The following is a 72,089-nucleotide window of genomic DNA, read 5'->3' on the forward strand; positions in this document are numbered from 1 at the left end:
ACATCCGACTCCTAACACACAAAACGAATAGGAAACGGAATGCCAATCGCTGGGCTTACATCCGACTCCTAACACACACAAAAAGGTTAAAAAGAAAAAGGGCGCCCGCAGAGATCAGCTCAATCTCCTGCCTACGCACCTCATCTAGTATGAGGATCAGGGCGACGTAGTTCCCCTTAACAGGGGAGAAACTTTCTCTTAACCAGAGACCGGGGAATAACAAACTAAAAGGGAGTCTGACTCGAGCCTAATAGTTGTCATGTAATCCACAATGGCCATAGGTTGAAGTATCTAAACAAAACCTAACTCGCATAGGAAGCAAGTCAATACGAACAACAAATCAACAGGTATGAAAATCAAACACACAAGCAATCATCACACTCTATATGCAAACAAGCGGCTCATACAAGGTTGGGCTTTAGTCAAGGGGTCATATCAACCTCGACAAACAAGCCAACACTAGAAGGGGTGTCTGAGGCTCTTAACCACTAACATTGACCGTCAGGGTGAGCAGATGAAAGGTAATGAGGATAAGACCTCATAGCTCTTAACCCGGGCCTGGGTGAGCTTCAAATCAATGAAAACCTGGGGATCCAGAATGAGGGACCCTACTCCACTTGACTGACTCTATATACAAAGATCTTGGGTTAGGTTCAAGAGCCTCAGCACGTAGTGCGAGCATAATGAACGACTCAAACGATTAGCAGGGGATTGATTGCTAATCCCTTCTATTTGCCAATTGCCTCTTCACTTAGGAGGACTTAAGTAACCATGCCTCGACAAGGAGGTCTTTAGCATAACAGTAAACAAACACAATCATTGCCTCTTAAGGAGGACTTCAGCCAAATGCCTGCCAAAAGAAACGACAGGGCTTCCAGACTACATGGAGTTAGAATGGTTACCTAGGTGGTATGCCAACCACAAGCAAAGAAAAGCTCAAGCAATGAGCTAAAGCTACTAAAGTACCTGTAAGAAAATCAAACAAGTCAATATTCATATTCAGACAAATCAAACAGACAGTCAACAATGTTACAACCAATAGGTTCACAATGCAAGTCAACAACTCAAGTGAGTTCAACACCAATGAACCTACAACACAACTAAGGTTAGTGTACAAAGTAAATTTGCATCTCAAGTCATGATATTGCATCAACCACTAGAGTTAATAGCTTGAACCTGAAATACAAAGCTCAAAAGATGAGTACAAACCACTAGTCCAAGACTAGGGTCAAAGGCAAAGCAAAGAGTCAAAACAGAAAGTGATATTCACCATGAAGCACATTTAAACAAGTAAGAACATGTCCTAAAAAGGACCAGACTCAAATCCTAAGGCAAATCCATCTAATGATCATGCTAAGGGAAAGGTAATCACAAAGCACACAATTGGACATTAAGAGTAAAAATTCCATATTAAAACAGAAATGAATCAAATAACTATGGAAATTTTTATGTGCACATAACATGTTAAACACCAGCATCATGCAAAAAATTGGAATCAGAAAAGTTCAATTGGCATGTCAATGAATATGAACAACATCATCATCAAAATGTGTGACACACATTGTCACACCATACATCCATGTATCCAAAACAGAGATGGAAAATGCTAAAAATGCCAACCAAAAGCTCACAAATCATGCAACATGTTAGGAATCAGCATATTAAATTTCATGGCAAATGGATCAAGTATGAGCATTTCACAAGAGAATTGGTGCAACATGTCAAATTTGCATATATGTTCAAATAAGCAAACACATTTAAAATTCCAGAAATGATAATATCATGAAATCACAACCACAAAATAATAGACGTTCAACTGATCATGTGAGAAAAAAATTTGGATTTAATTGGATGCATATTCTATTTTTTATGAATTTCTCAATTTGATGAAAATGAAATAAATTAACATGGAAATATGTAGAAAATAATTGTGGAAGTGAAAATGAAATGAAATAGGCACAATGCTAGAACCAGGAGTTGAACTCAGGTTCATTCAGTCAAATGAAGCGCTGGAAAATAATATTCATAAACAGCATTTGCCAAGTTTCTAACCCAAGTAACAAAGGATCAAAGGATAGCGCTGGAAATAATAACAATTGGAAAATGAAGAAATGCATGGCGTGGGATTCGAACACGCACGCCTAAGGTTGAAGGCGCTAGTGAAACACACCGTTTCACTAAATGGCGTGGCAGCCACATGCACAGTCAACACACGCTGGCACGGTCAAAATACTATGGACCCATGGAAGCGCCAAGCAGGTGCAAACGTGGACGATGACTGGACCAAAACCCTAGCCTAATTGCAGAGCCGGCGACGGTGGAGCTCAGCCGTCTTCTCCGACGGTTCAGGCGGAGGAGCAACAATTTTTTTTGCAGAAATTAGCAACAGGCACATGGATCGAAGTATCTCTCAATGGAGAACACGAATCTACCATTATCTAGACCTAATTCATCGCCTATTTTCTAGATCGAAGGAAATAAGTTTCACCACTCAAACTTCAATTAAACATAACTCTCTCATTACTCAACCAAAACAGAATCTAAACACATTAGGATTATCAGCATTGAAAGTTCTACAAGATCATGGCAAAAAAATGCAGAATTATGATGATCGAAATTTCACCAACCTGAACTCGCAGTGACTAAAATCGTGTGCTACAGCTTCCACCAGCTCCAGATCCACTCCTCTATGATTGCTTTGAAGCTTTGGAGAGAAATTGACACTTGAATTGGTCTGGATCTAGCTGAAATTCAAAACTCCATGTTCATGTTCATGTGTTGATGCAACTTGTTTCTTCACCAAAACCTTCAATCCAATACTTGATTTGCACTCAGTGATGTTCCATGAACTCGATTATGCAGTCGAATTGAGGTGTTATGTGAAAGAATTTGAGATTTGAGATGAGAGCAAAAATGGAGGGAAAACCAAAATCTAGATCTAGAATGTGTGAACCTCCAAAATTCTGTTATGATTAAGGCTTTATACCACCTCCTAAAGACTCTGAAAATTTGATTAAGCTTGTATTAATTAAGATTAAGAGAAAATAAGGTGCATGACCAAAATTGGTAAGTATGTGGTGCATGGAGAATTTGTACGTGAACAGTACCATGTGAATGCTCAAAATCACTTAAAATCAACTCATGAACACAATGGCATTGGTATTTTTCATGTATGATGCACCAAATTTGAATTTCCAACTTTCCCTCCAAAATGTTCATGCATGCACATATGATCATGTGATGTAACTTTATGCAATGTAATGATGGATTTGAAAAATATTGGTCATGAGAATCATTTTGCAAAAAGAGTGGCTTAAATTGGAGTTTTAGATCAAAAGTTATGGCTTGTTGAACCTCCATGTACATATTGCAATCATTGGATCATAACTCCTTAACCATTTGTCAGATGCTCATGATCTTAGACTTTTTGGAAATGGAAGAGAAAGATCTTCAACTTTCATGTTGACCAAGATTTCATTTGAAGCTTCTTTGATGTTGGAAAGTCAAGTTGACTGTGGTCCAAAAACTTGCCATTTTTGGAAACTCGAAATTACATGCCACTTTCCATTTTTAGAAACTTTTGATCTGGTTTCAAATTCTTCAAGATAGATGTTTGTAATGACAAATGAACCTCTTCTGAACATCAATGAGGTGTAGAAACTCATTCCCCCACCTCAAAGCCCTCACCTCTTGCACATTTGACTGTATAGGTCCTCAGATGACCTTGACGTGCTCTGATCAGCTTAAACCTCCACCACTTGATAAAATGGCTCAAAAATGAAGCCCTAGCTCATATAATCTCAATAAAAGACTCATGTGATCTCCATATCAATAGAATACCTCTTCTCCTTGAAAAACCCTGGCTGGAAGAATGTCACTGATTAGGGTTGACTAGAGGTCAAAACCCTAATCTAAAGGAACCTGAGCATGAATCATAAGCCCTTGAGGAGGATAAAACCATGATGATGGTGATGTACCCTTGCAATAAACATAATTCCCAAGGCCTTTGAAGGATCAGGAACCCTAACTAAAGCCCATACCCTCAGATGGCTGATCATCAATTCATGGAGACCCTCAGGCTTGAACCACACAACTTCTCCATCTTCTGAGAAAGACTCTGGAACATGACCTTCTTTATTTCCACATGATATGCAATATGAAAATGCCTAATGTCCTAAAATGAGATGCAATATGCTAAGCTAGTCCCAAGAAGAGGAGGGCAAATTTTGAGGTGTTACAACTAACATCAACAAAATCGTCAATGTTAGGGAACAAGGCTAATCCATAAATGAGCAAAACAAAGATAGCTTCAAAAGCGTACACACTACCGTCTTGGGCAAAGGCAGTGGCTTCCTTGATGAGGAAATCAGATAGCAATCTAAACAATCCTCCTTTCTTCACCCAACGAGCCTCAATCTCTGACTTCTTCAAGTGAAGAGCTTCAGCTATAAGGTGAGATTTGGGAATCTCTTCCAATCCACTAAAAGGAACTTTGATAGAAATTGGTATTCCCAAGAGATGGGCATACTCCTCCAACATAGGCACAAGCTGATAATCAGGAAAAGTGAAGCAACGGTAGAGAGGATAATAGAATTGAACCAATACACTCAAGAGTCCTTCAACCACATCAGCAGACAAAATAGATAGAAGCTTCCCATGACGTTGCTTGAAGTCCAAGGGATCTAATACAAAAGATGCTAGCTTCATTAACTCTTTCAAATTTGGACATCTGAAACTGTACTTCTTAGTGTTCCTTCGTCCATAATCCATGGTCTGAAAATATTTTGCAAATAAGACCTCAGTTCCGTGAAATTTTCGTGTGATAAATGTTATGATGCGCATGAATGTATGAACGCAACAATCATAAATAAAGGTCAATGGATTAATCAAGTCATTGTCAAGATCAATAATCCATTTTGGTGGATTTTGGTTTACACCTTATCAACACCCAAGTTCCATTGATATTGACAAAACTTGATTGGATCAACCAAGAATCAAGGGTTTATTGTGAGTCACGAGCATCAAGTCTGGGTAAGAACCATCCCAAAGGAATGAAATAAGGATAAAAACCTGTAGATCATGATCTAAAAAGTTTTGAGAGTCTTAATTCCATCTATCGGATATTACAGGTTAGGATGACTAACTCATCAACCCATAATATTCTCAAGAGAACCTCATCTGAGTGTAGTATCGCGTAATAACTGTTACCAAGTCTACACTTGAACAGTCTCAACACTACCCCCTAAATAGGCTAAGAGGAGTTAAATGTTGTACGGTCCTCAGCTTCTCGGGCCCCAAATTAGAGATAATAATGCCTAACCACAAAAAAACTTGTGTGACATTCATAACTCCAAAAGGGTCTCCACTGAGTAGATGGATCTCAAGCCAACTTGTTAAGGACTACTCCACACAAGTCGAATATGACTATACCATCCTCATATCTTAATTGCACTCAAGTTTGGGTTAGAACTTATCTCACCACTCAGAGATCACCAAGCACAACAAGAAGATTATATCATACAAACAAATATACATACATCAAATACATAGTTATATACACACAAAAGTAGGCTAAACCCACTGGAGACTACTCACCAGCAGAGTCGCCACTTAATTTCTGTAGCGGTAAATTCATGACCATCAAGCTATGGATAAGCTAGACGTCGATAAAACCAGAGTCGCCATCGCGCTTTTATTATTTCCAAGGGAAAAGGGAAAAGTACGAACAAAACCCAAAGATAAGAATTTTTCAAATCAAAACTAATAAAATGCCAGAGATTATAGGTAAGAGGGTTGGTTACACAAAGGGAAGGTGTTAGTACCTAAAGTGTCCTAGGTACTCCTTTGGAGCCCTTTCTTATGTGCATATGTATTTTTTTACAAATGATGTTTGCAATAAATAGAGTGGAGGGATGTAAAAATAATTCATTAATTATATTTTTGTGTTTGACAAGACCTTCAGACTTGTGCCTACGTACCAACATAAAAATGAGGGATCAAAACCTCGTAGTTCGTGGTATCAATTTCAAAGTGACTGCATTGCTTTTAACAAAAATTTAATTTTAACAAAGGCCCAAAGGGTCTAAAATGGTTTGAATGAGTGTTAGTTATTTTTGGCTTTTGAAATTTAAAGTCAAGTATAGTTAAGTTTATTTACAAGTTTGACTAAGAAAATAAGTTTGAAAAGGCAATGACATAAGACCAAAGTTTCTAATTTGCAATATGGTCTAAGTTTGAAAAAAAAAACACAAGCAAAGATGATTTTGAAAGGAGGGAGAGATTTTGAAATTAAATAAATGGGAGGGAGATGAAGAGACTAATCCTAAGCACAAATTTAAAAGTTATAAGGTTGAAAAGATTTGACCAATGGGCTGTAATCAATATACAAGAATGTCATATAGAAACTCAAATTTCCCTTGGACTTAGAATCAAGCAATATCAATACACAAATAGCAAGGTGATGAGAAATGTATCAAATAATGATAAACACATCTAAGCTTAGCAACTCCATGATCTTCTTCTAAATTCCCATGTATCAGATGGCTTCAAAGATGGCATAAGACACAGGTTCAAAATAACAACTTCAATATGATCATGTTACAGATGAACTCAAATGGATCTTCAATATTTGTATCAAATGGAAGTTCACTTCACAAGTACTTGGTTTTCATGAAAGTTGGCAATGGCCAAGTCCTTTACATAGTGAGTGTTGTCTGTATTCTAAGTTTCGTTACGGTTCTCTCCAAAGATCAACATGATGCTCTCTTTACACTGCTGCAGTTCTATGACCCTCCATTGAGGTGTTTCACATTCCCAGATTATATTTTGGTCCCTACTTTGGAGGAGATTTCTAGTTTTCTCAGAGTTCCTATCAAGTCACAGTTGCCATTCTACAGTTCCGAGTTTCTGCCTGATCTCAACATGGTTGCTTTAGCCACATATTTGGGGAAATCAGTCTTGAAGTCTAATATGTGTCAGAAGGGAGGAGTCAGTGGTTTTCATTTGAGTTTCTTACTGGGAGAAGCAAAGAAGAAGCTTGAAGAAGATGACCAGAGGGGTTTCAATGCTGTGTTGGCTCTTTGCGTGTATGGGATTGTCCTGTTCCCTAATGTGGTGAAATTTGTGGACATAGACGCCATACGCCTCTTCGTGTTGGGTAATCCAGTGCCGACCTTGCTAGGAGATTTCTTTCATTCGGTGCACCACAGGAATGAGAATAGAAAGGGAGGATTGGTGAATTGTTGTGCACCCTTGTTTCATAAGTGGTTCAGTTCTCACCTACCCAAGTCAGGAGCGTTCGTTGATGTCAAGGACTCGTTGAGTTGGTCGAAGAGATTGATGGGGTTGAGAGCTGAAGATATTTCTTGGTGGTCTGACCGGAGCTTGCTTCGGGCGGATATTATTCACAGTTATGGGAACTTCCCGAATGTACCATTGGTAGGAAGAAGAGGAGGAATCAACTATAATCTTTCTCTAGCAGTTAGACAGTTTGGATATGCTTTAAGAACTCCGCCGTTGGAAAAGGATGTGGAAGGATCTCTGTTTTTCCATTCCTCAACTGATCTGACTATGTCCCATAAGGTAGCTAAGGCTTGGCTCAAGATGATCAAGAGAGGAAGAACTGCGCTTGGAAAAGGAGATTGCAAGACTTATCCTCAGTATGAAGAGTGGCTTCAAGGAAGAGTTAAAGAGTTTGGTATGCCATTTCCTCCTGAAGAACCTTTGTATCCACCTACTCCTGAGCAGTCAACAATGGTGAGCCGAGAGGAGTATGATAAATTGAAGAATGCCATGGAGGAACTTCAAACTGAAAACTCGGAGTTGAGTGTGAAACTGCAAGACTATATGTACTTGTACCATGAGGCGGAATATCAGAAGAAGGAAGTTGTCACATTGCAAGAGGAAGCAGAGAGGAAATTAGTTGTGGAGTTGGACTTCTTCAGGAAAACAGACGAAGCCTTGGGGCGAAGTAGTTAACAGATGCTCATGGTAAGTTAGCTGGTTGGCAAGAGCAATGGGATACATTTTCAGCTTCTAGGAAGGCAAAAGAGGAGGAGATGGTGGCCGAATTGACGGGTCAGATGGGGAAGTTGAAGATTTTGCTGAAGGGGAAGAACAATGAACTTCTGTGTGCCCGTTCGACCAATGGCTACATCACAGATCAACTCGACAAAGCTCAAGAACAGATTGAAGAACTCAAGGTGCTAGCGAGTTTGAAGAAGTCCAGACTTGAAGAGGTATTCAGAGTAGATGATGGGAATTACTACAGAGAGCATATCAACGAGTTGGATGGAGTTATTCATAAGAGGAATCTGCTTATCCGGCGTTTGACAGAATTTCTAGATCATCCTGACACAGTGGCATTACTGGATGAAGTTAGGAGCAGTCCTTATGGGTTGTGTACAGGAGACTGATTCCTGATTTTTGTTCCTTCCTTCACGTATTGTATTGTAGTGATGATCCACCGGCTTGTTGTGGAGATCCTCTCTTGATGTACTGTCGGCTAAGGCCCTTCTCTTTGAACTTATCTGTATGATGGTTTTATCTCTATTGCATCTTGATCTTCTAAGTTTATCTATGGCTCGATCTTCTCGTGAGACTGGAATCAAGGGGTAGAATACCTTTCGGAATTGATAAACATGTCATTGCATTTGCATACACATTAGCATGTCTTGCATAACATGTATCGCCGCATTGTTCGCAGTTGTTTGGTATTCCACTACTAGGATAGCTGACTCAGGCATTCACCGATATGGTACCCGAAGGAATCAACGAAGAAGATGGGGATAGTGATTGCGACATCGATAACTGGGTGCTTCCGAGGATCCCGGGTGAAGTCCTTCGCCACTAGTCTTCTAAGGAGATTGTCCAAGTCACTTTTCTAGAGGAGTAATTTTCTTTGTTTATTCATGCATATCCAAGTCTTACGTTCCGCCCAGGGCGTAACGACTCATTGCAGGGCTCATCTGTGTGGATACTTGCATTTTTTATCATAAATAAAGGACGTCTTTTTGCATTCAAATGTTTTGTTCCCTGTCTTTCTGTTTTTGCAGTTTTCAAAAATCAATATTTTGGCAGTGTTTTGTTTAGTTTTCATTCCTTGTTCACACTCATAAGCACATACCATCACTCATGCAGATGCACATCACCAGATCCTATTGATAACGATTCTGCTATGGCTCGCTTCGACTTTGAAAATCCAATCTTTCAAGCTGAAGAAGAGGGTGATGAAGACTGTGAACTCCCTGAAGAACTTGCCAGGTTATTAAAACAGGAGGAAAGGGTCATTCAACCGCATCAAGAGTCCGTTGAAGTGATTAATCTCGACACCGATGACGCCAAGAGAGAAATCAAGATAGGGGGCTGCTTTGGAAGATAATATGAAGAAGGGGTTGATTGAATTGCTGCAAGAGTATGTTGACATCTTCGCCTGGTCTTATCAGGACATTCCAGGGCTTGACACAGATATTGTGGTACACCGTTTACCTCTCAAAGAGGATTGTCCTCCGGTCAAGCAGAAGCTCAGAAGAACAAGACTAGAGATGGCTGTCAAGATAAAGAAAGAAGTGCAAAAACAGTTGGACGCAGGGTTTCTAGCAGTTACACATTATCCGCCATAGGTTACAAATATCGTTCCAGTACCTAAGAAGGATGGAAAGGTACGGATGTGTGTTGATTACCGGGATCGAAACAGAGCTAGCCCTAAAGATGATTTCCCATTACCTCACATCGACGTTCTGGTGGATAGCACGGCTCAGTTCTCGGTATTCTCCTTCATGGATGGCTTTTCTGGCTATAATCAAATCAAGATGGCGCCAGAAGACATGGAGAAGACAACTTTCATAACCCCATGGGGCACCTTCTACTACAAGGTGATGCCGTTTGGTCTAAAAAAAATGATGGGGCAACATATCAACGAGCTATGCTACCCTTCGCCTTGCATGGGTACCGTACTTCAGTAGGTACATCGACCGGGGCAACCCCTTACTCCCTTGTGTATGGTATGGAAGCAGTTCTACCGGTTGAAGTGGAGATTCCTTCTCTAAGAGTCCTGTTGGATGTCAAGTTGGACGAAGCTGAATGGATTCGGACAAGGTTCAATGAGTTGAGTCTTATCGAAGAGAAGCGAATGGCAGCCATTTGTCATGGGCAGTTGTATCAGAGGCGGATGAAGAGGGACTTTGATCGGAGAGCGCGTCCTCGGTGTTTCCAAGTTGGAGATTTAGTGTTGAAAAGGATCCTTCCTCCTCAGACAGATCACATGGGCAAGTGGACTCCTAACTATGATGGACCGTATATTGTCACCAAGGTTTTGATGGTGGGGCCTTAATGCTTGCAACAATGGATGGTGAAAACTTCACTTCCCCTGTGAACTCAGACGCAGTTAAAAAATACTTCGCATAAAATAGACCCGCTGGACAGTAAAAAGAATAGTCCAGGCAAAAAATGGGCATCCCGACGAACCAAGAAAATGAAAAGGTTCGGGAAAAAAAATGAAAAGATTGTACACCCGGTAAGTTGAAAACCTGAAAAGGCAACTTAGGCAAAAATGGGTATCCCGGTGGATTGAAAACCCGAAAAGGGCGATCCAGGAAAAAGTTAGGGATTAAACGAATGACTGCGTTCTGAGTAGTTCTGAATCTCATCTCGTGTCAATGACTGGAAACTTTTGAAGGATAGGAAACAGTCCAATCACTCTTTTCAGAAAGCTGATCATCTGGAGGATCTTGAAGACGACCAAGTCATAGCAGAATTGGAACCCAATAGAAATCCATTTCACATTGCCATTAGATTAATTTCTGTTTTCATCTTTTGTGCGATTACCTCTTTCCAAGGATTGCTTCCAGATGTAAATGCCTATTCAGAGGATACTCAATCAATAAAATCATGTTATTTAATACTGTTGGTGTAAGCCCTAGAGGCCAATACTTTTTGGTACTTGTATCGAATTAATAAAAGGCTTTTTCTTTATTATGGTTGATTAATAAAGTCCCTGGAATAGATAGTTCGTTTAATGTATTAAGTGTGACTTAATCATGAGAACACATTAAACATAAGGACACTATTCTTAAAGTATCCGTAGTTGAGCTTTAGTGTGAAGTGGGATAACATTAAAGCATTAAGACTATTATGTTTGTAGACTGATGATCACATCTCATGGATCATGGATAAAGAGTTATCAAGTCTTAAACATAGGTATGAATATTAGGAGTAATATTTATACCGGATTGACCCGCTATGAGAATACTATATAGAAAGTTATGCAAAGTGTCATAAGTTATTCTCATGGTGATAATAGTGTATTCCACTCTTCGACCTGAAACCACTATGGATCCTAGATGTAGAGTCGAGTGCTTTATTGCTGATCCAACGTTGTCCATAATTGGATAACCATAAAGACAGTTGACGGGTACTTCACAAAGCATGTTAAGGGACATGAGTGTCCTAGATGGAATTTTCCCATCCTGCGTAACGGGATAAATGTCTATGGGCCCAATATTGAACTGGACAAGGATGACACGGTCTATACCTTGTGTTCAATATAGACATAAGGGAAAAAGGGTAATTATACACATAAGTATTATCACAGAAGGAATTGTCAGATCACATGACATTTTCTTGTCTTGGGTAGAATTGATGTGTTGCTAGATACCGCTCACTGTTTATTATGTTAAATACATGATTTAACATAATTGCCAACACCGTGAAAACCTACAGGGTCACACACAAAGGACGGATTGATGAGAGATAGAGTAACTAAGGAATACCGTAAGGTACGGTGCCCTTAAGTGATTTATAGAACATCGTAAGGTACGGTGTACTTGAGTAGAATACGAAATATGGTAAGGTACCATGGGCTTAAGTGATTTTGGGCATATTATAAGATATGGGCCAAAATACACTTAAGTGGGCTTTTTAGCTTGAAGCCCACACAAGTGGTTCTATAAATAGAACCCTTGTGCAGAAGCATTAATGGCGGTTGCATTAATTTCGTTTTCTCTTTCTCTCTCTCACTCAAAGCCTTCATTCGTACCAGCTAGCACTGAGATTGAAGGAATTCGTTCGTGTGGACTGAGTAGAGACGTTGTCATCGTTCAACGTTCGTGATCGTTTCGTGGATCTGCATCAAAGGGTTTTGATCGTTACAAGAGATCTGCACCAAAGGTTTCAACGTCACAAGAGGTAAATATTCTATCACTGATCATGACCATTCGTAAGGATCTCTAAAGGAGAAATTTTAATTTCCGCTGTGTTTTGGACCGCAATTCTCCTTCAGTGGTATCAGAGCCACTTACGAAACCATGAATCGGATAGCTGTTTATTTTCTGTATTAATATGATTAAAAGACAGAATGAATCAATTAATTAAACGGGTAATTAAATTTGGCATCATGAGTGTACGAGTTGGATGATTGATGTTGACTATGCTTCAGAATCCGACATTAGTATGGTGAAGCAGCGATACATCGATCGTCCATTGGTTACGCAATTGAGACCGATCAACTTATATATGATATAAGTAATCCTAATGCAAAGTACGGTATATGTGATATATTGTTTCTGTTTCATTCATTCGAACACTAAATGATTGTTTTCCTTTGAGCGATCAATGGTCATTTGCTTCGGAATCCGACATTAGTATGGTGAAGCAATGACATGTTGATCAATCATACTGAATCAACAATCGAGGTGTGTTTGACGGTCTGAAATTGGCGCATTAGGGTTGGTGACGGCGCAAGGGTTGTGCCGTCAGAGAGTTGTGAATTTAGGGCTTTTGGAACACGTCTGTTGACTATTTCAAAAAGTTCTGTTATTTTGGCCGTGACGCTCGTGACAAGCTTGTAACGAGCGTAACATGATGGGCGTGACGATCGTCACGTGCTTTGTGACGGTCGTCACATTCACAAGTCCAGAAAACTAGGCGTTTCTGTTTTTGGCCCTGTGACGGTCGTAACGTGTTTTGTGTGACGGTCGTCACACTCACGTGGCCTGTGACGGTCGTCACATGCCTGTGACGGTCGTCACATGCCTGTGACGGTCGTCACATGCCTGTGACGGTCGTCACATGCCTGTGACGGTCGTCACATGCCTGTGACGGTCGTCACACTCACAGAGTCAAAATTTTGGGGTTTTTATTTTTTGTGCCTACGCAAGAGTTGTGTTGATGCAAAAACAATGTCCATTTCAAATGAATTGTTCATTAAAATTTTGGACAGGGGCGCTGCCCCTCCAACCCCGCAAGATCGGTCAGCGGAACCACCGTCCGCTGATCGGTCAGCGGAACCACCGTCCGCTGACCGGGCAGCGGAAACCCCGGCTAACTCTGCGTAGTGTGATCGGTCGCCGAAATTTAATTTGGTTTTAATTAATTAAAGGAATTAAGATTAATAATAATAATAATAATGTGTTTATTATTATTGCCTTGTTGTGATCAGTTATGGCCTTAGTTATCCTTTATTTTGTTTTGGTTTTTTTTTTAAATACGACTTGCGTGTCGTGCCTCTCCTTTTGATCTCTTAATGTAACTTCTTTTCTCATCTCAAACCCTCGTATGTAAAACGAGTTTCTTCTGTAAAATAATGATATGAAGAAAGAGAAGAATTCAAGATCAAAGGAGGACAACCTTGAAGATCTTGCTTGGAGAACCTTAGAGAAGAATTCAATACTAAAGGAGGACAACCTTGAAGATCTTGCTTGGAGAAGCTTAGATCGTTATTAGGTTAGCTTAGGTTCTCTTATTGGCTTGGGAGAACAATTGCGCTAGGGGTCATAACTGTTTCATTGTGTATGTATGTTGATGCATGTGAATGTATGTTGATGCATGTGAGAGACGATTTATATGATAAACAAGCCGGTGAGATCATAACAATTGCAATTCCCTCAAACTAAAATATTAAGTTTATGCTTTCCAAGTTTTAGCACTCATCAAGACTAGTATCGAATAATGTAGGTTTCGTCAAAGCGAGGTGCATGTTCTATATTGGTAAGGTGCGATGGGATAATTGTAATATCCAACTGCTAAAACAATGGGTCAAACTTAACTAAACAAATTATGATAATATTATATATGTTTGCTTTCCAAGTTTTAGCACTCATCAAGACTAGTATCGGATAATGTAGGTTTCGCCAAAGCGAGGTGCATGTTCTATATTAGTAAGGTGCGATGGGATAATTGTAATATCCAAATGCTAAGACAATGGGTCAAACTTAATTATAATTTTCTTATATATGTTTAGAAGCAAGAGTTGGGAATGATCCATATGATGGATTGGAATAAGGAGTTATTCACCCAACTGAAATTTTCGAGAGTTATATGAGATACAATTGGAAGGAGTTCCTACCTAAATAACCTAGTTCTGTGTAATCCGCCTATGCGGACTTAGAACAAAGTGAAATATGGATCTCGACCCACTAGAAAATCTTCCAACAGGATTTTCCGAATCAAATGATGAGGGTCATTTGTTTTGAGTAAAATAGTGGAGGCATATTTAATTAAAGGCCTAATTAAATATGTCAATGATACTTATATTTTCATTAATCCTTATGTAGATAACCATGACAGCAAACACCTCTAATAACATCTTGCGATCAATCCTTGATAAAGAAAAATTGTCTGGGACAAATTTTCTGGATTGGCACCGAAACCTGAGGATTGTCCTCAAACATGATAAAAAGCTGTATGTCTTGGAGAAACCTGTTCCTGAAGAGGAACCTCCTAGTTCTGCACCTAAGGCAGAAAGAGATGCCTATAAGAAGCGTGTCGATGATGCCAATGAAACAGCTTGTCTCATGCTAGCTACCATGAACTCAGAATTCCAAAAGCAACATGATAACATGTCAGCGTTCGATATGATCGAACACATGAAGATGCTCTATCAAGAGCAAGCAAGGCATGAGAGGTTTGAAGTTTCAAAAGCCCTTTTTCAAGGCAAGTTAGCTGACGGAGCCCCTATAAGTCCCCATGTGCTCAAGATGATTGGGTATGTGGAAAAGCTTGAAAGGTTAGGTTTTCCCCTCGGAAAGGAACTTGCGACTGATTTGATCTTGCAATCGTTGCCAGATAGTTTCAGTCAATTTGTCCTAAATTTCAATATGATTGATGTGGACAAATCTCTTTTGTGAACTGCTCGCCATGTTAAGAACTGCCGAGCAGAATCTGAAGACAAAAGGGAAGTCCATTCTGATGATCGGAAATGGAAAGAGACAGAACAAAAGGCCCACCAGGCAGGGTGATAAAGGGAAGGGCAAGGAAGTTGCCAAACCCAGACCCACTGTTGCTGCTTTGAGGCCTAGTGGAGGCATAACAAAGGCAGGCACCTGCTTCCATTGCGGTAAGACCGGACACTGGAAGAGAAACTGCCCAAAGTACTTGGAAGATGACAAAATCTCCATTCACAGGAAAAGGTGAAAGAGCTAATGATCTTTTGGCCCTCATAAATACTGATATATGTGGACCACTGAACATTCCAGCCAGAGGAGGTTTTTCAGTACTTCATTTATCGATGATTTTAGTAGATACGGTTGTGTGTATTTAATAAAACACAAATCAAAGTCCTTTGAAAAGTTCAAGGAATTCAAGAATGAAGTACACAACCAACTAGGTAAGAATATTAAAACTCTTCGATCAGATCGAGGTGGTGAATATTTAAGCCTAGAGTTTGATGACCATCTGAAAGAGTGTGGGATTCTATCCCAACTTACTCCTCCTGGAACACCCCAATGGAATGGTGTATCTGAGAGAAGAAATCGAACCCTGTTAGACATGGTCCGATCCATGATGAGTCACGCCGATCTTCCAAACTCCTTTTGGGGACATGCACTATTGACAGCAGCTTACACACTTAACCGTGTTCCATCCAAAAGGGTTGAGAAGACACCATATGAGATATGGAGTGGTAAGAAACCACATATGTCTTACATGAAGATTTGGGGTTGCGAGGTTTATGTGAAACGACAAATTTCAACTAAGCTTGAGCCCAAATCTGACAAATGCTTATTTGTGGGGTATCCTAAAGAAACAAAAGGGTATTACTTCTACAATCCTTCTGGGGACAAAATGTTTGTCGCTCTAACTAGAGTTTTCCTAGAAAAGGATTTTAATTCCAAAGGAACCAGTGGGAGGAAAGTAGAGCTTGAAGAAATTCAAGAATCACAAAGCATTGATACACCTATGGAGGAATTAGAGCAGGAAACACAAGTAGTCGTGTAAGAGCAACCTGCTCAAGTAGAACAAGACCAGCATAGGTCAGGCAGGATACGTCACCTACCTGAGATTTATGGATATCTGATCAAGGTGATGTATTACTCATGGATCAAGATGAGCCTGTGACCTACTCATGGAATCTTCGCCTTGATGAAACAGTAAAACTGTATGGATTCATCAAGAACGAAGATGAGCCTTGTGTCTACAAGAAGGTTAGTGGGAGCATGATCGTATTCCTGGTATTATATGTAGATGACTTATTACTCATTGGAATCGATATCCCTACCCTGCAACAAGTAAAGTCTTGGTTGGGGAAATGCTTTTCTATGAAGGACCTGGGTGAAGCAGCCTATCAGAATCTATAGAGATAGATCATGAAATGCTTGGCCTAAGTCAGAGTACATAGACAAAGTGCTGAGACGCTTTAATATGAATGATTCCAATATGGTTATGTGTTTTGCTTAAATGGTGGCACTGTGAGCTTGAAAAGTTCAACGCAAGATGCAGTTGCTGATTCTACAATTGAGGACGAGTATATTGTTGCCTTAAGTGCAACAAAGGAAGCTGTTTGGATCAAAAAGGTTCATTAGTGAACTTGACATAGTTCCTAGCATAGTGGATCCCATTGGTCTCTACTATGATAACAATGGTGCTATCGCACAAGCTAGGGAACCTAGATCTCACCAACGATCCAAACACATACTTAGGCGTTGTGCGAAAATATGTAAAGTACCTACACTTGACAATATAGCTGACCCATTGACAAAGCCTCTTGCGCAGCAGAAGCATGATGGCCATACTAGATCAATGGGCATACGGGGTATGCCTGATTGGCTCTAGTGCTAGTGGGAGATTGTTGGTGTAAGCCCTAGAGGCCAATACTTTTTGGTACTTGTATCGAATTAATAAAAGGCTTTTTCTTTATTATGGTTGATTAATAAAGTCCCTGGAATAGATAGTCCGTTTAATGTATTAAGTGTGACTTAATCATGAGAACACATTAAACATAAGGACACTATTCTTAAAGTATCCGTAGTCGAGCTTTAATGCGGAGTGGGATAACATTAAAGCATTAAGACTATTATGTTTGTAGACTGATGATCACATCTCATGGATCATGGATAAAGAGTTATCAAGTCTTAAACATAGGTATGAATATTAGGAGTAATATTTATACCGGATTGACCCGCTATGAGAATACTATATAGAAAGTTATGCAAAGTGTCATAAGTTATTCTCATGGTGATAATAGTGTATTCCACTCTTCGACCTGAAACCACTATGGATCCTAGATATAGAGTCGAGTGCTTTATTGATGATCCAACATTGTCCGTAACTGGATAACCATAAAGACAGTTGATGGGTACCTCACAAAGCATGCTGAGGGACATGAGTGTCCTAGATGGAATTTGCCCATCCTGCGTAACAGGATAAATGTCAATGGGCCCAATATTAAACTGGACAAGGATGACATGGTCTATACCTTGTGTTCAATATAGACATAAGGGCAAAAGGGTAATTATACACATAAGTATTATCACAGAAGGAATTGTCAGATCACATGACATTTTCGTGTCTTGGGTAGCAGTGATGTGTTGCTAGATACCGCTCACTGTTTATTATGTTAAATACATGATTTAACATAATTGCCAACGCCGCGAAAACCTATAGGGTCACACACAAAGGACGGATTGATGAGAGATAGAGTAACTAAGGAATACCGTAAGGTACGGTGCCCTTAAGTGATTTATAGAACATCGTAAGGTACGGTGTACTTGAGTAGAATACGAAATATGGTAAGGTACCATGGGCTTAAGTGATTTTGGGCATATTATAAGATATGGGCCAAAATACACTTAAGTGGGCTTTTTAGCTTGAAGCCCACACAAGTGGTTCTATAAATAGAACCCTTGTGCAGAAGCATTAATGGCGGTTGCATTAATTTCGTTTTCTCTTTCTCTCTCTCTCTCACTCAAAGCCTTCATTCGTACCAGCTAGCACTGAGATTGAAGGAATCCGTTCGTGTGGACTGAGTAGAGACGTTGTCATCGTTCAACGTTCGTGATCGTTTCGTGGATCTGCATCAAAGGGTTTTGATCGTTACAAGAGATCTGCACCAAAGGTTTCAACCGTCACAAGAGGTAAATATTCTATCACTGATCATGACCATTCGTAAGGATCTCTAAAGGAGAAATTTTAATTTCCGCTGCGTTTTGGACCGCAATTCTCCTTCAAATACATCTCTGTGTTCATTTTCGTTTTACTGTTTTGTGTGCAAAAAAACGTTCGAATTTTTGATAAACATTGCATCATGAAACATAAGAGCTTTACAGGTACATGCTTAATAAACATTTAAAATTGCTGTAAATTTTAAGTGCTTTGGATCGTCTATTCAGAACAGGTACACTCGGGGCATTTCCTTAAGGTTCCCAGCCGATGATCGCGAATGTTTTCCCCCAACAGTCGAAGTTGGTATCTTATCCCTGCAGAGCTGATCAAAGCATTGGATTCTTCGATCCCCGGCAGGCTCTCACTGCTATACCTCCCCCAAGCGTTTGTTTCAGAATATACACTCCCTAGTAGAGTTGACAGTGCCAGACTATATATCCTCAGCGGAGTTGACAGTGTCAGACTGTATCTTCCCAGCAGAAGCGGCTGCTCCTCAGATCCATGGTCTCTTTCCTTGAAGCATAATCTCGGTAATGTATTGGTGTTTGCTTCCCCTGCTGAGTCGTCTCTCTCGCAGATTATGATTGCCAGAACCACTATCGATTTCCCCAACAGCAGGTTTTCAGTGTCGTTCTCTCCCCAGTCAGAGTCTCGGTATTTCGTCATTGCTAGAACACCGTGTGGCGGGTCATTTCCCCACATAGTTCTTTGCGCTGTGCATCTCCAACAGCCTTGTCAGGGTCCAGAAGATGGTGATCATTTCCCCAGCAGATTCCCTTGCCTCGGCTTGGCATTCTACCCAACATTTCGCATCCCTGCATGTAGAATCATATTGCATTGCATCCTCCCAAATCGCGTAGCATTTCCATTTTCATGGAGCATTACGCCATTGAAAAATTCAAACATACGCATGTAAGCATAAAACATTCTCGGTATCCCAAGTGAAAAGCCAGAAGTTGTTTCCAGTACTCAAACTGAAGATTGTTCATGACTTACCTTTATTATTTTTCCCTATTTCTGCCAATGCTGACAAGCATGAAGTTTCTGGTATTCAGACCGAAGTGGCGTTCAGGCCAGTTTTCCGATGTTCAAATCGAAGAAGTTTCCGACGTTCAGGTCGATGCAACTTGTGGCATTCAGGCCAATTTTCCGATATTCAGATCGAAGTGGCATTCAAGCCAATTTTCCGACAACCAGGTCGATGGCATTCAGGCTAAGTTTTCGGTATTCAGATCGAAGTGGCATTCAGGCCAGTTTCCGGTATTCAGACCGAAGTGGCGTTCAGGCCAGTTTTCCGATGTTCAGATCGAAGAAGTTTCCGACGTTCAGGTCGATGAAACTTGTGGCATTCAGGACAGGTTTCCAGTATTCAGACCGAAGTGGCATTCATGCCAGTCTCTCGGTGTCAAGACCGATGTATGATAATCTAATATCTTCCTATATTCAGATCGAAGTGACATTCAGGCCAATTTTCCGATGTTCAGATCGAAGAAGTTTTCGACGTTCAGGTCGATGCAAGTTGTGGCATTCAGGCCAATTTTCCGATATTCAGATCGAAGTGGCATTCATGCCAGTTTTCCGATGTTCAGATCGAAGAAGTTTCCGACATTCAGGTCGATGCAACTTGTGGCATTCAGGCCAACCTCTCGGTGTTCATACTGATATTAATAATCTCATATCTTCCGATGTTCAGATCGAAGTCATTTCCAGTATTCAGACTGATGAGCGGCATTCAGGCCATGGTTATTTCTGTGTTACCATTTATTTTAGTATCCAAGTTAACATTCTTTTTCGGTATTCAGACTGACTCTCACCGTACCATACGGATTCTTCTTTCAAGACCACCTCTTTGCCGATTCTGACAAGCATTGTTACTCCACTTCACTTCGGTGCAAATTTTCAGGTTTATTGTATTCAATCACTTGATACCTCAAAAGTGCGAAAGCCGGTGCTATCTTCTTTTCGGGTCTCTAGTTGATTGAATAGGGGCAGCTGTAATACCCCAAAATTTGCCCTCCTCATTCATGCATTCATTTTTAGGTCATTTAGCATTTCATATTACATTTCATCATGTCAATCAGGATCAAGTCCAAGAAGCTTGAATATCACCCTAAAGCACTAACCTTGAAGGAGCAAAAAGCAGAGTCTGAGCTGTCATGCTCGCTAGGCGAGTAGAATGGTTCCTTAGCGAAAGGAACTGTCATGCTCGCTAGGCGAGCAGATCCTTCGCTAGGCGAAGCGCACGCGTTTTCAGAATATAACAGAAAGTCATGGGCTTGAGTTGCCCTCATTTAAGCCCACAAAGCTGCGAAAATTAGGCTATAAATACTAGAGTTTCAGTAAAACAAAAACCCCAGACAGACAAGACAGAGGGAAAGAAAAAGAAGCAGGGACAGAGAGTGAGAGCTAATCCAGAGCAGCCGCCGGACACTGAAAGGAACTCATCTGCAAAGAACCAATCCCCTCTCACATAAACCCTAAAGATCGTTTTGCAAACCCAGGGGTGCAATTGAATTTCATTCGATCTCTCCAATCAGGTTTGCCCTTATCCCCATTACTCTATGCTTTCAATTTAATTCTCTGAATGTGTGAGGTATCATTAGGTTTTGCCCACGGGTTTAGATATGCATGAATATATAAAACAATACCTTGAATGTTTAATCCTGTCGTTTTCTGAGATGGATACCACAGGGTTTGGGGTTACCGAGATCGGTCTGTTATCAATGAAGAATCCAGAACCCGCAGGCATTCGCTAGCACCTTTGCTAGGCGAGCCTGCAGCGAAGCTTCGCTAAGCCTTTGCTAAGCGATGCAGTAGCGATCGCGACAGTAGCTGCCTTTTGCCTTAATCTGTTTTGTGTTTGTCATGGTATTGTTTTCCCCTGATTCCATCCTGTTACTCTAACCCGTTTGTTGAGTTTTTGCTAGGCTTCGTAGTCTCCCGTTGGCATGTCAATTAAGGTAGCAATGTTCCTTCGTCAAGGACTTCCTTTTTGCATGAGCATTCCCAAACCCAAACAACTCATTGATTTTTCTTCTCCTAAACACGTTAACTCCTTCTACTACAGGCGAGTAAGTCTCCAAAGGTCGAGCATCCGGTAGATTGCGTAGTAACGTCGTTCACCCTTAACCCGTAGTTAGCCGAACTACGGCTTGCTCTAATTCTCATTCCAGATGAGATACGTAGGCATAAGACGCGATGTCTTAGCGAGCACACTCCTCTTTAACCCCTAGGTAGCCGAGCTACGAAGACTCTGATTCTCATGTTCAGATGAGATACGTATGCAGTGGATGCGACATCCGTGCAAGTCATTTTCTTTTGACCCCCCTTTTAGTAAATAGTACATTAGATAAACCTACACCCTTTAGACAAGAACAACAAAAGTGGATCCCGTAGAGTACTACGGATGCGTAGGGGTGCTCATACCTTCCCTTCGCATAATCGGCTCCCGAACCCAAGATTTGGTTGCGAGACCTTGTCTTTTCCTTTCCTCTTTTCAGGTTTACTTCGAGCGTTTCCTTCCCCTCCTTTGGGTTAAATAACACACGGTGGCGACTCTTCTGTCATCTCTTTTCTCGCCGGTTATTTTTTTCGAATTCCTTTTTTCAGGCTGCGACAAAGTCGAATATTGTTAAGTTTATTTACAAGTTTGATTTAAGAAAATGAGTTTGAAAATGCAATGGCATAAGGCCAAAGTTTCTATCTTTTTGTAAAAGTGGTCACAGTTTAGAACAAAAGTAGTTCACACACAGAATTTTTGAAAAATGGAGGGAGAGATTTTGAAATTAAAGAAGTTGGGAGAAGATGAAGACCCTAAAAGACCAAACAAGCAAACAAAGCATACATAAAATAAAATAATATCACACAATATGGTCCAAATGGACAAAGTGAAAATTACATTAACATAAGCAATTAGAATGATATGTACAATGGAAAAATGATATAAAGTGCTAAATGTAAATTGCATTAAAGTAAAAGCTTGAAAGTAAAAGTTAATGGTTACTAAGTTAGTAGTTAGTTTTGTTTTGCTTTTGATTTAAAGACATTCTTTGGAGAACACTCAACCCACTTGCCACAAGCATGGATCCTTGAACCAAAACATCTTCCAAAGGAAGGAAAGAAGGCCAAGTTTCCACACAATACCATGGGAGAGGGGAGACTTACAATCTCACTAACTAGAATGTTTATGCCTTTTATGTCACAAATTTAGCGCTATGTTAAGCAATCGTAATTGGACTTATATAGAAGTTACAACTATTTGAGGTCAGGCAATAGACTTTAGGTGTTAATGCATGTTGGAGACATAGTATTATGAACTATGCTCATTAAAAATACCACACACAAAAAATATGCAAAAGGTGTGGCCTAATCTCATCCATACTCATGTTAATCTTTCAATCAACTAGCATTAGGACTTTGAGATGTCATTGGCCAATTGGAAATGAATGAATGAAGAAGGGGAATTAGATGAAGAGGGAAAGGGATGAATGAGATCACAAATTGGTCAAAGGAGGACTTTTACCAAATTAATATTATTCATCCATTTTTGGAGATGGAATGTGCATTCCATCAATCCCCTAAATCCAATAATATTAACTTGACAAAGTCAAATCAACCTTGACCAAGGCCCAACAATAAATAAGAAACCCAATTAAGTCAATGCAAATGGTCAACACAATTAAAATGGCATTTATTCAATTAAAAATAATAAAATAATGCATTAAATTCAAATAATTTTTGTCCAAATCCTAAAATCTCATCAAAACACCAAATAAATGGCCATCAGATGTATCATAGGTCAAACAAGGTCAAAGGACCTTGGAGAAAAAAATTCATAATTTTTGGACACTTAAAAATATTTTTAAACAATTAATAACAAATGCAAAATCAATTAATTCATGAAAAATATTAATAATGATCCAAAAATAATTTTAATTCAGAATATGAAAGAGAAAAATATTTGAAATTTTTTGATTAAAGTCCCATATTTTTTGGATCAATATTAAATTTATTATGAATTACTGAAGAAAATGGAATTAAAATGAAATTCAGAAAATCCAAAAATACGTGGACCATCAGATCTCCCTCATTAATTGAGGTGGTAGATCTGATGATCCAAAACACACGTTCCACCAATGCCCTAGTCAAGCGCGCTGTAACATGAGTATTCACAAGGCATGTTTAAGATTAAAACGTGAGAATTAGATCCCATGGTCCAAATGCAAGCCACATCATCGCCAGAGCCAGAGCTCCGGTCATCTTCACCGGTGAGCTCCACCGGACTGGTCAAGATACACCATCACTAAAATTCAAAATAGGCATATGATTTTAAAGAGAAAACACCACTGAGCACGAATATGACCTCCAATTCCTCCAATTCCAAATATATCAAGAGATATGTGGAATTGAAAAATGAGGTTCATGATCTGAGTTGCTTCGATTTGGCCTCAAAGCAACTCAATCTTCTTGCCTACATTGGTAGGACTTCAAAAAACTCAAGAATCAATGGAATTGAGCAACAATTTAAGAGAATCGAAGAGTTTAAAATTTCTGCAAATTACCTTCAATGAAGGTCTGAGCTTGCTAGATCTTGATCTGAATTGTGCTTGGCTTCACTTCAATTGCTTGCAGGAGAGGAATGGAAAGGTTTAGAAGCAATGGACTCCTGGAGAATTGAATTCCAAAACAGTGGAGATTCAAGCTCAAATTCAAATGAATTTATCAGGTTTATCCTCTTAGAGTGAAGGGTTTTCAATGGGGATTCAAAGCTGGCGCAACGTGTGTCTTAATTCTGAGCATAAGGGCCTCAATTTATAGGGAAATCAAATGATATTTGCACACTCTTTCCACTTTCCAAATTTGGTAAAATGATGATGCCATGTGTAGCACCTCAAATTTGCACCTCCCATTTTGTATATACATTTTCATTTTAGGCCATTAGCATTGCATTGTCCACTGCATAGCATTGCATTGTCCATTGCCTAGTGCAAGTCATCAGTCAGGACTGGTAAGGAGATCCAGTTGTGCAAGCAAGCAAGTGCATTTTCTATGGAAGCAAAGCCCTAGGGTTGGTTCATTGAGTTCATGTGACCTAGGGATCATTTTGAAGTGGTTTGGCCAAGGGTTGGATGTTCAAAGCTCATCAGTCAAGATGCAATTCATTGGGAAGATTGAGCCTACTGCTTCTAATGGACATCGCTTCATCCTGGTCGCGATTGATTACTTCACCAAGTGGGTAGAAGCAGCTTCCTATGCTAATGTTACCAAATAAGTGGTTGCCCGGTTTATCAACAAGGAAATCATCTGTCGTTATGGAGTTCCTGAGAGAATCATCACTGACAATGGTTCGAATCTCAACAACAAGATGATGAAAGAGCTTTGTAAAGATTTTAAAATTGAACATCACAATTCTTCTCCTTACAGACCGAAGATGAATGGTGTTGTAGAGGCGGCAAACAAGAATATTAAGAAGATTGTGCAGAAGATGGTCGTGACATACAAGGATTGGCATGAGATGCTGCCTTTCGCTTTGCATGGGTATCGTACCTCAGTACGTACGTCGACCGGGGCAACTCCGTACTCCCTTGTGTATGGTATGGAAGCAGTCCTACCTGTTGAAGTGGAGATTCCTTCTCTGAGAGTCTTGCTAGATGTCAAGCTGGACGAAGCCGAGTGGATTCGAACAAGGTTTAATGAGTTGAGCCTTATCGAGGAGAGACGGCTAGCAGCTGTGTGCCATGGGCAGTTGTATCAGAGAAGGATGAAGAGAGCCTTTGATCAGAAAGTGCGTCCTCGAAGCTATCAAACTGGTGATCTAGTTTTAAAGAGGATCCTTCCTCCCGGTACAGATAACAGGGGCAAGTGGACTCCTAATTACGAAGGTCCATACGTTGTTAAGAAGGTCTTCTCCGGTGGAGCCTTGATGCTTACAACTATGGATGGTGAAGATTTTCCGTCCCCTGTTAACTCAGATGTAGTCAAAAAATATTTCGCATAAATTGACCCGCTGGACAAAAAGAATAAAAGAGTCCAGGCAAAAAAGGGCATCCCGGCGAATCAAAAAACAGAAAGAAAAGGTTCGGGCAAAAATTAGGGATAAAATGGAAAGAATTGGTACACCCGGTAAGTCGAAAACCCGCAAGGGCTGCTTAGGCAAAAATGGGTATCCTGGTGGATTGAAAACCCGAAAGGGCGATCCAGGCAAAAGAGGGATTAAAGCGAAGACTACAGTCTGAGTTATCTGTACTTCATCGCGCTTTGTCGTCTGCCATCTCCAAAGATGTGATCGGTCCAGTCATTCTTCTCAGAAAGTAAGGAAGTTGGGAGGAAAACTGATGATCTGTTAGTTATAACAGAATTGGGAAATAGTGGATGCCGTGTTCACATTGCCATTAAGATAGATTTTTCCCTTTGTGTGCAATTACCTCTTTTTAGGAATTGCTTCCCAATGTATTCGCCTTTTCAGGCCCATTTTCAATCAATAAAAGTCGTTATTCAAATAAATAGCTCTCTTGTTTTTATTTTTACTGTTTTGTTTGCAAAAACGTCCGAATTTTTGATAAACATTGCATATAAAAACATGAAGGCTAGACGATAATGTGCTGAAAGATAAAACATTTGAAAATCATTTTGAATGTTGAGGACACTTGAGCGTATCTTGTCCATGCACACCCCTGGGGCATGTTTGTCGTGTTGTTTTGCAGGTTGTCATCTGTGAGGGCGATTCCCCAGCAGTTTTTTCCCCAGTTGAGTTCCCAGTTGAGTTTGAAGATGGGTCATCCCCACTGAGTTGGAAGGAAGTTGTATCCCCAGCGGAGGTATCAGTGGAGTTTATTCCCCAGCAGTCTAGTTTGAAGTATTGCTATCCCCAGCGTGGTCGTGAGCGCTTACCCCAGCAGGGTTGTGGATGTCTATCTCCAGCGCGGTCTGGTCTGTTACTTTCCCCACCAGAGTTATGCTTATCCTCAGCAGAGTGGCGGAAACCTGTCCCCGTCAGGGTTGTGAAGTTTTTCCCTAGCAGATCTCCCGAGCAGAGGGTTTGTGTTGTTGGTTTTCCCCAGCAGGTTCCCCGAGTGGATCAGGTCCGATGAAAATTATCTCCAGCAGAGTTTATCCTACCGGTGGTTGGCAACTCTCCCCAGTGAAGTCACCTTGTTTATTCCCCAGCGGAGTCGTATTGCTTATTCCCCAGCGGAGTCGTATTGATTGTTTCCCCAAGCGGAGTCCCCGAGTGGATTGGGATCCGTTCCCCAACAACAGTTTTATTTCTCCAGCATGAGTGAGAAGTCGGTGCTCTCCCCGCAGAGTATTCCTCAAGCAGAGTCTCCCCACAGAGTTGGAGTACCTGATCAGTTGGTTCCCCAGTGGAGTTGTCATCATTTGCATTTGGCATTGCATCCTCAAAGTCGCGTAGCATTTCCGTTCAATATGGAGCATTACGCCATAGAAAAATTCAAACATATGCATTCATGTGTTGAAACCAATCAGACCATATCCCCGGCAGAGGCGGATCATTGTTCGACATTTGTACAGCACGGTTGCTACAGTTGCTCTTGACTGCATTCAGGATTATACCCCCAGAGAAGTTTATTTCCTCATCCATTGGTGAAAGGAAAGCCTGATTCTCCCCAGTGAGATCCCCAGCAAGTGTTTAGCCTTGCCCTGACATATGTAGATGTCATCTTGTGATACCGGTCAGTGTCATGTCAGCACCCGCGTGTGTTCTTTCTTTGGTGTCGGTAAACACCATTCTTTCGGTGTCGGTAAACATTGAGTCCCATCCCAGTCATTCCTTAATGTCTGGTCGTCTTTCTTTGGTGTCGGTAAACACCATTTTTTCGGTGTCGGTAAATATCGAGTCTCACCCCAGTCATCGGTAAATGTCTGGTCTTCTTTTGATGTCGGTAAACGTCATCTTTCGATGTTCGTAATACCCTTATTCTTCTCCAGAAGAGTCACCTCTCCGTCGGTGTCGACAAACGTTGAGTTTGTCCTATACGTCCGTTGATGTATAGTGATCTTCCCCTCAGAGTCACCTCTCCGTTGGTGTCGATAAACGTTGAGTTTGTCCTATTCGTCTGTGGACGTGTAGTGGTTCTCCAGTCAGATTCACCTCTCCGTTGGTGTCGATAAACGATGAGTTTTTCCCAATCGTCCGTTGACGTTTGGTTGTGATAACCTTTCCCCAGTAGATTCATCTCTCCGTTGGTGTCGGTAAACGTTGAGTTTTGGCCTAGTCGTCCGCTGACGTCTGGTTGTACATCCTATTCCCATTCATCCGTTGATGTCTGGTCGGCTTTGTTTGGTGTCAGTAAACATCATCTTTCGATGTCGGTAAGCGTCGAGTCTTATCCCAGTCATCGGTTAATGTCTGGAAATTTCCAAGCCAGAAATCCCCAGTAGAGTTGTCGGTAAACGTCCTATTTGGTTTCCGGTTGTTGTATTCCTTCCTTAGTGAAGTATTCACCTCTCCGTTGGTGTCGATAAACGTCGAGCTTCTCCCGTTCGTCCGTTGACGTCTGGTCGAGTCTTTCCTAGTCATTCGTTAATGTTTGGTCACCTCTCCGTTGGTGTCGATAAACGTCGAGCTTCTCCCTTTCGTCCGTTGACGTCTGGTCGAGTCCTTCCCATTCATCCGTTGATGTCTGGTCACCTCTCCGTTGGTGTCGATAAACGTTGAGTTTTTCCCTTTCGTCCGTTGACGATTGGTTGTATCCCGTTCTTGTGAAAAAATCAAAACCCCAGGAGTCGTAGGTGAACGTATTGTCTGGTTACTTGGCTTTTCTTTGCATTATTCCCTGCGGAGTGCGAATATCATAAGTCATTTCCCGCAGTGTGCAAATTTCTACGGTTCTTTGGTATTCAATCCCTGTTTATTCTGAAGGTCTGACAGCCGTTTCTCTCATCCGTTCGGGTTCCCAGTTGATTGAATAGGGGCAGCTGTAGCACCTCAAATTTGCACCTCCCATTTTTTATACACATTTTCATTTTAGGCCATTAGCATTGCATTGTCCACTGCATAACATTGTATTGTCCATTGCCTAGTGCAAGTCATCAGTCAGGACTGGTCAGGAGATCCAGTTGTGCAAGCAAGCAAGTGCATTTTCTATGGAAGCAAAGCCCTAGGGTTGTTTCATTGAGTTCATGTGACCTAGGGATCATTTTGAAGTGGTTTGGCCAAGGGTTGGATGTTCAAAGCTCATCAGTCAAGATGCAATTCATCTGAAACCCTAGAAAGTCAACCAAAGTCAACTGTCAATTCAATCATGGATTTGAAGGTGGGAGATGGTTAGAGAGGCCTCATTCATGTCCATACAAGTCTCATTTGACATTTCAAACATCAACATTGAAGAATTTGAGGTCAGATGAAAAGTTTCCAAAAATAGTAAGTGACCTGTAATTTGACATTGCCAAAAATGGAAAGGTTTTCTCCTCAAGATTACATGACCAAGAAAGCTTCAAATGAAATTTTGTCCAACATGAAAGTTGAAGATCTTGTTCTCCCCTTTCCAAAAAGTTAATATCATGAATTTCTCATGTATGGTTGAAAAGATATGGATCAATCATGGCCAAGTGAATTTGAACTTCAAGCATGCATAACTTTCACACCAAATGTCCAAATGAGATGGCTCTTTTTGCAACATTTTTCTCTTGATCTCTACTATCCAAATCATGCATCATAAGCCATGCATTTCCATCACAAAAATATTTGGTTTTTCATTTGAATTTTGGAGGGATATTCCAAATTTGAAAATTAAGCATTGTTTTCATATTCTAGCATTGCATTTGGTTGCCAAACAACATTTCAAGTGAATTTCCAAGGTATTTCGTGCACTGTTACATTGCATTTCCATGCATAAGGTTCATTTGCAAATTTGCATTTACACTCTCTTTTCACTAATCCATTGGCAATTGGTTAAGCATGATTAACAAACATGATTAAGAGCTCATATATATAGCTAATCCTAACAGAAAATTGCAAAAACCATCATCACATTTTCAGATCTGAAATTTTTCTTCACACTTTTTCTCTCAAACTTTTGCAATTTTATTCAAACCAATTCATCATCCATTGATCAAATCATTATCTGGAAGGATTATGGCGCATGTTTGAAGCAAGAACCATCACAATTCATTCAGATTTGAAGCAGCTCGAAGCTTGCATTCATCCATGGCAGTTGGCAATTCTGGCAAGATCAAGCTCGAGTAAGCATCAAACATTCATCCATTCAATCATACAAGAGCATTGGAGCATCTGTTTGAGCTTCTCAAGGCTTGAAATCATTTGTTTCACTTCTGCATCTTCAACAAGGTCAGAATTCGATTCCATTAATTCTTGAAATTGATAGGTGATAGTTGTAGATCTTTGAACACTGAGCATGCTGAGCTTTAGATCATTAATTTTCATGAAGAATTGAGCAAGATATGTTAGATTTAAGTTTGATGCATGAAAATGTATGGCTTCGAATCTTTGAATATATGTTGAATTAGGTTAAATTAGATATGGATTTGTGATGTGTGATGGAAGATGAACACAATGATATGATCGTTTTTAATTTCTGGCACTTTTGTTCTTGAGAGCGTATGAACATGATGAATGTTGATGAAGATGCTAGGGTTTGCGTTTCCAGAATCTGTTTGATCCTGCCTAGCGCTTGTTTGCATGTGTTTGGATGTTTATGGACATGTATTGGTCCAGCTGTAGCTTGCGTGGCTAATTGATTGGTCTTCATTGTTTCGCCTGGCCACGTGGATTAAGTGAAACGGCGCGTTTCACATGTTATCGCGCTCTAGTTCAAATGTGTACACCCTTCGAATCCTGGCTGAGGCATATTTTCCATATTGCATTTCATTTTTTTCATTTTTCCTCATCCATTCATGTGCTAGCCTTTTCATGTTTGTTTAATTTTTCTTTCACTTTAAAAAATCATAACTAAATAAATATTGATCCAAATAATGTGGGATTTTTTGCATCATGTTCCAAATTGTGTCTAGTATTTTATGAGCATTTTCCATAAATTGTGCATGGTTGTAAAACTGTATGGCCTAGGGATTGTGCACATGTATGTTTGTTTGTACCTTGCTTGTCATATGCTTTGTGAAATGATGAGCGTTAATCCAATGCTATTGAAATTTGGTATGCTTAAACAAGACATCTTGATGGACATTTTGGTGTTGAGTTTGCATTTTTATCATTTGTGGTTGCTGAGTTATGATCCTTTGAATGTAGGTGTGACAATGTGTGTCACACCTTTGCTTGCTCAACTTGATGAATTTCTTTGCCATGCCAAATAAATGCCAAATGATGTGATTTTTTGTATGATGCTTCTTCTAGATGTTGTGATTGCTCATGATGTTTTGTGGAATTTTTGGATTCATTTCTGATTTGTTTGAGATTTTGCTTCCTGGATTGCCATTTGTGAGCTTTTGAATAGTCTTGAACTTCAATGATTTGGGAAATGATGGTTGTTTATCCTATGGATGTGAAATTTTGCACATTGTTTCTAGACATATTGAAGTTTGTTGTGGATTTGCTTTGAGGTCTTTATCATTTGTCAATTCTGTATTAGGCTTGTGCTAAGTTGATGCACCAAATTGTGTCCTATTTGAGCTTGTTTATACTTACCTTGCCTTATGGAATTTCTTTGCCATGCTTAGACTTGTCCAAATGCCTTGATTTTTGGTGTGTTGATCATATTATGTGTTCTGTTTAGCCATGATTTTTCTTGAGATTAATTGAATCATTTTGGAATTAATGTGCATTTGCTCATTCTGTTGCTTCAATGAGCTTCCAACTTGCATGCCTTGCCTTATTTTATTTGTGAAATGAATTTGTTTGATGCTATTGACATGAGACTTTTTGGATTATGTTCTTACTTGATTGAAGTTGCTTCATGTGGAATTTCATGTTCTGTTTTGAATTATTTCTCCCTCTTTGACCCTAGGCCTTGTCCTAGTGGTTTGTGCTTATGTTTGAGCTTTGTTTTCAGGATAAGAAGCATATGGCCATGAGAGGATTGATTCATTTGCTTGAGTTGGATTATTTGGTTAATTTCGACTAATCTTGACTTGTTTTGTAGGTGGCTTTTAGCTACTTTGAGTTGAGCTTGTGCCTTGCACATTGGTGCATTATCTGTTTGACTATGTCTGTTGACTGTTGACTATTGGTTGTCTGTTTGACTTTTTGAGTTGTGTACTGATTGAGTTAGATTGTTTTCAGGTACATAAGTTGCTTAAGTTCTTTTGAACTTGCTTTTTGCTGTTGCTTGGTTGCTTAACCATTTGAGGTATAATCTCTTTGACTTCATGTAGTCTGGAAGACCTGCCCTGTTACTTGGGCAGGCACCTGTCTGAAGCCCTCCTTAAGAGGCAATGCTTGTGATTGTTTATCTTTGTGCCAAGCAGGAAAATACCTCTAAGAGGAAATTGGCAGATATAAGAGATGTGCAATCCATCTCCTGCTATTCAGTGTGTCTTCTGCTTTGCTCACACACCTTGTGTTGATGCATTGTGGATATTAACCCAAGATCTTTGTTGAGTCAGTCATATGTGGAGAAAAGTTCCAACTTTCTGAACTCCCACACTTTCATTTGTCTAAAGCTCTCCCAGGCCAGGGATAAGAGCTGTGAGGCACACCCCTCACTTCCCATTTCATCTGCTTCACCCTAACTCTCAATGTTAGGGTTAAGAGCTAACATCACCCGATTCCAGCTGGCTTGTGTTTCACAGCCCAACCTTGTGTGAGCCCACTTTGTTTGTATATAGTGTGTGCTAATTGTGTGAATGATTACTTTGCCTGTGCTGTTTAGGATAGCTTGCTCCTTGTGCAAGTTAGATAGCAACCTTAACTTAGGGATCGTATGCATGACAACTTCTAGGCTCGAGTTATAGTCTCCCTAGTAGTTTGTGTCTCCCTTTGTATCTGGTTAGGCTAGTCCTTTGTTCCTGCATAGGGGAACTACGTCGCCCTGATCCTCATACCAGATGAGGTACGTAGGCAGGAGATGAGCTGATCTCTCCGGGTGCCCTTTTTGCTTTTGTCTCTTGTGTGTGTTAGGAGATGGATGTAAGACCAGCGATTGGCATTCCGTATCCTCTTGTTGTGTGCTTGGAGTCCGATATAAGTCCAGCGATTGGCATTTGGTTTCTAGTGTGCATGTGTTTGGTTCAGAGTCTGATGTAAGTCCAGCGATTGGCATTCGGTTTCCATGTTTGCCTGTTTTGTGTGGAGTCTGACGTAAGTCCAGCGATTGGCAGTCGGTTTCCTGTGTGGTTTTGTTTGGCGTGCATTAGCCGAGCTACGAGTGCTCTGATTCTTCTTTAGTCCGAGAAGATACGTATGCATAGGAGGCGACATCCTAGCGAGCACGTTTCCCCCTGTCCCGAACTACATTGACTCTGATGTCTGTGCTTGATGGACTACGTAGGCCCAGGATGCGATATCCTTCCGAGTTAGTTTCTTTTGTTTTCTGTGTCTCCTTTCAGCCAGTGTTTGAGGTGTTTGAGCAGCGTTTAGCAACCTTTATCCTTCCTTTTGTGCGTGGATCCCGTCGAGTACGACGGATGCGTAGGGGTGCTAATACCTTCCCTTCGCATAACCGACTCCCGATCCCATCCTCTTTGGTCGCGAGACCATGTCTTTCCCAGGTTTACTTCGAGCGTTTCCTTTCCCTCTTTTGGGATAAATAACGCACGGTGGCGGCTCTGTTGTTTTGTTTTCCCGCCGGTTTTTCGCGTAATGCGACACCATGCTGCATGGGCGCGCATAGGCCCATGGAATGATGGTTTTAAAGTCCAAATGAATGATCAGATGCTTCAAAGATGGATTGGATTGCAAGGTACATGTGCATTGTCACTTGAAGATTGATCCATGCCAAATGATATCCGCCTATTTAAGCCATGTGCAGCCTATGCATTTCTCATCCAATATGAATGAATTTGAGCTCTTTGGAAAGGTGAGATCAAGAGGAATAAGTTTTATGTTTAACACTTTTTCATTTGGAGCTTGTAACTTGGAGATATCTGAGGTGGAAGTTTGGAAAATTTTGACATATCAAAAATTTTCTAAGTGTCAAGCCATATGTCTCAATATTCCACCTTGCTTAAATTTTTATATGAGCTTCCAATGAGAAAAGTGTCTTCATCAAAGTTGTATCTCTCTCAACTACCTTCAAATGGTCAACAATTTCATGTCATTTGGATTTGAAATGATAGAGTTATGCATTTTTGAAGTTTGGAAAAATCACTTGATCAATGGTATAGGTCAAAAGTGACCTATAATGTAGCCTCATATCACATGTTCAAATAAGTTGAATTAGCTCCCACTCCAAACATAAAAGTTGAATTATACACATTGAATTTGATTGTGAAACTTGCAAATATTTCATCTCATAAAAATTGAGCAAGTTATGGCCTTGGGAAGTTGACTTTCAAATTAGGGTTTAGACAAAACGACTTATAATGTTTCAACATAGAAAATGACTTTCCAATAAAAACTAGCTCTAGGTCAACATGAAAGTTGTTTATAATGTCATTTAGAGTAAGGTTTCTCTTGGAATCATTTTCATATGGTGAAAATTGTAGGAGATAGGGTCTAGGGAGACCCAATTTTGATCAGATGAATTCATCTAGTCAACCACCATCAACCAACTTGCTAATTTCCAATTCTCTTGACTTTATTGACTCATGGTAGATCATATATGCATAAGATGATGAAATTTGAAGTGTCCCTTGAGAAATTTGATCAATTGGTGAGATAGCTTGTTGGAGAAGTTACTCAAGATACCCAGTCAAACTAGGGTTTCCAAGGCAAATCACCCTCAAACTCTTGAAGCAAACTTGATCAATATAACTTGTAGAGAACATTGGGACTCATATATGATGCTCAGATCCATTCTTGAATCAATTCTTGGTTGTGCTCTTTGTTCATGAGGGTCTCAAACCCTAGATGTAATCTTGATGAATCAAGAAGATCATGCCTTCCCTACAAAAGAGTTAGACAACTACATATTTTTGGTATTTTGGTTAGTGAAATAATAAAATACAAGTATGATATAATCACAAAGTGCTTGGTGATCTCTCCCAAAACAAACCCAATGAAAAGGAGTAAGGAGGATGCCAAGGTATGATCCCAATGCTTAAGCTTATGATGGAATTACATGAGGGATCTTATGGTCAAAATTGGGGTCTTACAGACAGTTGTCTAGAGAGGAAGTGTCATCTAGCAAGAGATATCATAATAGTTTCAGCAAAAAGAAGGAGAGTGAAGTTAATGCAGTGTCTGTGGGGAGGCAGAGGAGGTCTCGGGTAAGAAGAAATCAACCACCCCGTCAACATCATCATCAAGTATCATCAGTAATTCCGGTATTTTCAACAAATCAGTCAGCACCAATTCAACAACAATAACGTCAACAACAACAACCACAACAACGAACAAACACCTACAACAACAATACATAGAATCATCAACAACAAAAAAAATTAGAGGAAAAAGGTCTCTTTCGATCCAATTCCAATGACATATGCAGAACTATATCCGTCTTTGGTTCTCAAGAACCTGTTACAACAAGAAATCCTCCACAAATTCCCGAACCACTTCCATGGTAGTACAAACCAGAACTCCACTGTGCTTTTCATCGAGGAGCCCCTGGCCACGATATAGAGAACTGCTACCCCCTCTAGTATGAAGTTCAAAAGCTGGTTAAGAATGGAATGGTGTCCTTTGAGGACCGAGCGCCAAATGTCAAAGCTAATCCACTGCCTGCCCATGGAAATTCATCTGTTAAAATGGTGGACGGTTGTCCAGGAGAGTTCAAGGTATTAGATGTACGCTTCATTAGGAGGTCCTTGGTGAGGATGCAAAAGGATATTTGCTTGGTTAGTGATTGTGAGCATGACCATAATGGTTATGCTATCTGCAGTGTCAATCCTAGAGGTTGTGTGATTGTAAAGAGGGATATCCAGCGGTTGATGGATGAAGGCTTGATCCAGATTGTTCAATCCCGTCATATAGATGACGATGTCAATGTAGTAGTACCAGTTTTCAAAACTCCTGAGAAAGTGGTTATTCAGTATAACAGCAGCAGCAGTAACAGCGTCAGCAACAAATCGGCATCGCCGTTAGTAATATGGTTGGTGGGTCTAGTCCCGTATGCATCCGATAAAGCTGTCCTGTATCAGTATAATGCTACTATGGTGAAAGGTGGTCAAGAGGTCCTGTTACCTATGACCAATTTTGTTGTAAGCATTGCTGATGTTACTAAGGTGACCCGTAGTGGTCATGTGTTTGGGTCGATGTTCCCAAAGAATATGGAAGATTTATCTGTCAGTAAGAAGGTGGATGTGCCTGTATTATAATCTTTTAGTGCTCCAAGGTGTCAGTCTGGTGAATCCAGCGGCTTGAAGCCTAATGATGATGATGAAGTACTCAACCTAATTAAGAAAAGTGAGTTCAACATGGTGGAGCAGTTGCTCCAAACCCCCTCAAAGATCTCAGTATTGTCTTTGTTGATGAATTCAGAAGCACATAGAGAAGCACTGCAAAAAGGTCTTGAGCAAGCCTGTGTGGAACATGATGTTACGATGGATCAATTCGATCATATTGTGGCTAACATCACTTCTTGCAATAATCTCAATTTTTGTGATGAAGAACTCCCCGAGGAGGGTAGGAATCATAACTTGGCTTTGCATATTTCCATGAACTGCAAAGATTACGCTTTGTCAAATGTGTTGGTAGACACCGGATCTTCTTTGAATGTCTTGCCAAAGTCTACTCTTTCCAAGTTGTCATACCAAGGATCGCCTATGAGATATAATGGTGTGATCGTCAAAGCTTTCGACGGCTCGCGCAAGACTGTGATTGGAGAAGTGGACCTTCCAGTGAAGATAGGTCTGAGTGACTCCCAAATTACTTTTCAAGTAATGAATATCCACCCGGCCTACAATTGTCTATTAGGAAGGCCATGGATTCACGAGGCGGGAGCTGTTACATCCACGTTGCATCAGAAACCCAAGTTTGTCAAGAATGGGAAGCTAGTTATTGTTGGCGGGGAAAAGACGTTGTTAGTCAGCCACCTGTCATCTTTCTCTTACGTTGAAGTTTAGGATGAGGTTGGAACTCCGCTCCAAGCCTTATCTATTGCTGTTGAAAAGAGAGTTGGGGAACCCATGTCCTCATTCAAAGATGCAAGGAAGATTGTTGAAGATGGCCAATCTGATCAATGGGGCCAGATGGTAGAGGTCTCCGATAACAAGAGTATAGCCGGTTTGGGTTTGCAACAAGGTTCATCCGCAGTCAGATCTGAAGATGTACAACTCAGTTTCCATAGTGGAGGGTTCATTCATGGTAATGAACAACACTTAGTTGTCGTGCTAGAGGATGCCGAAGAGGAAGACTGGACCAATTTGGTGACGCATGGAAAAGCTTGCAACAATTGGACTACTGTTGATATTCCTGTTATTATGCATCAATCTAAGTAATTACTTTTATTTGTTTTTGAAAATCCTTCTCCTATGCCTAAGAGAGATGTGAACATTATTTGGGCATTTCAATTTGATCATCAATAAAATATAATTCTATTCATCTACATCTATGATGCTTTGTTTTTACTTTTTGTTTTATTTTGAAAATAGTAATCACAAAAAACATAAATAAATAATATAATTGTCCATCTGCATAATATTTAGTCACAAATTCACTTCTCTAAAATCAAAATATCAAATCGTTATGCAGGTTGGTTTCTAACCCCATTGAATACAATGATCCTTCTCCTTCTCCAAATTTTGAATTCCATGTGTTTGGGGCTAAGGAGGAAAGTGATGAAGAAGTGAGTGATGAATTATCTCGTCTTCTTGAGCATGAAGAAAAATCCATTCATCCATTTGAAGAGAAGATTGAGTTAGTCAACTGGGATTCCGACGATGATATGAAGGAAGTTAAGATTGGGTCTCGACTGTGTCCAGATGTTAAGAAGGGGTTTATTGATCTTCTCCGAGAATATTCAGATGTGTTTTCTTGGTCCTATCAAGACATGCCTGGTTTGGATTCTGAGATAGTGGAGCATAGATTGCTGTTGAAGCCAGAATGCCAGCCAGTCAAGTAGAAGTTGAGAAGAACTCATCCTGATATGGGAGTAAAGATTAAAGAATAAGTGCAAAAGCAGATTGATGTCGGTTTCCTTGTGACTGCTAAGTATCCGCAATGGGTGGCCAATATTGTGCTTGTTCCGAAGAAGGATGGCAAAGTACGTATATGTGTCGATTACAGAGATTTGAATAAAGTCAGTCCGAAAGATGATTTCCCTCTGCCACACATTGATATGTTGGTGGAAAATACAGCTAAATTCAAAGTCTTTTCGTTCATGGATGGATTTTCTGGATATAATCAAATCAAGATGGCACCCGAAGATATGGAGAAAACCACATTCATTACACCTTGGGGAACATTATGTTAAAGAGTGATGCCTTTCGGTTTAAAGAATGTTGGTGCAACTTACCAAAGAGCAATGAATACACTTTTTCATGATATGATGCATAAAGAGATTGAAGTCCATGTTGATGATATGATTTCCAAATCCATTGATGAAGAAGAACATGTTAAGCATTTGTTGAAGCTATTCCAGTGCTTGAGGAAGTATAAACTCCGCTTGAATCCCAAAAAGTATACATTCGGTGTTCGTTCTGGTAAATTGTTGGGATTTATTGTCAGTGAGAAGGGTATGGAAGTTGATCCAGCTAAGATCAAAGCAATACAAGAGATGCATGCGCCCAAAACTGAGAAGTATGTCAGAGGTTTTCTCGGTCGCTTCAATTATATCTCAAGATTCATTTCACACATGATTGCCACATGTGCGCCTATATTCAAACTTCTTAGGAAAGATCAGTCTTTTGATCGGACTGAGGATTTCCATAAAGCTTTTGATAGTATCAGAGAATATCTACTTGAGCCCCTGATTCTATGTCCGCCTGTTGAAGGAAAACCGTTGATCTTGTATTTGAATGTGCTTGAAGAGAGTATGGGTTGTGTCCTTGGTCAGCAAGATGAGACTGGAAAGAAAGAATCTGCAATTTACTACCTCAGTAAGAAATTCACCGACTGTGATACTCGGTATTCTATGCTAGAGAAGACTTGTTATGCATTGGCTTGGGCTGCTAAGCGTCTGTGTCAATATATGCTGAATCATACCACTTGGTTGATATCCAAAATGGATCCGGTCAAGTATATATTTGAGAATCCTGCTTTAACTGGGATGATTTCCTGTTGGCAGATGTTATTATCAGAATATGATATTAAATACCAATCTCAAAAGGCGATAAAAGATAGTATCTTGGATGACCATTTGGCTCACCAACCGATCCAAGATTACCAGTCAGTGCAATATGATTTTCCTAATGAAGAGATCTTGTAATTGAAGATGAAAGATTGTGATGAACCTTTGCTTAAAGAAAGGCCAGAACCTGGTTCCCGTTGGGGCATGGTATTCGATGGAGCTGTTAATCAATATGGAAATGGCATTAGGGCAGTGATCATTACTCCTCAAGGCACGCATTTTCCATTTACAGCTAGATTGACTTTCAAGTGTACAAATAATATGGCTGAATATGAAGCTTGCATTATAGGGCTTGAAGATGCCATTGATCTCAAAATCAAGTATTTGGACGTCTATGGAGATTCAACTTTGGTTGTGAATCAAATCAAAGGTGAATGGGAGACGAATCAACCCGGTTTGATACCATATAGAGACTATGCGAGGAGGACTTCAGCTTTCTTTACAAAGGTTGAGTTTCATCATATCCCTCGAGATGAAAACCGGATGGCAGATGCTCTTGCAACGTTGGCTACAATGATTGTAGTGAAGTATTGGAATGAGGTTCCCAATTTGACTGTGATGCGTCTTGATAGGCCAGCTCATGTGTTTGTTGTCGAAGAAGTCAAAGATGAAAATCCGTGGTATTATGATATCAAGTGTTTCCTCCGAAGTCAGATCCACCCATCTGGGGCATCTGTGAAAGATAAGAAGACTTTGAGAAGACTAGCCGGAAATTTCTACTTGAATGGTGATGTTTTTTACAAGAGAAACTTCGATATGGTTTTGCTCAGATGCGTGGATAGACACGAAGCAGACCTATTGATGACTAAAGTCCATGAAGGTTCCTTTGGTAGTCATTTCAATGGACATGCAATGGCAAAGAAGATGTTGAGAGCAGGTTACTATTGGCTGACAATGGAATCTGACTGTTGCAAGTTTGTGAAGAAGTGCTACAAGTGTCAAATATATGCAGATAAGAATCACGTTCCTCCGACACTGTTGAACGTCATTTCCTCCACATGGCCCTTCTCCATGTGGGTAATTGATATGATTGGTATAATTGAGCCTAAAGCTTCGAACGGACATTTTTTCATTTTGGTGGCAATTGACTACTTCACAAAGTGGGTTGAAGCGGCATCATATATGAATGTAACCAAGAAAGTTGTTGTAAGGTTTATCAAGAATCAGATTATATGTCGTTATGGTACGCCAAGTAAGATCATTACTGATAATGGATCGAACTTGAATAATAATATAGTGGAAGCTCTTTGTAAAGACTTCAAAATAGCACATCATAATTCTTCTCCCTACAGACCTAAGATGAATGGGGTTGTTGAAGCTGCAAACAAGAAAATCAAGAAGATTATTCAGAAGATGGTTGTAGCATATAAGGATTGGCATGAGATGCTCCCATTTGCTTTGCACGGGTATCGTACATCCATCCGTAGTTCAACAGGGGAAACCCCTTTCTCTCTTGTATATGGTACGGATGTTGTGCTCCTAGTAGAGGTTGAGACCAGGTATGATCAGCTGAATTTGATTGAAGAGAAGAGGTTAACTACCATGTGCCATGATCAGTTATACCAGCAAAGAATGAAGAAAGCTTTTGATATGAAGGTTATACCTCGTGTTTCCAGAGAAGGTGACCTTATGCTCAAGAAGATTTTATCTTTTAAACCAGATTTTAGGGGAAAATGGACTCCTAATTATGAAGGCACATATGTTGTTAAGAGAGCCTTTTCAGGCGGTGCTTTGATCCTTATAACTATGGATGGTCAAGAGTTCACTCATCCTGTGAACGCAGATGCAGTCAAGAAATACTTCGCCTGAAAAAGAAAAGAACAGCTCGCTATGTTAAAAACCCGAAAGGGCGGCTTAGGAAAAAATGAGCGTCTCGGTGGATTGAAAACCCGAAAGGGCGATCCAGGCAAAAGTTAGAGACATAAAACAGAAAGAATTATCTCGATAAATTGAGTACCCCGCATTGGGGAAATTTATGCAAAAATTAGGGATTATGGCAAGTAACTGCATCCAACTAATCTTCAGATTTGAAGACGGTCTTGAGCACAACAGTCGGTTCTGATCCCCAGTAGTAGCCAAGAGCACAGTGGATATCAAGAGTTGGTAAAAGGATTAGTGATCATTGTATTCAATATAGCCCTTTTCCATGTAAATTACCATTTTCAACTTTGTCAAGATCTATGGACTCTTGTCATTTACAGACTACCATTCCATTAAATAAAGTTGAGTTTTTATCCAATTGTTTCTACTCTTATTTAATTCAGCTAAATAGTTTTAAATTTTATTGTGATCATTTTTGAAAATTAAAATTTTTAATCAAAATCATGTTATCTTAAACATATAAAAACATTAATTTTAAGCAATCGATTTCATTTAAGAGGAGTATCAACATCGGTTTGAAAGTAGTAAGCCCTAAATGTGGAGCATTATTGGTTCTCCCCGAGCAGTAGGCGTGATTTCTCTTTCATCCCCGGCAACATTTGTTCAGCACTCAATGATTGTTGATTCCTCCAGATGGTTGTTTATCTGTCGTCCCCAGCTGAGTTGGTTGATTATTTCCCAGCCAAATTTGCAGTTGGTCTCCAGTAGTGTGAGAATATTTCATTGTAGCAGTTTGCATGGTTCTAGTAGGACTTCAGTTTCCTCACCAGTCGCCATCAGATCCGCTCCCAGTTAAAGTTTCCTCCTGGTTTCTAAGCAGTTATTTGTGGTTATCCCCTGTAGGGTTGTCTCCCATTTGATATGGTGTTGACTTAAAAATTCCCCGCAGAGTTGGTAATAGTTTTCCTCAGCAGATCTTCTCCTTCCCAAGTTAAGTTTGAGCCTTGGGATGTTGATTTCTCCTTTCTTCAACATTTGTTTCCCTCTTTTGTGGATTGGCCGAGAATTGTATCGATGATTCAAATCTGCGACATTTTGTATCCTTCATGATTGTTTTGTCAGCATAATCATCATATATACATATACATATACATATACACTCATATAATTTCATTATTGCATCATTGCACATGTTGATTCATTTTGTGACTCTTATTCTTTGTGATGGTGGTACTTTATCCCCATAAAAGTTTGGTGAGTATGTCCTCTTTTCAATTGTAGAGTGTCATCCCCATAAGCAGAAAGACTTTAACCTTTCTTCTTTCCCCACTGAGTTATTACCTCGTGGATGATGATTATTTCAGTTTCCTCCCCAATTGATTATCTGGATGGAACCACTCCCCTTGAGTTATGTCTTCATTGGGTTGAGTCTTGATTCACCATTTCCTTCTAGATCTTACCTAGATAGATGTTTTGGATCCCCTAAGAGTGTATTACCCAGTAATTGATAATATTCCTCCTAGTTTGCAGTTTGTTATTTCTTTCCTAATACCCGATAAAAATAACCTTTTTCTCCCAAGCGGATTCGTTTTCATGTTTCCCCAGGAAGTTTATCCTTGATATGTTCATCTTAACCGGTGACGGATATTTTCTTCCCTTGCTTTGAGTTTATCCTTGATATGTTCACTCTAACCGGTGACGGATATTCTCATCTTTGGTATTCTACCCAGTAAAATGGTAGTTGTAATTCCTATTTTATTCCCTAGAGAGTTAATCCTTGATATGTTCATCCTAACCGATGACGGGTTTCCTCCTCTTTGCGGCCTTCTGCCCAGTAATCAGTAGTTGTAAATCCTGCTTTTTTCTCCCCTTGTAGAGTTTATCCTTGATATATTCATCCTAACCGATGACGAATATTCTCTTTGATGGTATTCTATCTAGTAACTGATAGATGTAATCCCTATTTCTCCCTTTGGAGTCTATCCTTGATATGTTCATCCTAACCGGTGACGGATATTCTCTTTGATGGTATTCTATCCAGCATTCGATAGATGTAATTCCTTATTTTTCTTGTTCCGGTGGTTTATCCTTGATATGTTCATCCTAATCGATGACGGGTATCCTCCTTAACATTCCCAGGCAAGTCAATCCTTGATATGTTCATCTTAACCAATGACGAATTTTCTTTCCTTTGAGTCTATCCCTAATATGTTCACTTTAACCGGTGACAGATATTCTCTCCCTTCGGTCTTCTGCCCAGTAACCGGTAGTTGTAAATCCTATTTTCAGTTTTTCCCCAACAAGGCTATTCTTACCTAGTGACCGGTAATGAATACACCTCCTGGTGACCCTCAGTGAGTCATCCTCAATATGTTTACCCTAACCAGTAACAGATGTCCTCCTTGTCATACTTTTATTATCTCCTTACCCAATAACCGGTAGTGGATGATAGATTTCTGCTCCTCCTATGTTGAAGTTTATTTCTTTCCCCCAGTCAAGTTGAGTGCGTATTTCCTTGGTGAAATCACTTTTTCTGCATGGTTCGAGTATTTCAGTTTTATTCGGATCTACTTGTTTCCCCTGCAGGCTTTCCCTTTGTTTCCCAGCTGAGTCTTTCCATTTTCATGGAATTCCTCTAGTCCCCCAGCAGTTTTTAAGTCGTAGCCTGGCCTAGGCATAACCCTTTTATCCCCCAGAGTCTCTGTCTCCCCAGTGAAGTTTCCTTATGGAGTGCAATACGCTCCTGCGGACTTTAAGTTTCTCTGATTTCTTTTCCTTTGTGGCAATATTTCCCATAGAGAATTTATTTTAACATTCACATCATATGCATCATGAGGTCTCTTAGGGACCAAAATTTGTTTCTATATGTTGTTATTTAAGCCCATTCTACTGAGTCGATACGAAGATTTTAACCTTCTCCTCCTCAGTTAGAATGTCCTTAAATAGGGGCAGCTGTAAGACCCCAATTTTGACCCTAAGACCCCTCATGTTATCTCATCATATGCATTGGCACTAGGATCATACCTTGGCATCCTCCTCACCCCTCATTCATTGGGTTTGTATTGGGAGAGATCACCAAGGACCATGTGATTGTATCATACTTTGTATTTTATCATTTACTAACCAAAATACCCAAAAAAAATGTCTTTGCATTTGTCTAACTCTTTTGTAGGTAGGGCATGATCACCATTGATCTATCAAGTCCATATCTAGGGTTTAAGACCCTCATTGCTAAGAGCACAACCAAGGAATGATCCAAAATGGTTCTAGGCATCATATATGAGTCCCCATGATCTCTACATGTTATTTTGATCAAGCATTCTTAAAGAGTTTGGAGTTGGTTTGCCTTGGAAACCCTAGTTCATTTGGGTATCTTGAGTAACTTCTTCAACAACCTTCTTCACTAATTGATTAAATACTTCAAGGGACACTTCAAATTTCATCATATTATGCATATGTGATCTCCCATGAGTCCAAAAAGTCAAGAATTGCAAGTTAGCAAGGTGGTTAATGGTGGTTGACCAGAGGAGTTCATCTGATAAAAAATGGGTCCCCCTAGACCCTATGTCCTACAATTTTCATCATATGAAAAATGATTCCTAGAGACAGGTTACTCTAAATGACATTCCAAACAACTTTCATGTTGAGGTCTAGAGCTAATTTTTCTTGGAAAGTCATTTTTTATATTGAAACATTATAGGTCATTTTGTCTAAACCCTAATTTGAAAGTCAACTTCCCAAGGCCATAACTTGCTCAATTTTTATGAGATGAAAGATTTCCAAGTTGTACAATCAAATTCAAGGTGTCTACTTCAACATTTATGTTTGGAGGAAAATCTAATTCAACTTTTATGAGCATGTGATATGAGGATACATTATAGATCATTTTGGACCAATACCAATGAACAAGTGATTTTCCTCAACTTCAAAAATTCATAACTCATTCATCCCAAATCCAAATAAGGTCCAAATTTTTACCATTTTAAGGTTTTTGAAATCTCTACAACTTTGATAAATACACTTTTCTCATTTGGAGCTCACATAAAAAGTTAGCCAAGGTGGAATAATTGAACATATGGCTTAACACTTAGAAAATATTTTGACATGTTGAAATTTCCAAACTTCCACCACAAAATTCAGCATGACACAAGTTCCAAATGGAAAAGTGTTCAACATAAGAGTTGTTCCTCTTGATCTAACCTTTACAAAGAGTCCACATTCATTCATTTTGGACAAGGTTTGAGGGGTCTGCGCATGGCTTGAATAGGGCTATATCGATTGGCAAGAATCATTCTTCAAACATCCAAACACTCTTGCCTTGCATCACAATTCTCATTCAGACTTCATTTCATTTGCATTTGGACCTAATTGAGTTGCTTCATGGGCCTGTACATGCCTTGCATCACTTACATTTTCTATAAATAGAGGTCCCTTGCATCAGATTTGAAGGACCTTGGGCACCAACTTTGCCTCCAATCATTGAATCCCTCACAATTCAAAGGAAAACCTGATAAATTTCACTTGAAATTTGAGTTTAAATCTCACTGTTTGGAGATTCAAGAACTTCAGGATCCAAAGCCTTGCACCATTCCTAATCTACTTCTACAAGCTTCATAAGCAAGATCAAGCACGAATTGAAGTAAGAGAGATCCAGTTTTGCACAACATTGAAGACATTTTTCTAGATTTTTCTTCTCTTCTATTCTCTCTCAATTCTCATCAATTCTCTTGGACCTTTGGCTGTCTGAAGTCCTACCAATATAGGCAAGAAGATTGAGTTGCTTTGAGGTCAAATCGAAGCAACTCAATTCATACACCTTAAAATTCAACTCCACGTATCTCTCAATATACTTGGAGTTAGTTTAAATTGAGGTCAGATTCATGATCTACGCCATTTTATCTTTAAGATCATGTCCTCCTTTTTCATTTATGTGATGGTGATGAGAGAACCAGTCTGGTCAAGGTCATCGGAGAAGATGACCAGCACTTGGCTCCGGCGATACGCTGGATGTGTTCTAAACCATTGGATCAATTCAAAATGTTTTAATCATGAACGTTGCTTGTGATGACCAGTTATGCAGCGCGCTGACTAGCGTGTACCATGGAACTTGCGTTCTCCACCACTTAATCTGCCACCTCAATTAATGAGGGAGATCAAGTGGTCCACGTTTTTTTGATTTAATTGATTTTCATTTTATTCCTTTTATTTTCATTAATTCATTTTAAATTTAATATTGATCCAAAAAATATGAGTTTCACAAAAAAAAAAAATCCTCTTTCATTTTCTGAATTAAAATTATTTTTTGGATCATTATTAATATTTTTCATGAGTTAATTGATTTTGTGATTATTTTTAATTATTTAAAAATACTTTTAAGTTTCCAAAAATTCTGAAAAAATTTCTCCAAGGTCTTTTGACCTTGTTTGACTTATGATAAATATCATAGCCATTTATTTGGTGTTTTGATGAGGTTTTAGGAAATTGACCAACCATATTTAATTTAATGCATTATTAATTGATTAAATGCCAAATTAATTTTGTGAAGTCATTTTATTTTTCTTTGTGAGATTGACTTGTGTTGTTGGGCCTTGGTCAAGGTTGATTTGACTTTGCTAGGTTAAGATCATTTGATTTAGGGGATTGATGGAATGTACATTCCATCTCCCAAAATGAATGAATGATCTTAATTTGATAAAAGTCCTCCTTTGTCCAATTTGTGTTTGATCCGTTCCCCCTCCCTGTTCATCTCATTCCCCTTCTTTATGTATTCATGTCATGGACCTATAATATCTCTATATCCTAAGGCTAGTTGATTGCAAAATCAACATAAGTATGGATGAGATTAGGTTCCCCCACTTTTGCATATTCTTTTGTGTGTGGTATGTTTCATGAGCATAGTCCATTATAATATGTCTCTAACATGCATTAACACCAAAATTCTATTGCCCGACCTCAAATAGTTGTGACTTCTACATAAGTCCAATTACAATTGTTTAACCAGCGCTAAATTTTGACACAAAAGGTATAGCATTCTAGTTAGTGAGATTGTAAGTCTCCCCTCTTTCATGGTATTGTGTGGAAACTTGGCTTTTTTTCCTTCCTTTGGAAGATGTCTTGGTTCAAGGATCCATGCTTGTGATATGTGGGTTGAGTGTTCTCCAAAGAATGACTTACACAAAACAAAAACAAAAGCAATACTAACCTCTAACTCATTAACAACTAACATTTAATTTCAAGTCATTTACTTTTAATGCACTTTCATTTTTAAGCTTTATTCATTTGTCATTATTCATACCATTCAAGTTGTTTATGTTAATGTCATTTTCACTTTGTCCACTTGGACCTTATTTTTTGTGATATATTGTGTTTGCAAATACTTGTTTGTTTGTGTGGTCTTTTGACCTTAATGTACATAATAAGAAAAAAAACCCTAAAAAACATTTTGTGTGGACTGTTGGTTTGATCTGAGACAATTGACTTAGAATTTAGGCAACACTCCCTATGTAAAAGACTTGGACAATGCCAAATTTCATGAAACCAAGTGCTTGTGATTTGAGACTTCATCTAATACATCACTGAAGACCCATTTGAGTTCATCTGTAACATGATCATTGTGAAACTGTTATTTTGAACCTGTGACTTATGCCATCTTTTGAAGTCATATGCTACATGGGAAAAACTTGAAGAAGATCATGAGGTTGTTAAGCTTGGATGTGGATATCTTTATTTGATGCCTTGCTCTTCCCTTGCTATTTGTGTATTGATATTGCTTTATTCTAAAGTCCAAGGGAAATTTGGGTTTCTATATGACATTCTTGTCTATTGGATTGCAGCCCATTGGTCAGATCTTTTCAACTCTCAACTTTTAAATTATTAGTATCTCCATCTCCTTCCCACTTCTTTAATTTCAAAATCTCTCCCTTCTTTTAAAAATCTTCTTTGCTTGTGTTTGTTGATTTCTAAACTTTGACCATTTTGCAAACTAGAAACTTTGGCCTTATGCCATTGCATTTTCAAACTCATTTTCTTAACCAAACTTGTAAATAAACTTAACTATACTTGACTTAAAATTTCAAAAGCCAACAGAACTAACACCCATTCAAACCATTTTAGGCCCTTTGTGCCTCTCAAACTTAAAATTTTGTTAAAAGCAACGCACTCACTTTTAAATTGATACCACGAACTACGAGGTTTTGATCCCTCATTTTTATGTTGGTACATAGGCGCAAGTCCGAAGGTCTTGTCAAACACAAAAATATAATTAATGAATTCTTTTCAAATCCTCCCATTTTATTTGCTTGCAAACATCATTTGTACAAAAAAACACATATGCACACAAAAAAGGGCTCCCTAGGAGTACCTAGGACACTTTGGGTGCTAACACCTTCCCTCTGTGTAACCAACCCCCTTACCTATAATCTCTGGAAATTTATTAGTTTTGATTTGAAAACTTCTTACCTTTTGGGTTTTGTTTTTACTTTTCCCTTTTCCCTTTTCCCTTGGAAACAATAAAAGCGCGGTGGCGACTCTGGTTTTATTGACGTCTAGCTTATCCATAGCTTGGAGGTCATGAATTTACCGCTACAGAGGTTACTATCCTTAGAATTGTTATGGAGTTATGGACTTAGAGCTAGGACTTTGACATTTGTTGTGGGAGGTTATGATTTGGGACTTTGGGATTCATCTGATACATTTGACTTTGGACTTCTCTGTGAAGACTTGACTTGGTTGTTTTGGTTTCATCTGATATATGAATTATTCTTTTCTTATTTGGCTTACTTGAGGCTTAATCCAAATGACAGAATTCTTGCTTAACTTATATCATAAAGCTTGCTATCTCTTCGTTAAATCTTTCCTTTCTATCTTTTACTTTATGCTATAGGAGAGCCTCTTTTTCTCCTCTCTTTCTTTAATTTTCAAAATCTTTCGTCTTTTTTTAAAAATTTCTTGTTTTTGATAAACATGAACCACTTCCTCAATAAACCTTGACTTTTGTCAAGTGATATTCAGAAAAAATTCCTAATAAATATTAATCCATCTTAAGTATATTCAGACCAGTTTCAAAAGACTTAAAAAATGCATAACCCACTCAAATCATTTTGTGCCCCTTTGTGCACTTGTCTTTTTAAAACTTTTCTCAAAGTTTAGACATGAGTCATTTCAATAGTTGAGATACAGTTCTCCTATCCCCATAATATTGATGATAATTATTTTCCATCTAAGAGAGCTAGTGGCATACTTGTAGATTTTTATCCAAGTTGGAGCCTTTTTGATAATGATACAAACTTCTCATACTTGTGGGTGACTAGTTAAGTATTCTCCTTAAGATGACAAAAAAAAATCATTAAAAATGAATCAAAACAAATACCTTTGATATTCTTACCACGAACTACAGGGTTTTGATCCTCCATTTCACTTTGTTGGTATGTAGGCATGAGACTTCAAAAGTCTTAGCAAACACAAAAGTTAAGAAAAATATTTATTTTCCCATATCTCCAATCTTCTGAAAATAACACCTTTTTTAAAACTAAAATATACATATTTTCAATGAGGTTCTCATGGAGTACCATGGATGTTTAGGGTGCTTATACCTCCCCTTTTCATAATTAACCCTCGGACCCTTATCTCTTTTTTATTAGTTTTATTTTAAAACTTCTTTGGGTTTTGTTCTTACTTTTTTCCCTTTTCCTTTGGAAATAATAAAAGCGCGGTGGAGACACTTGCTTTGTGAGTTAAGTTAATCAATAGCTTAAACTTAAAAAATTTCCGCTATACATCCAAGGCATGCTTCGAGTGACTCAACATTTATGATCAAACCTCACCTTTCCTCTCACCTAACCATCCACCCACCTTCCCTATAAATAGGGGAAGGTGTCTCCTTCAGTTGCTAAGCTTGAAAACCCCTAAAACCTTTGATGCACTTTCGAACCAAAGATCCAAGAACAGAGAATCGTGTTTTCATTTCCAGAGCATCTCAATCCTAAATAACCATCCATAAAACTTCACCAACATCCACTCAAATTTTCCAAAGCCCTGACTCATCCTGTCCATGAAGGAGAAGGGTCATCCAAAACGCAACGAAATTTAAAATTTCTCCTTTAATGATCCTTATGAATGGGCATGATCAGTGATAGAATCGTTACCTCTTGTGGCGATTGTAACCTTTGATGCAGATCTACGGAGCGATCACGAACGTTGAACGATGACAACACCTCTACTTAGTCCACACGAACGGATTCCTTCAATCTCAGTGCTAGCTGCTACGAATTAAGGCTTTGAGTGAGAGAGAGAGAGAGAGAAACGAAACTGCAACTGCTCAAATGCTTCTACACAAGGGTTCTATTTATAGAACCACTTGTGTGGGCTGCAAGCTAAAAAGCCCACTCAAGTGTATGTGGCCCATATCTTATAATATACCAAAATCACTTAAGCGCGTGGTACCTTACCATATTTTGTATTCTACTTAAGTATATTGTACCTTACGATGTTCTTCAATTCACTTAAGGGCACCGTACATTACAGTATTCCTTAGTTACTCTATCTCTCATCAATCTATCCTTTTGTGTGTGGCCCTGTAGGTTTTCGCGGCATTGGCAATTATATTAAATCACGTATTTAACATAATAAACAATGAGCGGTATCTAGCAACACATCACTGCTACCCAAGACACGAAAATGTCATGTGATTTGACAAATCCTTTTGTGATAATACTTATATGTACAATTACCCTTTTGCCCTTATGTCTATATTTAACACAAGGCATAGACTGTGCATTCTTATCCAGTTCAATATTGGGCCCATAAACATTTATCCTGTTACGCAAGATGGGCAAATTCCATCTAGGTCACTCATGTCCCTTAGCATGCTTCGTGGAGTACCCATCAACTGTCTTTATGGTCATCCAGTTACGGATAATGTTTGATCAGCAATAAGGCACTCGACTTTACATCTAGGGTCCATAGTGGTTTCAGGTCGAAGGGTGGTATACACCATTATCACCATGAGAATAACTTATGACACTTTGTATAACATTCTATATAGTATTCTTATAGCGGGTCAATCCAGTATAAATATTAGTCTTAATATTCATACCTATGTTTAAGACTTGATAACTCCTTATCCATGATCCGTGAGATGTGATCATCCGTCTACATATATAATAGTCTTAATGCTTTAATGTTATCCCACTTCACAATAAAGCTCGACTACGGATACTTTAAGAATAGTGTCCTTATGTCTAATGTGATCTCATGATTAAGTCACACTTGATACATTAAACGGACTATCTAGTCTAGGGACTTTATCAAACAAACATAATAAAGAAAAAGCCTTTTATTATTAATAAATAATTCGATACAAGTACCAAAAGTATTGGCCTCTAGGGCTTAAACCAACAAGCTCCCACTAGCACTAGAGCCAATCAATCATACCCCTAATGCCCATAGATCTAGTATGGCCATCATGCTTCTGTTGCGCAAGAGGCTTTGTCAGTGGGTCAGCAATATTGTGAAGTGTAGGTACTCTGCATATTTTCACATCTCCTCTATCTATTATCTCTCAAATGAGGTGATAACACCTAAGTATGTGTTTGGATTGTTGGTGAGATCTAGGCTCCTTAGCTTGTGTGATAGCACCATTGTTATCACAATAGAGACCAATGGGATCCATAATGCTAGGAACTATGCCAAGTTCACTATTGAACTTTTTGATCCAAACAGCTTCCATTACTGCACTTGAGGCATCAATATACTCGGCCTCAGTTGTAGAATCAACAATTGTATCTTGCTTTGAACTTTTCCAGCTCACAACACCACCGTTTAAGCAACACACATAACCATATTGCGATCTAAAGTCATCCTTATCTGTTTGGAAGCTAGCATCGGTGTATCCAATTATAACCAGCTCTTCCTGACCTCCATATATCAAGAATGAGTCCTTAGTCCTTCTCAAATACTTAAGGATATTCTTGACAGCTATCCAATGAGCATCATCAGGATCAGATTGGTACCTACTAGTTGCACTCAAAGCATACGAGACATCTGGTCGAGTACATAACATGGCATACATGATAGATCCTATTACATATGCATATGGATTCTTATTCATGTGATCCCTTTCTTCCGATCATCAAAATGTATTTCCTTGTTTACTTCAGATTCTGCTCAGCAGTTCTTAACATGGCTAACAGTTCAGGAAGAGATTTGTCCATATCATTCATATTGAAATTTAGGATAAATTGACTGAATCTATCTGGCAACGATTGCAAGATCAAATCAGTCGCAAGTTCCTTTTCGAGGGGAAAACCCAACCTCTCAAGGTTTTCCACATACCCAATCATCTTGAGCACATGGGGACCTACAGGGGCTCCCTCAGCTAACTTTCCTTGAAAAAGGGCTTTTGAAACTTCAAACCTTTCATGCCTTGCTTTCTCTTGATAGAGCATTGTAGCGGTGTATTCTTCGCTATATGATTTATTGATTAAACCATAAGCAAAGCATACAAGGAAATCGAGTCGCCACCGCACTTTTATTTATCCAAAGGAATGGCTAAAAAGCGAACAAAAGCCTAAGAAGTTTTACACATAGAAAACTAATGAAAAGATCAGAGATCGGGGTAAGGGGAAAATTACGCAATGGGAAGGTGTTAGGCACCCAAAACGTCCTAGGTACTCCTAGGGAGCCCTTTTCACACTTGTTGAATGAAAAATGTTGTTTGTTTTGAAATACTTATTGTGCAAACATGAATGGGATGATGAGAAAAGAATGTACAATTTATTATTTTTGTGTTTGAACGGATGAACCCGTTGCCTACGTACCTTTCCATGAAAAGGTAAAGGATCAAAACGCCGTAGTTTGGCTAAAAGATTTTCAAAAATTAGTGAATTCATTTTAAACACAAGCCCTAAGGTCTTACGTTATCCACGGGAGAAAACTCAACCTTACACAAACAACAAGTCCACCATGTGAGAAAAGCTTCAACTTGCTAGTGAAGGGTTAACCCTATAATAAGCAAGGAAGACTTACAATTCAATCACTAAGGACAAATAGGTGAGATTAACATCAACCAGCTAGGATAAATCAAACCTATGGCTAATGTATGAAAACTTAACAAGAATGGACAAAGCCACAAAACAATTGAATGAGTGAAGTTAATTGATTATTAGTATTCACAAAAGGATGGTCAAAGTATGATTAAGATTCAATTCAGAAAGAAGTATTATCAAAAATGAAGTTTGAAAAGTCAAGGACTTAAGGTCCAGGTTTCTAATTTTGAAAAGTCATGAAGATGTTTGCACAATATTTATTTCAAGTTTTAAAAACAACATGTGAAAAGGGATTTTGGAACAAAAGGGATATGGATAATGGAGTGTAAAACTTCTTAGAAGGGTTCACCTCTTGAGATCATATAGAAGATGATCCAAGTGTATCCTTTGGAATTAGCAAATGAGCAATAACAAATAAGCAAAACAAATGGATACCGGATTCCACTCAATGGGCTTACACCAATCTCACAAACAAAAGTGGATACCGGATACCAATCAATGGATTTACACCAGTCTCCTAAAACAAACATGGATATCAGATGCCAATCAATGGGCTTATACTAATCTCCTAAAGCAAACACAAAACAAAAGAGTGGATACCGGATGCCAATCAACTTGACTTATACCAATCTCCAAAGAACCAAAACAAACAAGGATACCGGATGCCAATAACTGGGCTTACTCCAATCTCCCAAAGAAAAACAAAACATGGATATCAGATGCCAATCTATCTGGACTTATTCCAATCTCCACAAGATGATCATAGGAATACAAATTCCAACAACATGGACTTACAATTGAATCCTCAGATACAACAAACAAACAGGAGCACTAAGCAAACAGGGTACAAGTTGCCAATGAATGGTCTTACACTCAATCCCTTCCAAATCATAGGAATAATGGCCAACATATGGACTTACAATTGATTCCTCAATGGACAATCAAAGATGTCACAAAGATATGAAATGATGATCATGCAATAATGAACAATTAATGATGATAAATGCACAAAGGCATACAAACAAACATGTACAAATGGAGGAACCAACAAGCAATCAAGCAAAGTAAAATAGCACACACTATACACAAGCAATTAGGCTCAAGCAATGGTTAGACTTTAAAGTCAAATGGAATGGGGTGAATGGTGCTCTTAACCTTAACATTGAGAGTTAAGGTGAAGCAGATGAAAGGATATGAGGGGTGTGCCTCATGCTCTTATCCCTGGTCAGGGAGAGCTTCAAATGATAGAAGGTGTGGGAGTTCAGGAAGTTGGAACTCTCTCCACAAGTTAATGACTCTATAGATCTTGGGTTAAGATCCACAATGCTACAACATGTAATGTGAGCAAAGGGATGACACACAGAATAGTACGAGATGGATTGCACATCTCTTGTGTTCTACCAATTGCCTTATCAAAGGACTTTTCCTGCTTGGGGACAAAGATAAACAATCACAAGCATTGCCTCTTAAGGAGGACTTGAGACAGGTGCCTGACCAAATAACAGGCCAGGTCTTCCAGACTACATGAAGAAGAGAAGTTATACCTAATTGGTTAAGCAACCAAGCAACAACAAGTTCAAAATGAACTTAAGCAACTAATGTACCTGAAATCAATCCAACTTAATCAGTATACAAGTCACAAAAGTCAAACAGATGAACAAACAGTCAACAGACAATACACAAGCAAACAATCAAGGCTACATTGTGCAAGGCACAAGCTCAACTCAAATGAGCTAAGGCATCCTACAAAACAACTCAAGGTTAGTCAATAACAATCAAATAAACCAACTCAAGCCAAGTGAATTAATCTCCTTAAAGCCATATGCTTCTTAACCTGAAAACAAACTCAAACATGAGAAGCAAACCACTAGGACAAGGCCTAGGGTCAAAGAAAGAGAAATAATCCAAAACAGAACATGAAAATTTACAAGAATCAAGTTCAATCAATCAAGGACATCATCCAAGTGGTCTCATGTCAAAAGCATCAACCAATTTCATTTCATAAACAAATCATGTCAAAGCATGCAAGTTGGAATCTCAATGAGGCAAATAGAATGAACCAATTCAAATCAAATCAAAAATGGCTCAATAAATTCCAATAAAAATCATGTCTAAACAAAACACATCAAATGATCAACATACCAAAAATCATGGCAATTAGATAAGAAGAAGCATGTCAATTAAAATCAACAAGTCAAGGTATGCAAAAACAAGCTCAAACAAGACCACAAATGGTGCATCAACTTAAGGCAATCCTAAAACAGAAATGACATAAGATAAATGACTCAAACCAAAGCCAAGACAAACTTCAACATGTCAAGAATCAATGTACAAAATTTCAAGCTCATATGATAAGGCACAAGAATTTCACAAATCATCTAAATTCAACACTCAATAAAAGTCCAATTATGACCAACCAGCAAAGAAAATCCCAAACAAATTGGAAATAGATCCAAAAATTCTACAAAACATCATGCGCAAACCTAACATCCAGAAGTAGCATCATGCAAAAATTCAGATCATTTGGCATTTATATGGCATGGTAAATAAAATCAGCAAATTGGACAAGAAATGGTGTGACACACATTGTCACACCTACATTGATCACATCATAACTCAACATCCAGAAATGGAAAAAATACAAACTCAAAGCCAAACTGTCAATTAAGATGTCTATTTTGCACATGTCAATTTTCAAGAGCATTGGATTAACCATCATCATTTCACAAAGGAAAAGGCAAACAAGGTGCAAGAAAGCATATGCATGAACAAACCCTAGGCCATTTAAAAATCCAACCTAGCACAAATTCTGGAAAAATCATCACAAAAAAAAAAGAAGACATCATGAAGAACATTGTGCAAAAAATTTCATGTGATTTGGATGAGTATTTTTTGAGTTATGAATTTATTAATGAAGAGAAAAAATAAAAAACATAAGAACAAGGCATGTGAACATGGAAAGCATAGTTGGAAAAAATACATAAAGCAAACATGGAAAATGGCATGAACCGGAATCGAACCATGAATGCGTTCAAATTGTGGCGCCAGGTTAAACGCCGCGTTTCATTTAATTGAAACGCTGGCCAATTAGAAGTCGGCACTTGGACCAATACATGACCGAAAAACAACAAAACACATGCATGCAGCGCTCAGGAGGATCAAATGAAATCTGGAAATAGAAAACCTAGAACATTCATCCAGTTCGTCGTGTTCTTCATCACCAAGAACAAATCAACACAGAAATCTACCAAACATATATCAATGGAATCGTCCTTCAACATACATCACATATCCAGTATTGATTTCATCTAATTCAGCACACATCAAAAGATTCATGCACATGAAGTTTCACTAACCAAACTTAAAATCAACATAACTACTTCAATATTGCATGAAATCAATAGATCTAAAGTTCAGCATGATCAGCAATGAGAGATCTACAAGATGCATATCATGATTTCATGAATTATAAGATTCGAGTTCTGACCTTGCTAGAGAAACAGAAGTGGAATCGTGCAGTTTAGGCTTGGAAAAGTTGAAACAGATGCTCTACAACTCTTGAATAGATGAATGGATGATGGATTGTAGCTCAGCAATGCTTGATTTGTCCAGAAATTTCAGTTGCCATGGATGATGCAATGTTCAACAGTCCATGATTTAGCTTGAATTTTGCAGGATCTTGCTTCAATCCACTTCAATGATGCTTATGGATGATGAACAGCTCAAGAAACAATCAAAGGATATCAAGAAATTCGATGAAAAGTTGAGAGAAAGTTAAGATGAAAATTTTCAGATCTGGATTTGTGAAGTTGTTGTTAGCACTTTCTGTTATGATTATGATTATATATCATCTGCTAATGAAGCTGGTTAATCATGTTTAGCCAAAAACCCAAGGATTAGTGAAATTAGCATGTTTATGCAAAATGGCAAAATCACCCTTATGCAATGCAAGGCAATGGAACAGTACCGAGTTTGGCTTGAAACAAGTTTCAAAATCTGTTTTGATGCAAATGAAATTGGTTGGAAGTGGAAATAATGCACAACTTTCAAATTGGAGATTTCCCTCCAAAATTCAAATTAAATTCAAGTGAAAAATGCAATATTTTTGTGATGAGAATTGATGAAATGTGATGCATGATTATGATAGTAGAGATCAAGAGAGAAATGCTCCAAAAAGAACCACTCCAATTGGCCCTTTGGTTCAAAAGTTATGCAAGCTTGAAGTTCAAAATCCATTGACAATGATTTGATCATATCTTGCCAACCACAAATGAGAAATTCATGTTCTTGGACGTTTTGGAAAGGTGATAGCAAGATCTTCAACTTTCATGTTGGACAAAATTTCATTTGAAGCTTTCTTGGACATGTAATCTTGAGGAGAAAACCTTTCCATTTTTGGCAATTCCAAATTACAGGTCACTTACTATTTTTGGAAACTTTTCATCTGACCTCAAATCCTTCAATGTTGATGTTTGAAATGTCAAATGAGACTTGTATGGACATGAATGAGGCCTTTCTAACCATCTCCCACCTTCAAATCCATGATTGTATGCACAGTTGACTTGTGTTGACTTGTCTAGGGTTTCAGTTGACTGGACAATGCCTTGATGCACTTCAAGCCTCTACCACTTGAGATTTTGATTCAAAATGATGTCACAACTCATATTAACTTTTTATGAATGACCATGGTGCCCAAATTCTCAAGAATGGCCACCATCTATTGCTCACTGACTGCCTTTGATTGCCTTGACCTAGTGTTGCTTCCACTGCAAGTAACAAGGTTAGATGACATATTTTTGTACTTTTGGTTAGTAAACAAATGAAAAGCAATGATATACAAATGCAAAACATGCTTGGTGATCAAGAATCACTCTCAAAAGATAACCCATCCACAGGGAAGGAGGCAAAGTGCACCATGATCCTTGGGGCAATGATGTGATATGATATGATGCCATGAGGGATCTTAGGGACAAAATTGGGGTCTTACAGATGCCCCTATTTAAGGTCATTCTAGCCGGAGAAGTGAAGTTTAGAAATCTTCATCTCGACGCGGTAGAATGAGCTTAAATAACAGTAATGAGACAAATTTTGGTCCCTAAGAGACCTCATGATGCAAATGTATGCATGCAAAAGACACAAACTCTGTGGGGATATGGTTCACACAGAAGAAAAGACGATCCATCGGAGTAATACACTTACCAGGAACAGAGACTCTAATAAGACTCTTGTTGGGACTCTTATAGAGGATAACAAAGAAGAATGCGTGAGCAGGACACGACTCCGAGTTGGGGAAAATAACATGACACAACGTGAACAAGACACGACTGGACCGGAGACCTCACTAGGGAAGTGAAGGACTCACACTGAGGAAAAGAAAATTCCAAAGGACAAGACATCCATTGGAGAGACACAAGCTGACTCAAACTATCCACAAAGGATACTTCGGATAAAAATCCGGACTCGGACCAAGAAAAGATCCACAAAGAATCTCTGCCGGGGAAAATGCACATATTGGGGAAAACGCCAATACAGCAAAGGGTAAAATCACAACAGGAAATCCACCGGGAAATGTCTAACACAGAGACTTTCATGGGGAAAAAGCAACAAGATGAGGTGTTACCGGTATAAGGGTAACAAGCTCAGGAAGAATGAATATCTAAGACCGGTATAAGGGTGAGAGATATTAATCAACCAAACATCTGAGAAAGACCTAAAAAGGTACATTAACTCAGGAAAGTCGGACTCCACAGGGGACCAAAGTCATAATAGGGAGCAGAAAGGAAGGAACACCAGGGATACCGAGGTATATAATAGGTGACCGACCGAGGCGTGAATTGGTTTTTACTGCCAAAACACTCATCATCCAGAAGGAGGGCTTGAAAAAGCAAATCGACTTACAGGATGGCCATTCGAATCCACAACGGGAAGACAAATCTTACTCAACTGGGGACACAAACCCAAAGAGTGCATGAGATATAATATCCATTACCGTCAGAACGTGGATAGAATACTCGCATGAGATATATTATCTATTACCGTCAGAACGTAGATAATATGCTCGCATGGTAAGAAACACCAGGGATACCGGTTACTGGGTATATAATAGGTGATCTACCGAAAACGCGGATTGGTTTTTACTGCCAAAACACTCATCATCCAAAACACAAACTGGTTAAAGGATGGATATTCGATTCTACAAAGAATACGAATCTTACTCTATTGGGGAATATCAACAAAGGATTCCAACCAAAGAGCGCATGAGACATATTATTCATTACCGTCAGAACGTGAATAATATACTCGAAAGGAAAAGACACCAGAGATACCGAAGTATATAATAGGTGACTAACCAAAAGAGAGACAATCGATACCAAGCATACGGGTAAACGAAAGACAACTCAAAGGATAAATTGCAAGCATCCGGCAATTATCCGAGAAACAAAGAATATTCGATTCCACAAACGAATAGCGAATCTTACTCGACCAGAGAAACACCAAAGGCTTCGACTGAAGAGTGCATGAGATATATTATCCATTACCATCAAAACATGGATAACACACTCGCATGGAAGATTATCCACAACCGGTTACTGGGTTAACAAAGGATAAATCAACCGAAAAGAAAGGCATCAGGATACCAAAACTAGGTATATAAAGATGACCGATCAAAGAGGGCAACAACATTACCAACAAAAGGGTAAATGAAAGAAGACCCGCTGGGGATGAATTGCAAGCATCCGGCAATTACCCACAAGGACTAGCTGGGGATGCATTGATAACCAATCAATGATCCGGGGAACAAATCATTAGCAAACGGTGAAAAGACCCACTGGCGACTTCAAAGGGATAACATTGCGAGCATACGGCAATGACCCAGACGATTTGCTGAGGATACAATTGCTAGCAACCGACAATTATCCAGAAGCAAGAAGGAATATCAACATCGAACAACGAATGAAGATAACCACAAAGAGTAACCGCCATCGGTTAGGATGAACAACAAGGTTAACTCTGCAAAGGGAGAAATTAGGGTTTACAACTACCGAATACGGGGTAGAATACCAAAAATCTGGCTGAGGAAACAAGAGGTTTAACACTACCGACTACTGGGTAGAAATCAAAGACTCAGCTGAGGATAAAATTGCAAGCAACCGACAACTATCCAACTGTACCACAAGGCACAAACTCCACTGGGGAGAAAAAACCACAACATGGGATTTACAACTACCGAATACGGGGTAGAAGACCACAAACTCGAATGGGGATAGGGTGAATGAATGCCAAATACTGAGCAATTATTCAACTTATTCCACAGGGAGACACCAACTCTGTTGGGGATGAAACCACAACAGCACAAAATCCACCATCAACCAGAACGAACCACCAAGGTTACCTCTGCTAGGGGAAAAGAGATAAGACTTACGACTACCGAATACGGGGTAGTAGCCATACTCTGGTGGGGATAAACACGAATTAGGGTTTACATCTACCGAATACTGGGTAGAAAACCAACAACTCCACGTGGGGAAGGAAGAATCACAAATCCGCACGGGAAACAAAAATAGGGTTTATAACAAACCACTAACTCTTGCCAAGGAATAAAAGGTATATAACCACCAATTCCATCAAAAGGGCAAGGAACATAGGACTTACAACTACCGGATACGGGTAGAGGCCCACCAAAAAACTCCGCTGTGGGATAAAAAAAGAATTATTGCCGGTTACTGGGCAATTCATTCATTTACTCCACAGGGAAGCACAAGAAACAGCTGACAAAAAGCCAATTCGGGATCAATCCGAAAAGACAGACTGAATCAAGACTTGTCCTATGAGGATATAACTCAATAGGAAGATTCGTCCCAATATATGTGTTGGGAGGAAACGGAAGAAACCGTCATCCACGAGGACATATCTCAGTGGGGAACTGCAGAAGGAAATACAGACACTTTCTGCTTATAGGGCTGACTCTATATGGAGAGATTAAACACCCAACATCTGCTTGGGAAGATCTATAAAGAGATCCATATCACCCATAGCAGGAGAACAACAAACAAAAGATATATGGCAAGCAAATGCAACATGAATATCTGAATGTTTATGAATATGCATGAATATGCGTAATTTATGTTTGATGAATGCTGACAAAACAGACATATCTAACACAACAGGTCCAGGAATCAAACGCCCGGTACTATACTTCCAGGGGAAGAACCAATTGGAAAGCCTATCTGCTGGAGATCCACATGCTAAAAAGCAAAGATCTGCGGGAGAAGCAAAAGATTAGAGATATCAGGAAACACCAAATCTCTGAGAAATGGATCACCAAACAACCCAACCAAGGCACAGAAAGTCACAACAGGCCAAACTGCCACCAAGACCAATCTGTTGGGGAACAAGAGAAACCTCAAGGTATCTGCAGGGGATCCCAGTATCAACCGAGAGACAAAAAGTTCACTGCACAAGCAAGAACTGCTGTAAAAGCAACTCCACATAACTCCGTTGGGGATCAACCCACTGAGGGAGAACGGATCACACAAGTAGATTCTGCAATAAGCCACTCTACTTGGGGAGAACACACATAGTCAACTGATCACACCAGTAGATTCTGCAACATAAGCCACTCTACTGGGGATCGAAAGAGCTTTCAACAGGCAGAAACTGCCACAACAACTCACTCTGCAGACTAAGCCGAGGAGAAAATGGATGAAATACTGGGATATCAACCCAATCAATCACTGAATCTTCCAACGAAAATCCATCAACCACTGAGTAGGAAAATAAATCCTGCTCTGCTGAAGAGAATAAACACTCTGATGGAGAGAAAACAACAAACCCCGCTGGCAACCGCACTGGGGAGAGTGACGAGGTACTGGGATGTCAACCCACCAACTACCAAATCAACCAAAAAGGAAAGCACCCATCCATGCTGAAGAGAATAACAACGACTCCATGGCAACTGTGCTGAGGAGACAGATAAAGTACGGGGATGTCAACCCACTAACTGAATCTTTCAAAGAACATCCATGCTGAGGAGGGACTACTGCTGGAGAAGAAACTGAGTCTTCAACAACACTCTGCTTGGGGAACAACCCACAACAAAGAATCCGGAGAAAAGGATACAACCAAACCAGGAATATGAACAAATGTCTTACCTGTTGGAAATCAAACCACCCTTGGGAGAGCACTGAGACATTCTTAAGTATCCTTTCAACATCGTGAATATTCACTTTGTTTAAAACAACAAATTTTGAAAAATTTATTTATTTAAAACAATGACATTTTATCAATTAAAACATGCAAAACATTTGTTGAATTGAAACAAATAAGAGTGCAAATAATTGGATAAAAAGCTCAAATTTATTTGATGGAATGGTAGCCTGCAAATGGCAAGACTCCATAGATCTGTACAAATTTGAAATCAGTGATATATATTGGAAGAGGGCTACATTGAACATAATGATCCTTTCTCTACCAACTTGAATCTCGATGTATTCGAAGCTTCAGTTGACGACGAATCGAGAGTCTTGGACGAAAAGACAGCTGGTGAACAGAAAGTCTTGTCAGGATGCAGTTACTTGCCAAATCCCTAATTTTTGCCTAGATTGCCCCAGGGTGAGGTACTCAATCTAGCGGGATGCAAATATACTTTTTTTCATGTCTCTAACTTTTGCCTGGATTACCCTTGCGGGTTCTCCACCGAGACGCTCATTTTTGCCTAAGCCGCCCTTTCGGGTTTTCAACTTAGCGAGTTATTCTGTTTTTTCTTTTGCATATACTTTTTTTTTAGGCAAAGTATTTCTTGACTGCATCTGAATTCACAGGACGAGTGAAATCCTCCCCATCCATTGTTGTAAGCATCAAAGCTCTGCCTGAAAAGGCTCTCTTAACAACATATGGACCCTCGTAGTTTGGAGTCCACTTGCCCCTGGAATCGGGCGCGAAAGACAAGACTTTCTTGAGCACAAGGTCACCTTCTCGGAACACTCGAGGCTTGACCTTCTTATCGAATGCTTTCTTCATTCTCTGCTGATACAACTGACCATGACACATGGCGGTTAATCTCTTCTCTTCAATCAAATTCAACTGGTCATATCGACTCTGAATCCATTCAGCATCAGTCAACTTGGCTTCCATCAAGACTCTCATTGATGGGATCTCCACCTCTACTGGGAGAACAACTTCCATGCCGTAAACAAGAGAGAAAGGGGTTGCCCCTGTTGAAGTGCGTACAGATGTACGATATCCATGCAAAGCAAATGGCAACATCTCATGCCAATCTTTGTATGTCACTGTCATCTTCTGGATAATCTTCTTGATATTCTTCTTAGCAGCTTCAACAGCCCCATTCATCTTGGGTCTGTAGGGAGAGGAATTATGGTGTGCAATCTTGAACTCAGCGCACAAATCTTCCATCATCTTATTATTCAGATTAGATCCATTATCAGTAATGATCTTATCTGGCACACCATAACGGCAAATCAGCTGGTTCTTGATAAACTGCACAACCACCTGTCTGGTCACATTCGCATACGATGTGGCCTTAACCCATTTGGTGAAGTAATCAATTGCTACGAGAATAAACCTGTGTCCATTGGACGCTTTCGGCTCAATCATGCCGATCATGTCAACTCCCCACATAGAGAAAGGCCATGGTGATGAAATCACATTCAGAAGTGTCGGAGGAACATAAATCTTATCCGCATAAATCTGACACTTGTGACATTTCTTCACATATTTGCAGCAGTCAGACTCCATTGTCAGCCAATAGTAGCCTGCCCTCAACATTTTTCTAGCCATGGCATGTCCATTGGAATGAGTACCAAATGAACCCTCATGGACCTCAGTCATCAACAGGTTCGCTTCGTGTCTATCCACGCATCTGAGCAAAACCATATCAAAATTCCTCTTATACAGCACTTCACCACTGAGGTAGAAACTGCCTGACAACCTTCTCAAAGTTTTCCTATCTTTCGCAGATGCCCCAGGCGGGTAGACCTGGTTCTGGAGGAAATTCTTGATATCAAAATACCAAGGCTTGTCATCATTCACTTCTTCAACTGCAAATATGTGAGCTGGTCTATCCAAGCGCATCACAGCAATATTGGGGACTTCATTCCAATATTTGACCACAATCATCGAAGCAAGCGTAGCAAGAGCATCTGCCATCCGATTGTCCTCTCGAGGAATATGATGAAAGTCAACTTCTGTAAAGAACGTTGAAATCCTTCTTGCATAATCTCTGTACGGAATGAGACCAGGCTGATTCGTCTCCCATTCACCCTTGATCTGATTAACAACTAGGGCCGAATCACCATACACATCAAGATGCTTGATTCTCAAATCAATACATTCTTCCAGTCCCATAATGCAGGCCTCATACTCAGCCATATTATTCGTGCATTTGAAAGTTAGCCTTGCTGTAAACGGAATATGTGTGCCATGAGGAGTAACAATTACTGCCCCAATTCCATTTCCATACTGATTAACAGCGCCATCAAACACCATCGTCCATCTGGAACCAGGTTCTGGACCTTCATCAAGTGTAGGCTCATCACAATCTTTCATTTTCAAATACAGAATCTCCTCATCCGGGAAGTCATACTGAACTGACTGATGATCTTCAATCGGCTGGTGCGCTAGATGGTCAACCAAGATACTACCTTTGATAGCTTTCTGAGCTCGATACTCAATATCATACTCAGACAACAACATCTGCCACCGGGCAATCCTCCCAATTAAAGCAGGCTTCTCGAAGATATACTTAATTGGATCCATTCTGGATATCAACCAAGTTGTATAATTTATCATGTACTGGCGCAAACGCTTAGCAGCCCAAGCCAAAGCACAGCACGTCTTCTCAAGCATTGAGTACCGAGACTCGCAATCAGTAAACTTCTTACTGAGGTAGTAGATAGCAGATTCTTTCTTCCCTGATTCATCTTGCTGACCGAGTACACAACCCATCGAGTATTCAAGAACAGTTAAATACATAATCAGAGGTCTTCCTTCCACAGGTGGAGACAAGATCGGAGGTTCAGACAGATATTCTTTAATACTGTCGAAAGCTTTCTGGCAATCCTCGGTCCAATCATGAGACTGATCTTTCCGAAGGAGCTTGAATATCGGCGCACATGTGGCTGTCATGTGGGATATAAATCTGGAAATATAGTTCAAGCGGCCAAGAAAACCTCAGACTTGCTTCTCAGTTTTGGGTGCAGGCATCTCTTGTATTGCTTTGACCTTTGCAGGATCAACCTCAATACCTCTTTCACTGACAACAAAACCCAACAACTTGCTGGAATGGACTCCAAATGTACATTTGTTCGGATTCAGGCGAAGTCTGAACTTCCTCAGACGCTGAAAAAGCTTCAACAAATGCTCAACATGTTCAACTTCCGTTCGGGACTTAGCAATCATATCATCAACATATACCTCTATCTCCTTGTGCATCATATCATGAAACAAGGTGGTCATAGCTCGTTGATACGTGGCTCCGGCGTTCTTCAGACCGAAGGGCATCACTCGATAACAGAATGTTCCCCAAGGTGTGATGAATGTTGTCTTCTCCATATCTTCGGGTGCCATCTTGATTTGATTATAACCGAAAAATTCGTCCATAAACGAAAAGACTTTGAATTTAGCTGTATTGTCTACCAACATATCAATGTGTGGTAGAGGAAAATCATCTTTCGGACTAGCTTTATTCAAATCTCTGTAATCAACGCACATACGGACTTTTCCGTCCTTCTTAGGAACAGGCACAATATTGGCCACCCATTGAGGATATGTAGAAGTCACCAGAAACCCCGCATCAATTTGCTTCTGAACTTCCTCTTTGATCTTTACTGCCATATCTGGATGAGTTCTTCTGAGCTTCTGCTTCACAGGCACGCACTCAGGCTTCAAAGGCAGGAAATGTTGCACAATATCTGTATCTAAACCCGGCATGTCTTCATACGACCAAGCAAAGATATCGGAATATTCTCGTAGCAAACTAATCAACTCTTTCTTGACAGACTCTTCAAGAAGTGCCCCAATCTTCACCATACAAACACAATCCTCAGACCCCAAGTTGACTGTTTCCAGATCTTCAAGGTGCGGCTGAATGATCTTCTTCTCGTGCTCAAGGAGACGGGTAATCTCATCAGGAATCTCTTCAACATCATCTTCCTCTGCCTCGAATACAGGGAATTCAAAGTTGGGAGATGGCGTTGGATCATTATGTTCAATGGGTTTTAGAATCAACCTGCATAATGATTTTGGTTAATGAAAAACTTTAGAATTTAAACAAGCAAACCATTATGCAGATGAAAAAGGATTGTTTTTATTCTTGTTTTTATGGGTTTTTTTGTGATCACTGATTTCATGCAAAAAAAAGCAAAAAGTGAAAACAAATGTTTAACAATGCATTAATTGAATGAAAATATCATTGGATAAATGCTGCCAACAATTTCATCACTTCTCCTTTTGGCATGGGAGAAGGGTTTTGAACAAAGTGAACAATTACTCTGATCTATGGATGACTGTAGGAACATCTACAGCGACCCAATTGTGGCAGACCCCACCAGGTATGATGAAGTTGCTCAAATCCTCTGCATCCTCTTCCAAGATAGCAGCAGCTTCTTCAGATTGATCAGCATGGATGAATCCTCCACTCTTGAACAAACCTTGCTCGTTGAATGCCCCAGAACAATAGCCAATGCCAGCCCGAGATTTGTTGTCTTCAAGTTCAATCATTTTTTCTAATCCAGCAACTGCACCACATTCAATGGCCAGTTTTGCATCACGGTAGGAAGCAAATGAAGGAGACTTCTTCTCAATTGGTTCATCAATAGATAAAGCTTGGAAAGTAGTTCCAACTTCATCCTCAGCGTCAATATATGAGAAAGAAGACAAGTGGCTAACTAGGAGAGCCTTTTCTCCCCCTACCACAACCAGTTTCTTATTCTTCATGAATTTCAGCTTCTGGTGTAGGGTGGATGTCACAGCGCCAGCCTCGTGAATCCATTGTCTGCCAAGGAGACAGCTATAAGATGGGTGGATATCCATAACCTGGAAGGTAACTTGGAAATCACTTGGTCCAATTTTGATCGGGAGATCAACTTCCCCAATCACGGTCTTACGCGACCCATCAAAAGCCTTCACAACAACACCACTCTGCCTCATGGGAGGCCCCTGATACGACAATCTAGAGAGCGTGGTTTTTGGCAATACATTCAAAGATGATCCAGTGTCCACCAGCACGTTGGACATGGCATCAGACTTGCAGTTCATGGAAATGTGTAAAGCTATGTTGTGGTCTCTTCCCTCCTCAGGGAGATCAGCGTCACAGAAACTCAAAGTGTTGCAAGCAGTGATGTTTGCAACTATACTATCAAATTATTCAATTGTGACGTCGTGATCAACATATTCCAGATCCAAGACTTTCTGCAGAGCCTCCCTATGGGGTTCTGAATTCAGCAGCAAAGATAATACGGAAATCTTGGATGGTGTTTGTAGAAGCTGGTTTACAACATTGTACTCGATCTTCTTGATGAGCCTCAGCATCTCATCACACTCTTCGTTCACAACGCCACTCGGGCCAACTGAAGAAGCAGGAGTCTTTTGTACAGAGGAGGTTTTGGCAACAACAAGTTCCGGGTTCTGAACATTAACAGCCGTCCCAACCGGACGCTCAACAGCATCAGAAACAACAGGAGCCTTTGGGGGTGCAGAGAACACACGACCACTACGGGTCAATCCGCTCACATCAGCAATATTGGTCACAGAGGTTGAAGGCAACGACACTTCTTTTCCATCTTCCACAGCAACAGGATTATATCTGAACGGAACTGCTTTATCTGAAGAGTAAGGCACAGGGCCTGCAGGCTTGATGACTAGTGAAGGAGAGACCTTCGGCTTGCTGTTATCATAGCGAATGACAACAGGCTCAGGTAGCTTGAACACAGGAGATATAACATTTACCTCGGGTTCATCTTCATCAACATTTCGGTTCTGAAGAATCTCAATGGTCCCCTCATCTAGCAATTCTTGAAGTTCTCTGCGCACTTGGCGATAACCCAAACGATTAACCGAACAGATGCGGCATTTGTCATGGTCATGCTCCATGTAGCTGTACTGACATAGCAACCGATGTAATTCGACCAATGACTGTCTAATATGGCTGACATATTTGACTTTGTACTTCCCAGGGCACCCCTGAACCATATTCACTGATTTCCCATGCGCAGGCAATGTGTTCTTTGTAACATTAGAGCCTGAGTCCTCGAAACTCAAAATGCCACATCTCATAAGGTCTTGCACCTTGGTTTTCAACGGAAAGCAGTTTTCTATGTTATGACCCGGAGCACCGGAATGATAAACACAGTATTGATCTGGCTTGTACCACCACTGAGGATTCGTAGGCACGGCAGGAGGGTCCCTGGGAGTAACCAACTTCCTTTCCAACAAGGAAGGATACAACTCAGCGTATGACATAGGAATCGGATCGAAGTTGATCTTCTTCCTATCATAGTTCAAGTTAGCTTGGTTGGTTGTACTGCCACGAGGCTGGTAAGCCTGTTGCTGTGGACGGTGTTGCTGTTGATACTGAGGTTGTTGCTGTTGATGCTGATGCTGATGCTGAGGCTGCTGATATTGCGAATTATCCCTGAAAGCAGGTGCTATGTGGGCCACCTGGTGCTGATTACCGGCACGACGTGCAGGCTTCCTCTAAATAGAGGGTCTTCTAGGCTTGGCATGGGATTGCACAGCATGTGCCTCCCCATCCTTCTTCTTAAACGCCCCATACCGTTTAGAAGAGCTCTCATCTTTTGCCAATCGTCCTTCACGAACTCCTTCCTCCAGTCGCATCCCCATGTTCACCATCTCGGTGAAATTAGAGGGAGCACTTGCTACCATCCGCTCATAATAAAAAGAACTAAGAGTCTTCAAAAAGATCTTAGTCATCTCTTTCTCTTCCAGCGGGGGAGTAATCTGAGCAGCCAGCTCTTGCCACCTCTGGGCGTACTCCTTAAATGTCTCTTTATCCTTCTGAGACATGGCCCTGAGTTGATCACGGTCAGGCGCCATATCAACATTGTATTTGTACTACTTGACGAAGGCTTCGCCAAGATCGTTGAAGGACCGGATGTTTGCACTATCAAGGCTCATATACCAACGCAGAGCCGCACCGGACAAACTATCCTGGAAATAATGAATCAACAGCTGATCATTATCTGTTTGAGTAGACATCTTTCTGGCGTACATAACCAGATGAGCAAGAGGGCAGGTGTTCCCTTTATACTTTTCAAAGTCAGGAACTTTGAATTTGATTGGAATTTTAACACCGGGAACCAGGCAAAGCTCAGCAGCAGACTTGCCAAACAGATCTTTCCCTCTGAGAGTTTTCAATTCCTTTCTCAGCTCAAGGAATTGATCATTCATAGCCTTCATCTTCTCATTGACATCTGGGCCCTCAGACGGCTCAGAATGATAGATGGTGTCGTCTACCCTAGGCATGGTATGCACGACAGGAGGAGCAGCAACAGGGACCGGGCTAGATGCCGGCATATGAGCAAAGGTTGGAGCAGGGATATCAGGCATGAAACCCGGAGGCATACCCCAAGGAAACCCGGCTGGCATGGCACTCGGCACAAAATGAGCACTGGCGGCTGGCACTGTCGGAGCGACGACCTCTGATATAACAGTCCTCTAGGAAGGAGTTGCAGGAGGCGGAGAAGGTTGATTCTGAGCAGACAGAAACTGCTCCATCAAAGCACTCAGACGAGCCACTTCTTCCTTCAGCTCACGGTTCTCTTGTTCTAGCTGATCCATAACTCTTGCAGAATTAGCTCTTGTATAGTACCGGTGAGTCAGCTTGTCTTCAAAATAAATGAAGAGCACAGAGTTAGGCCACAGACAAGAAGACCAAGAACAAGATACCTGCTTATGCAAAATGATGCATGAAATGCTTGTGCATATGCTTTGTTTATTTTCAAGGAACCTTCAGGGTATTATTTGCAAATTTTTGAATATTTAAACATTTAATAGCATATGGAAAATATCTCATCAAATATATTTTGAACAAAGAAGTACAACATTTTTTATTATTACAAAGAGAAAAGGAAAATAAACATCCTATGGATCCCTAGAAGCTCGAGATGCTGGAAGACGAGATACACACAGCTTCTTGATCTCTCTCTCAAGGCTGCTTCCATATCCGCTTTCTCCTTTGCAAGCTGATCATACTTCCTCTTCTAGAACTTAGAAGACTGAGGAAGCAGAGAAGTCCAAGTATCATTCGGATCATCGATCACCTGATGCTCGAGGAACTCAATCAGAGCGTCCTTCTCCTTAAGCTGCTGAAGCAATTCTTCTCTTTCACGGATCCAAGCATGTGAAAGGTCTTCTTCCCTCAACTCCTCTACACGTTGGGTGGGGAGGGTTGAAGGCCTAGCCACATCCAAAGGTGTAGGTCTCGGATGATCATATGGCATAAGGTATACGGCAGCTCTCTGTCTGACCCAGGAGGTATATGGCTCCAAAGCAATGCAGTTCTTCGGACCTAGCTCATTCCTACCCTTCTTGTGAATATTGCGCCAAGCGTGGACAAATCTGGTTTTCAGGCCTTGGGGATCTTTACCCTCCTGAAAGAACACACCTTCTAACAGAATGTTATGAGGTTTATTCTTTAGGGGGAACCCAAGCTGACGTCGTGCTAAGATAGGATTGTAGCTGATCCCACCACATGTACCAAGAAGAGGCACATTAGGGAATTCACCACAATAGTCAATAATCTGCACAGTATCATACACGCGATCATACCAAGAGATATCATCATTAGTGAGAGACATAAGCCTCTGAGACCACCGTAGACATCCATTGTTCTCCTTGAAAGCAACCGTCTGCGGTAAGTGCGAAATAAACCACTTATACAGCAGGGGCAGACAACACACAATAACTCCTCCACCCTTTGCATTCCTCAGGTGCAAAGAGACATATGCATCACCCAACAAAGTCGGAACGGGATTAAGAACTGAGAAGATCCTAATGGCGTTCATGTCTACAAATTTGTCGAAGTTGGGAAATAGCACCATTCCATAGATGAGCAACACAAATAAAGCCTCAAAGGCATCCTCACTCCTGGCCTTCCCATACAAGGTAGCTTGAGAAATGAGGAACTCGGAAGGAAAACCCTGAATTCCGCCTTTGGTAGTCAGATTAGCTTTAATCAAGTCTTCATCTATGTGCAACAACCTTGCAATCTCTCGAGCAGTCGGAATGCTCTCTAAGCCACTGAACGACACCTGATCCAGGATCGGAATCCCAATAAGATGAGAATACTCCTCCAAGGTAGGCAGCAACTGGAAATCCGGGAAAGAGAAGCAGTGATACAGAGGATCATAAAACTGCGCCAGGGTACTCATCAATCCCTCATCAACCTGAGTAGTCAACAGAGGCAGAAGCTTCCCGTAACGAGCCTTGAAACCCAAGGGATTTAATACATAAGATGTCAGATTCCTTAACTCTTTCACATTAGGCTGTCTAAAGCAGTACTTCTTTGTATGCCTTTTCGGTCTTTCCATGTCTGAAAATTTTGCAAATAAACCCTTTAAGTTCCTTGAAAATTTTCTGATTTTTCTGATGACATGAGATGCAGATGAATGCATGAATGCATGAATGCAACAATCACACTCAAGGATCAAGCAAGTCACGCCAGACAAAGGTCATGGGAAAGCTCATTGTATCCCTAATATCAATCATCCATTTTGGTGGATTTAGGTTTTCACCTTATCAACACCCAAGTTCCATTGATATTAACGGTACATGAACCGGCTCAAACATCCTTAATATCAACCATCCGTTTTGGTGGATTTAGGTTTTACACCTGATCAACACCCAGATTCCATTGATATTAAGGTTGTTTGAACGACTCAACCATGAATCACGGGTTTGCTGAGAGTCACGAGCATGGAGTCTTGGTTAGGAACCACCCAAAGGGAGTGTACTAGGGTTTAAACCTGCCGAACATGTTCTACCAGAGGTTCCCATAATCATCGTCCCATCTTTCGGATATTATCGGAGGAACGAGTACTCGTATTCCAAAAATATTCTCAAAAGAGACTCTTATGAGTGTAGTATCGCGTCACAATCGCATCAGAACTGACATCTGAACGACCTCCGCACTACGTCCTAAAATAGGCCAAGATGGGCTTGGTAAACTACGGTCCTTGGCTTCTAAGGCACATGATTGAAAGAATAATGCCTAACCACAAATAACTTGTGTGACATTATTAATTCAACATGACCTCCACCAAGTGAATGGACTCGCAAGTCAACTGGCTAAGGAATACTCCACACCAGTCAACAAGACTATGCCATTCTCCTATCCTAAGGTGCACTCGAGTTCGGGTATAGAACTCATCTCACAGAGATCACCGAAACAAACAGCAATTGTATATCAAGCAATTCAAACATTACAATCAATACAGTTATCCCAAATTGTACAAAAATATGTCAAATAACAAATAACAATATAGCACAA

The sequence above is a fragment of the Lathyrus oleraceus genome, chromosome 3, assembly GCF_024323335.1.
Source record: "Lathyrus oleraceus cultivar Zhongwan6 chromosome 3, CAAS_Psat_ZW6_1.0, whole genome shotgun sequence".
In the NCBI taxonomy this organism is placed as follows: domain Eukaryota; kingdom Viridiplantae; phylum Streptophyta; class Magnoliopsida; order Fabales; family Fabaceae; genus Lathyrus; species Lathyrus oleraceus.